General features: G+C 48.5%; 1 protein-coding gene across 1 annotated transcript; it reads left to right on the forward strand.

Annotated features, from left to right (window-relative positions):
• Positions 1-8,822: 8,822 nt before the first annotated feature.
• Positions 8,823-58,620, forward strand: LOC144161743 (endothelin-converting enzyme homolog). The gene is made up of 12 exons (XM_077692350.1): positions 8,823-9,089; positions 19,980-20,057; positions 28,329-28,508; positions 33,570-33,719; positions 36,133-36,270; positions 36,826-37,005; positions 42,053-42,221; positions 44,618-44,902; positions 49,140-49,337; positions 51,568-51,797; positions 55,320-55,460; positions 58,276-58,620. Exons 1-12 carry the CDS (start codon positions 8,823-8,825, stop codon positions 58,618-58,620), a joined length of 2,361 nt encoding a protein of 786 aa, XP_077548476.1.
• Positions 58,621-70,949: the final 12,329 nt, after the last annotated feature.

A 70,949-nucleotide genomic window follows, 5' to 3' on the forward strand; every position in this document is an offset into this window, starting at 1 on the left:
CGCCTGCGACGCAAACTTCGGCAGTAATGTTGAAAGTGACCTCGAGGCGGCCACACGTGAAGCAGGTTCAAGCGCGGGCTACACATGTCAGACAGTTGGCAGTTTTGTGCGCCTCAATTTCCACACGCGGCTGTGTTCCCGGAGTACGGGACGACAGCGCCACTACATAGGACACTACAGTAGTATTCTTTACGAGTTATGAGAAAGGTACCAAAGACATTGCTGGATTTGGACCCCGTCATTGCAGAGAGCTGAAAGTATGTGGCCCCGCGGCATTACTTCACGTGTTTTTGATAAATTGATTTCAAAAATCCTCATACATGCAGTGTTTTATTATGCCTGCTACGCTGCTTGTTCGTTGTTCCCGTTGCTAATGAAGGTGGCATCAAAGGGACCGACTAAGGGTATACTGATCTCAAATTTCCGTTATTTTGTTGGCAGTGTTGGATTCTGTCTGAAGTGTTGTCAGCTATTAAAGTTATTTTGGAAAGTGCATTTCTGAGGAATGAACACAGCAATTTATCTTTCCTTTATTTTTCTTCAGAGTTTGTAGAATGGCCTTCGTGAGCAACAAAAATGTGTTTTTTCAAATTTTGTTTCATAGTGATGGCTGAAGTTTGATGATTATATTTTGGTGCTTGTGCAGTTTAACAGCAGAGTATACATTTTTCCAAAGGAGTTTACAAAGTGTATTGGCAAACAGTCAGGTGTCCAGCGTCCTCTTGCAATGATAGGGCCGTTATGCTACCAAGTGGGACAATTGTTTCCGAGACTTCCCATAAATCTTTAGTTCGTTTAGATGCAACACCTCTTCTACACACGTGGAAGTTATTATTGGTCTAGCAACTATGACGAGTTGGAGGGGCTTCAGAGTGCTGTGTCACTGATTTTCAAGCACGCACAGTTGCATCTGATTATGCAGCTGCGGTAAGATTAGCTGTGGTAGGAATAGGGAGGTGGTGTTGAATAGGGAGGCCAAGCTAAAGTTTGCCGGGTGAGGGCAGCGCTGCACTCTCCCCTCCGCGGGAGTACGCGGGGGCTGCCGCCGCTATGGCACGTGCTTTTTTCGCTGCGCGCGTGCTGCATTTTTAGCGCTAGGAAGAGGGCTGGGTAAAATTTTCTTTTGACTTATGAAACCATACGCGTTAGCACGAGTCCAGCAAGTTAGGTTTAAACGTAGAGTAGTTACTGAGTTCATTTTTGTCGATGGTTGTCTTGTCGTCTGCTACAGACCCGCCGCTCGACCGGCAGACTGCCCCGACGATTTTAAGGGGGGAAACGCGTTGTTCGGCGGTCGCCGGCTGCTGTCCTTTTGTCTGCAAGGCGACAGCTGTTCAGCTTGTCACAGAGTACTTTTCTCTTGTTTGTTACTCCCTTCGCGTGCTCGCGCTTCGGACATCCGGATTTTCTGGACTGCAGCAACACTGAGGCTTGCAAGAAATGCTAGATAAACGTGATTGATTATGGTAATAGGTTATTTCTTGCTCTTGAAACAATCAGCTGCATCTTATAAAAACGCATTAGAAAGGCACACGCTAATATAAGGGGTGCGCTGACAGCACCGCATTTCCATTTTACTTGTCCTTGAAGGAATTTTTGTTCGCAATGTTTGTCACCCGCTTGGAGTACAAGTATGGGTTAGAGTGACAGTTCGCGGAAACAACAGAACAGCTTGTGGCGTATAACTTTTAATTACTATTAATATACAGAATTTGGTGTATACCTCTTTTAATTACCAGTATTTGTAAATGTGGGGGAAAAAACGAACAACGCAGCAATTCCGTCCAGAACACAAGTCACAATGACAAGACGGACCAGAGATACTACAGGCTGGTGAATCGCTAGAAACTATTTTTTTCACCCATGCAAAATGTCAATCAATTGTGTTATATATGGACGATATCGAACGGCACCAGCTAAACAACTCCGAATTTCATTTATTATAGCGGAAAGCAATCATTGGCAGCCTGCATTAAAAAGTGTAGAGGGGAGGACCCCCCACCCCCTATCTATTTCCAGGCAGCCCGAGCAACAGAGAACTAGTGTTCTGTTCTGCAAAATCCCTTTTTTCCCATTTAGCTTTCCCCCTCTGATTAGCACCAAAAGCAGCGGAGGCAGCCTTGGGAAGCCAAGCTGTTCTGGACGCGCCACAGCTGTTCTCCACTCGTTGGTCGATGCCGTGCACGACTGAAGGGCCACATGTTTTCGTTTATGCACGCGGAAACACTGCACAGGCGCAAATGCATCGCCCTCGTACCAGCTGCACCTTCTGCCTTTCTTTTTTGTGCAGACGGCGAGAACAACAACAAAAGGGCAAAAATCTATCTGAACCCGTCCCAGCTTATAAAGCAGTTTTGCTTGCTGCACACAAGGCAACCATGTTTTGTCGCAGCAGTGTCTACATGGCCATAAAACACGGGAACATAACAGAAAACAGGCGTGGAACGTTGGCGGAGTCCCGAGTCCTGGCAAGATGTTCTGTTGTTCCCGCCGCAGTATCACCCTCACTCCCAGCGGGTCAATCTGTGGGACGAACGTTGCGAACAAAATTCCATCAAAGATAAGCAAAATAGAAATGCGGTGTTGTCAGCGCACCCCTTTAAGAGCATGTGCCTTTTTAATGCGTCTTTCATAGGAGGCAGCTGATCATTTCAAGGATTAGAAACAATGAATTAACGGGAATTCTTGTAAGCCTCAATGTTTCTGTCGTCCATAAAATCCGAATGTTCAAAGTGGGAGCACGTGAAGAAAGTAGCAAACAAGAGAAAAATGCGCTCTGACAAGTTGCACAGCTGTCGCCTGGACGACAAAAAGACGGTAGCTGACGACCACCCAAGAGCACGCTCTATCCCGTGAAACCACCGGGGCGCTCGGCCGTTCGAGCGGCGCGTAGCAGACGACGCGTCTCTAGCAGACGACAAGACAAGCACCGGCAAAAATGGACCCAGTAGCTACTCTACGTGTAAACCGAACTTGCTGGACACGTGCTAACGTGTATGCTTTCATAAGTCGAAAGTAAATTTTACCCGGACCTCACCGTAGCGCGATAAATGCAGCACGCGCGCAGCGAAAAAAGCACGTGCCGAAGCGGCGACAGCCACCGCGTACTCCCGCGGAGACCTTAGCGGAGGGTAAGGTCCCTAAAATTAGCGGAGGGGAGAGTGCAGCGCCACCCGGCGATCGTTCCGGAGCCTATAGAAAATGATGCGGCATATCAGAATAGTTCGGGACCTTAGCGCTTCATGTCGCTGCTTTTCAAGAATATTCTGGCTGTACAGTTTCAGTAAGAATAGGAACCAGTTGCCCAGCAGGTTGCAATGGTTTGATGTCAGCAGGCCTCTCAAGCTTGGACGTTCCCTGGTTTCCCTATAGGCGGCGTAAAAATCGACGCCCCACGTGACAAACCTACAGGGCACTTTTCGACCATCAAGTCCACCAGACGGCGCAAGCGAAATGTTAATTTTGGTATAATTCCGTGACTCAAAAAGCCAACACAGTTCGCTTACAATGTGTTGTTTAAAAATATTATTAACAAGTTCCGCATCAAACATCTGTTGATCAAAAATGTACGCAACTTTTTACGAACAGCCGACTGGTGCACCACCTCGTTTCTGAATTCGCAACCACAAAGCCGCCAATTCAAATTGAAACCGCTGCTTCTATGTGCGCGGAACACTGTTTTCGTGACTGTTATGTGCTTTTGCGTCCATCAGTTGTTGAGAGGACTGGCAAAACACGGGAATTGAGTGCTTGTGGAGTGACAAATGTGGGAAATTCCGCATCGGAAGACAGCTGTCGAGGCCAGAATATTTGATTATTCTAACAGAAGGTGAGTGTTATGCACTCCGCTAGAAAGACGGTTCAAACGAAACCGTTGTCGCAGTCAATACCTCATTTGTGCCCTTCGTTCGAAATCTTAGCGCAAGTGAACGAGTTGTTATGGCAAAAAAAATGTTGTCACGAAAGCGACGTACAATTGCAGCGATCGAAATGAAATGTCCTGGCCTCTGTAAACTTGCGGATGTCAATAAACGATTTGTTCTCACTTGCTGCTCACTGTGGTCTGTGCCAGTCGAGGCCATCTGGTCACCTGGCGTAACATCACTTCACTAGCGCGGCGCAAGTAAACACGCGGCCAGCGTGCCAGCCAGGAACCAGCAGGAGCAGCCACGGCCGGACTCGACGCTCCTTTCGCGCGCAGGAAGAGGAGAGTCGAGTCCGGCCGTGGAGCAGCGAGCCGGCGGCAGCCGTGCGAGGGCAGCCATGTTATTGAGGAGCTCAAGCGGCCTGTGCAAAAAGCATCCGCCATGTCTACAAAGCCGTGTTTACAGCGCCATCAAGCAGGCATACTGGGTAGTTCACGACGCCGCCACTACGCTTTTTCTGGCACTACAGGCAAAGCTAGACCTTTGCTTCTCTAAAATCCTCCCTGTTCTGTGATGTCAGTCCTTCGAGGTGCTAATGTTGCTCCTTTGCAGAGGTGGGCTGTTGCTTCTGACGAGAAGGCTACGGCAAGAATTGCAGACTTATGTAGTACGCTGGAATGGATTCGTGTGAGGCCCTCGGGCTGTAAAGCCGCTGCTTCTCAAGCACAACCTCTTGTTTACAGCCATGAAGCCGCAGTGAGAGTTGAAGATGCTTATGTAATGTACTAAAATGTATTCATGCAAGGCCTTCAGACTGTGAAGTTGGTGCTTCTCATGTACACACCAGTGTAATTTTTGTATAGGACCCACACCTCCGCCATCATTTTTGCCAGCTCTCCCAGTATTGGCGTTTTCAATGTGCGTGCATAGCCTGGACAGCTTTCATGGTGCGGAAAACACTACTCGAACACCGTGCCATGAAACAATTTTCTTTATGTTGTGCGACGGCTTATGAAGATATGGCATCACTTTAACCTTGTTTTCATCGGGCCTCTGCACTTTGGTTTTGCCTTTTAAACTTAATATAGAGGCAGACTGCAACTGCCTTAAGCAATGGTGTCAGAAAACCCTCTGCAGTTAACCTATGAGCCTGGCGGTCAGTGTATTCCTGGATTGCGTGGACACAATTTTTCTGCAGCACAGTGCAGAAACGTAATGTGGCTATGTCTCATTAGCGACGGCTCAGAGGTACTGCACTCGCCTCACAGGGGGGAAGTCCTGGGTTCGAATTCGTGCACCGCCGGGCACCCACTGGTTTCTTTAATGGGTACAGATGTCCCTGGTCGAGTGCGGACCTTTGAAAGGATAACTCACGCCTGGAAAGCTGCATTTACCCTTGTGAGGAGTTTATGACCTTTGTCAATCTGGTGGGGCCCCGGCCTTCTACAACACTGCATTGCCGAAGGGTGGAAGAGTCTGGCGGCATGTCCTACCACAGGCGGTTACCGAGTAGAGTGTCCAGCGTAGCTGTGGAAGTCGCCATGCGCATTCGTGTGCCTTGGTGGTGCCGGGCACCTCTTGAGAAAATAGGTGGAAGCCCGGCACTCGGCCCTTGTTACCACAAGAAGATGCTCCTGGCGTGTGACTACAACGCTTGAAAAGTTGACCCAGCTTGTACAGAAAATCACCTCTATGGAATGAGGTGGCTGGAGAGCGCAATTTTTTTTTTGGTTTGTGCCCCCACACGATAGATAAAATCAATATAAGAAAACGGGATTGCAAGCACACATCCTCACTTCAAAAATTGCAATGGGACAAAAAATCTACGCAAATTGTAGCAAAACTGGAAAGCGGCAATAAAGTACACAAGTAGTTTACTGAAACACTGGCACTGTGACCAATTACTGAAATTTTAGAAATTGAAGCTGAGCTGGTGGTAGATAGCGGCATTGCAGTTGTAGAGAATAAGTGGAAAATGTTTTGTCAATGGCACCTGCATGATTTCGGTGACACAGGTTTTGGGACTTACATTCTCAGATGCAGGCTATAATTTATATTTTAAGCACCTGCAATGCAATCTACTAGGGAATGGTGCTATGAGATGCCCCATACCCTACACTGTACCAACAAAGTGACGTGACTATGGTATCTGAACCACTGTTAACTAGTACGGACAATAAACAAAACCGTTCGCAAATGACAGTCAATAGGTGCAGTTTACGTATAACGCTCTCTTTATCTACTTTTGCTGCTAACCTTCCAATTTTGACACATACGCGTTCTTGGGAAATCAAAATTTCGAGAAACGTGAGTACGGACCCTGTAAAAATGGTCCCAACATCAGATGCTCACAGTATTATTCCTGCGATTATATCACCGATTGTTAGCTGGCTGAGAAAAAAATCGTGCAATGTACTTTCCGCCCTTACATTTCAGAAATACAATACTACAATTTTTTTGGAGGCTGTATTTTTGTTCGTGAACTTGACTAAAAACTGCACGTGGATTGACTAAAAATAGTTACTACAGGTGCAGGATGCGCTCTTTATCAAGCGTAGAAAATGTGACGGGGATTTCGATAAAGCCCTTGCTTAGCGTTCCGTCCAGACGGAACGCCAAACAGCGTGCCCGGCTCACAACTCGCAGTGAGGGCAGTCTGTGGGCATTTTTACCCAACCGCTTCCGCTCACTGTTCATTAGTGAATACCATTATTAATTACATCCATAATTACAGCTTCGGCGACGGGCCTCGGGGCAAGCATCCGCACTGAAATTTTCCATGTGAAAAGCTTGGCATGCTGCTGAAAAACAATGCGATCACAACCATTGTCACTCGAGAATGTAAACACAAGCAGCGCGCCATCGCCTCCTGTATGATCTCGCCCACCCGCTGTTCATTTTTTTTATAACTGCTGCTACCACTAGAAGGCGCTCGTGGCGCATCCCACTTTCGTTAATGCGTGAAACGTTTCGATGCAAATGCTTACACGCGCAGCAATATTTTTACTTTTTATGGTCATCCTTATAACTACTTAATGCATAAACGGCTTCTGCGTATTTGTTTTTTTTTTATTTTTGTGTGACGTCACCGAAAGTTTTGCCACTACAGCGTTTTGGAGACGGAAACACGCAGCTTAAACACTGTTCAGCTCGTATCTCGTTAATTATAATCTTCGTAATCCGTTTCAAAGCGACTTTCTGAATCCGCAAAATATATTCATGATAGTGCAACCTTAGCAGCAAACCACTGAGTACATGAAACTAGCACGAGACCTTCACATTGTGTGCTTTGGAAGCATCATGGTTACGGGATGGCATAAATGTCTTACTGCTTGCTATGCGCCTTTAGCGAGAGAAAAGTGAAAGAAAAAAAAACTTCGTGGATAGTTGGCCTAGCAACTTGATCTGATAGGGCAGCCGCCACTTACGACGTTCAGGCTTAGTTCGTGATACCAAATGGAAACTTAAAAGGGCTCGCGAATCATGCGTTCTTTATATAGGCACCTCTCCGCAACATTTTTGAACCACCCGCCGTGTCTTCACTGTCTATTCGTCAGTGATGATGATAACGATGACGACGATGATGATTGGTGGTAAAGGCACGTGCGTCGTGCCAAACTCGCTCGTGCGAAGTTTCGCTGACTTCGTGTCCGTGTGGTGTTCCCCCACTTAACAGGTATCTTTACCGGGCAGATCTAGCAACCTCACCCTTGTGCCACTTCTGCCATGAAATTGAATCGGATGAGCATTTCTTCCTTTTTTGCCGCCGATTCTCGCATCACCGGAGAAGACTGCTGGAGGCTCCCCTGCGGCGTCTTGGAATGCCACTAACTTTGCCAGTGCTTTTGTCGTTTGGAGGCACACAGCTAGGTCACTGCCATGGGGATGTCTGTCAAGCCATTCATTCCTTCATTTCAGAGACAGCTCGTCTGCCTTGTTAAAATGATTCTGATCAGGCTCTCTCACTCCTCTTTCTTCTTCTATTTCTGTCTTCAACCTATAGTCTAAATTCTTTCTTCGACTGCACCTTTTTGCCTATCTGGTTTTTTAGTTAAAAAATACACTCTTCTTGGCCAATCCCCCTGAGTGGGTATGCGCCACTTTATGGGCCACCACCACCACCACCCGCTGCGACAGCTATGTCTTCATTAGCATTTTTTTCTTCCTGGCAGTCCTGTTCTATCCAAATATTTCTTTTTCTTCTCTCAGTATTTTTCTCGTACTTCACTTTTTTTTTCTTTCTCTAAAATAAACCGGGTCACAGCCTAATCATTACAGGCAACTTCTTGGCCAATCCCCCGCGTGGGTACGCGTCATGACTTCAGTATCCAACCAACCAACCAACCAACCAACCAACCAACCAACCAACCAACCAACCAACCAAGCCCGCCAGTAGGAACGCGTTCGTCGGAGTGGCCGGTCACGCTCGAGCTGCCTCCTGCTCTATTGCTTGGGCAAACCAGTCTTCAGTGATCACTTGCGGACTTCCCAGGCTCCCACCTTCTTCCATCCAGGTAGGCCTGCCTACCGCACCCACTCCCTGGGCGCCGCGATGTGCTTTCCGCCTCGCCTTCGGGCTGGCCACCTTCCCGTTTCTCGGCGTTTGAGCCCGGCGCTGCGCGTTCGAACGTTCGGCTGGGCTGACGTGGCATACCGGGCCCCGCGCCCGGTCCTGCATGGGCGATCGGGTTATTTCGTCCACCAGCACGCCTGCTCAGCGGCTCCCGTGCTGCGCTCAAATAAATGTGTTTTTTTTTATTTTTGTTTTTTTAAATGTTTCTGGTTCTCACGCGCGATTCTTTGATTCTCGTCGGTGTTTCGCGCTCGGGCCAACGGTTATCGCCCTGGTTACTGATCAAGCGCTGTTTTCTTTGCGCCGCTTTTGTCGCAGCCTCTCCGCTGAGGCGGCCGTGCTTGTCGCCGACAGCTCGCCGACCGCCACGATGCCCGTGGAGGATGACGGCGGCGCCTGGACAGGCGGCGGGGCGCCGGGGCCTCAAGGCCCCCCTGGGCCTGAAGGGCCCGCTGGACCACCCGGGCCTCAAGGCCCCCCTGGGCCTCAGGGGCCCCCTGGGCCTCAAGGCCCACCGGGACCACCCGGGCCTCAAGGCCCCCCTGGGCCTCAAGGCCACCCTGGGCCTCAGGGGCCCCCCTGGGCCTCAAGACCCACCTGGAGCACCCGGGCCCCAAGGTCCACCTGGGCCTCCCGGCCACCCTGGCCCGGCATCCTGATATGCGTGCCGCTGACCACGGCGACGTGTTTTAAATAAACCAGGCAAACAGCATCCGCTCTCGTTTCTTGCCGTGTGTCGTGCGTTCGTCCGCACAGCAGCTGCTAACGTTCTCCTTCAGAGCCAGTTCTCACAACTTAATAGCATTCGATTACTATGACCCGATTACTATGGCCGGGCTAGGTGCATAAAACATCAATTGTTTGCGAACTAGTGCACCAAATAAAAGCCTAAAGCGCCGTATTCCGTCGACAATTCTACCATGCTTACTGCTGCTAAACCTTTTCCAATCCAATCCAATCACGGTGGTTATGGCGGCTCCGGCGCGCCAGCTGTGCGCCGTGAGACGTCACTGCTCCTCGCGCATGCGCAGCACGGCTCTCGAAGAGCCACGCGAATCTGCTCAACCTCGGCCAGTGTAGCTCACGCTACAAAAGCTGAGCGTCCTAACGCGCTTCATCTCCTTCTGAAGTGGGCAAACATGGGGCAATCCCGCCTGTATTCGCGGGTTCTTTTATTTTGCTCATTCAGGTGACCAATCCCCTCATGTTAGCATGCTCATTGGCAAGGGCGAAACGACTAGACTTATTTGCCAATCATCATCATCATCACCTTCTTCTTCTTCTTCTTCTTCTTCTTCTTCTTCTTCTTCTTCTTCTTCTTCTTCTTCTTCTTCTTCTTCTTCTTCTTCAGCCTAGTCAGGTCCACTGCAGGACGAATGCCTCTCCCACTGACCTCCAACTGCCCCTGTCCTGCCCTGTCATGGAGGTCGTGTCAGGTCCCGCGCCAACTTCGGGACCGACACGCCCGACAGGCGCCATCGTATGAAGAGTAAACGACGCCACGGATGCCAAGACGACGTTACTTTCCCTGTCTGAGTTTGCAAGAGAATCAGGCTTAGCCAGAAGGGTTTAAAGCCTGGAGGAGCCCTGCACCCCCTCCCAAACAACACGCTCCTTTCTTGGGCCACTGACTACCCCTTTGCGCAATAAATATTCATACACACATTTTTTATTTCCTTGCACTGTTTCCCTGGTTGAGCGCCCTCTTCCTGGTCAATCTCCCTTAGTTGGTATGAGCCTCATCAGAACAGATTTCAGAACCTCATCAAAACAGATTTCACACTTCTGACGCTCGCTTAATTTTGTCACTGAGACACGCAACGAAACGGCAAGCTAACGCTGCACCATGTATTCGTAACGGCGACGCAAACGAGCACGGTTTAATGAAAGTGCACGCATAGTGCGCAGGTACGCAAAAGAGCGGCGCACCGCAGCAGGCGAGCCAGCGGTCCGCCGGACTCGCTGGCTTTTTAAAGCGCGATCATCGCCGATTGCGTCCCTCTTATTTTGTGATCGACTGTTTTTGAAAAGTCCTTGTAACCTAGAGTATTAATTTAAACTGGAAGTTTCACTTCAAATGGTCAGTGAACCTGCGAGTGGGAGAGCGCCGTCACCGTCCCGGCACTTTTTCCCCTAATGCCAAGTTTATCGCCGGAAGAGACCGGACTCGTCGGGGATGGGCTGGTGACCATGTCGCAAAACAATCGGGAACATCGAGCTCATTTTGCTTCTGTCGACACAGGATCCTATGGCCCCCGCGCAGCTTTGTACTACCCGGAAGTACTGCCCGGAAGCCGCTTGCGCAGCGCCCCCTGGGCAGCGCAGCAGGCCTATATACGTCTACAGTTCAAGGAAGGGAGAGGAGGAACCATGGGTGTGTAAGAATAACCTAGGTATTTTTTTTGTTTAAGGTGCTTCGCAATGAGTTTCCGTGTTTCTCTTTTTTGGCCGCTAGTCTTGTTAATACTAACACCACTAGGTTTGCTTTTAAGCACAATTTCATTTTACCGAGAGTAAAAACTAACTACGGCAAACAGACAGCGCACTTCTCGGCTATTTGTCTATGGAATTCTATGCCACCCGCCATTAGGTCTTCTAACACATTCCACAAATTCAAAAAAGAATTAAAGTGCTACCTGATGTCCCTGCCTCAGACGTAACCAAGATTGTTCCTGATGCTTTGTTTTTCAGTGTTTTTCTTTTCTAAATTGATTGTGTATAGTTATTGCTACCATGTAATTTACTTATTGACTCTGCCTTACATCATTCTTGTACACATCCCTCTTTTCATTTGCTGCTATTATTCAGTGTATTTTAAGTTATTCTTGGCAGGAGGTCCCACTACAGTCTTTGACCTTGGGACCTCCTTCTGTATATAACCCCCATGTATCATTTGGAGATATTAATAAATTGATTGATTGATTGATTGATTGATTGATTGATTGATTGATTGATTGATTGATTGATTGATTGATTGATTGATTGATTGAATGTTTTTGCTACGTTGCTCTTTATTCTTATCCTTGCCACTGTGCGTGCATTTTTCATACTGTCGCATTTGTGCCATTTTTGCACGCCTCTAGTTCTCCCGACGAAATCCCTCAGCAATGCTTTGGGTGTTGAGAGTACAAGTAAGAAAAAAAAGTCAGCAACCGCTATCGCATCGCTGTATTTGTTTGAAAAAGAACCAACGACGAAAGGTAGACGACATAGAGGGCCTTCAACACAGTCCTGTCATCATCATCATAATCATCATCATCATCATCATCATCGCCTGGATGTGCGCCCACCCATGGAAGGCAAGGAAGATTACTGTTAGTGCCCATCGCAATCAGTCGGCGTAAATGATGTACGGTATAAACCCCCTTTATAAAGAAATTTCTTATTCGGTCTCTCTATTCCCTCGAAGCATATTTCGCTCCCCGCTTAGGTGCACGAAGAGAAAATCATCACCGCTTTTAAGAAAGTCCCGCCTAGAACAAAGTTTCTGCCCTTAAGACTGCAGTATATAACGGGGTTCACTCTACGCACAGCAGCTCTTCAACTCCTCCGGTGCGGTATTTGAGACAGTATCTGTCACGAAATCGAGGTTCAAACACTGCGAAAAAATTGTTACCGCCGCTTGCTTAATACGTTCCGAGCAAGCGGTATTTCAGGACGTGGCGAATCGAACATAAAAGCCCTAAAATTAGCCAGTAAAGCAGCAACTCTTACGCAATTATTCATTAAAAATGGATCTCACCTTGATAACTCCGGCTGGCCAAAGAGCTTACCAGACTGCATAAAAAGCACTTGAACCTTCGCGCATTTCATCATTCCGGCTGTTTCTTCTGGATGCCTAACTTTGAATTGCGCCAGCGGCTCCCGTTTCAAAGTTGCACTGTACTCACCTTTGACGCATGAGCTGTTGTTGTAAGCGGTGTGTTCGAGAAAGCATAAATTTAACGTCAACCTTCTGGAACGCTCCAACGGCTTGAAATGTACGGGGGCTCTACTGTAGCGAAAAAAATAATAAATTAGTGGTCTGTCAATTTATTTCAAGCACACCAACAGTTACTGAGGTAATTTAATTTGTGGAGCAGTTTTAAACGCTCCCCTTGCTTTGTTTAGGTCTCTGTATTTTTCCCTGATATGATAAAATACTGCTACAAATACCAGGTAGTAACAAAATGCGAAACTAATTTTTTCATGCTTCTCCGGCAGATTGCTTGGGCACAAAAAATACATAAACATTGCAGTTATTTTCTATGAAGCAACATCGTTGCTAGTTACACTACTATCGAGAAGCAATGTCATAGATTGGAAAAATATCGCGAATGGTATCGGACGTGTGAATTTATCAACGCACTGTTACCGAAGCTAGTTATAAGTGACTATAGTCAGTCAGGCCATTTAAAATATCTGAATTATGGATGTTCTTGAACAAGCAGAGATAGGGCCATCTTAAATTACATAACCAAGATATTGATGTCAATTATTCAAAATTTCAAATGATGTAGCATATCTTCAAAAACTGTTTTTCTTTAAAATACTGCGGTTATTGTTGTTGTTTAAGCGTTACCTCGTACGCAATCAGCATCTGCTGCTCATTAACTTGCGAAAGGGAATAAAGTTGCATCATACATGATGGGTGACGCCTTTCTTACCGTAAGTTGCTGAATAATGTGTCCATCAAGAATACTGGAACGTGCAAGACAAAGCATTTCACAGCTCAATAACGCGGGGACGATCTCACCCTCCACCAACAGCCCCCTCCTCCATTTCAGCCACAGGGCACGGGAGAACAGAGCGCCGATATCGAAAATCACGTTTGCGTGTTTGAGCGAGTGCAAGCAAGAACACGTACTTTGTTGCATTATGCCCTGCTCTCGTTGGCGCTGCATGAGCGACCGATGTTAGTTTCTGTAAACACATCTTGGGGTCCAAATGGAGGGAACTATTCCATGCGAATGACAAAACCATTGTTTCGTCTAAATAGGGAAAAGGGGGAGTGGAGTCGTTGTTGCTGTCTGGTTGGAAGCATTTGAGTCTCAAGGGAGGAGGGTAAGGTGCGGAGTAAACATTACTCTGCGGCATGGCAAGACAATCAAGCGGAGGGACCATATCAATGTTCCGAATGTGCATGGGGCAAAACAAAATGCATCAATCATTTTTGTTTTAGTCCTTGCAACTGCATCTTACCGGAGGCTAGAGGCCTCAACTTCGCGGGTGCATACGAGCCACCGTGTTTAGAAGACGACAACGCGGTAATAAAGCGCGAATAGCACCACGATAGCACGAACGACGCAGCAGGAACTGAGCCCTGTAACCTCGGCGTCTTGCATCGAGATCGGACGACAGGAACAAGAACTGCGATGTTGCATTCGTTGCGCTAATACGGCTGACCACTAACGAGACGAGGCTTACGAGGCCAACGAAGCTAGAAAAAACATGGAGGAAGCATAAAAAACAAAAACGAAACAGCCGGAACCGTAAAAAAAACTGATTATTATGCCAATGGGTTTCACAAGAAGTTCCATTTCTGGTTCCGTTTACACGGTGACGCGGAAATTTTAGTTCCGATTACCGAGAGTTTTTTTTACGTTATCTGAATACAAAACCAAAACTTACAGGCTACTGTTCCGTTTAAGCGGCAATTCCGTTAAAGCGATTTCCGTTTATGGGGATTTACTGCACTTATCTGTTAATAAATATACATAATAATAAATACAGTCGAACACGGATATATCGAACACGGGTATATCGAATTATTGTCTATATCGAACTCATAAATTATCCCCTTGAAAATTCTGTGTAAAAGTATAGGAATTCGTACTTTTATATCGAACCGTATTTTTCCCGAGATTGGGTATATCGAACGCCGCGCGAGCTGGAAGGTGCTCTTCGGCGGTCGCTGCACCCCCGATTGAGGTTGAGGAGGATGTGGAGGAATGCGCGGGCATGGCGAAGACTGGTTCGCGGAACTAATCCCCCCTACCGGAACGAATTTGCGCTTGCCCAGTCGGGCCCCGCTACCGGCCGCCGTAGCGTTAGCGGACGGAGCCCGATATGCTAAATCTCTCTAGGCACACAAGCCCGAACGCTCAGAAAATGTGACAGTGCGAGGTAGGGATGCCCCGACTGCGCACGTCCTTTTTTTTTCGGCTGCGTACGTTCCCGGCTTGCCGAAAAAGAGTTTTTTTTTTTTCTCTCTCTCTGGGTCTGTCTTCCGCCGATGTCGTCTCGGGAAAGGGAAGAGGGAACGAAGGCGCTGACGGCATCCTCCTTCTTTTGCATTTTGCTGCTGTTGCTGCTGTTTGGCGAGTTGTCCCGCACCTTTCGGAGATCACTGTTTCTCTCGGAGATGACCATCGCGAGCGCTTTGTTGGAGTCCGTTCAGAGAGCCTTGGAATTGTTACCTTCGAAGTTCTTGTGGTACGTGCGCGCTGTTCTTTTGCTTGCGTGTTGTGCATGGCGTGCGAAGGCGCAGCGTACTGCTGGAATTTTCTAGTTGTGCAGCCTCGAGACGATCGAGACCAGCGTCTTTAATTTCATTTCCAAGACGAAGAAGCAGGCCAAGATCAGCGATTTTTTTTTTTTCACAGAAATAAAGCGTCCTGTTGCGTCGTGAGTGCGGAATTAGTTGGCATTCTTGAATGCGACAATCGGTAAGTGATCGTCCGCCATAGGTGAGGTCTCAGAGCCCATATTTTTATATCGAATTTTTCATATATCGAACTATTTCGCGATCCCCTCGGAGTTCGATATATCCGTGTTCGACTGTATCTCAATAATAATAATATTTGATTGATTGTTTGATTGGCTGATGGATTGGTTGATTCCTTATCGAAACAAGCAAAATGCCATTGTAACGGCCCCTCCGCGTGGAAGGCTGCAGCCTTATTCTTGGATACCTTGGCATTTGCTGGATGTCATCAGCCTCGACACCAGGGTGAACCCGTCCGCTGCTCGATATAAGTGTTGGGGAGGAGAGTATGGGCTGGTGCGGAGTTTTCGTAGTTTTGTACATTTCTTCTCCCGTGAGTCGCCAGTGTGGGTGTGGCAACTTGCAACATTCATGCCTGTATTGTGCCAGGGTGTCTTGATCCTTCGTTTACTCCAAATAATGTTCTTGCTTTTGAAAAAAAAAAGAAACATTTTCATACACTTTTAGCACGAAAATATGACGGCAGCCACTTTTTGGGTCGCTACGTGTATTGGCAAGCTGAATATTGTTTTATAAGGCTCTTTGTTTACGAGCGCAGAGTACAGCGACGGAAGTGTTGAGACGCTTCGCACTTACCAAGCACACTCACTCTCCCCCGTAGTTACGCGGATACTTTTAAAACCCATTAACAGTAGCAACAGCAGCCATCCACGCGCTCAAAACCAAATCGAATTCTTCTTGACCAATCCCTCTTGTCCGGTATGCGCCATTCTCGCGGGTGTTATAATCATCATCATAGTCATCATTGCAGAAGGAGAACTCTCTTCAGCTGTGTCACTGTCTGCCCTTTAGAAAATGTCCATGTCCAGAGCAAAACAGGAAACAAAGGAAACAAATGCGTCAACTAACAGCAGCAAATCCACGACCACCAAAGACCTGACGGAGTCCACCCCTGTCCCCAGTTCATCGCCATGCCCCACTGATACCGCGGTAAGGATCGGTCCTTGTATGTTAATCTACCACTCCCCGTTCGCGACCGCTTGGCAACTCGGGGTGATCAGCCGGATGTTTTAGCGCGCAGCACTTTGGAGCCCGGTTCAGGTATAAGGGTTTGGCGGCGGCGGTGGCGGAAAAGGCAAAGGCGGTGTCCGCGCAACCGAGCGAGCGAACGAGACACCTCAGGGAGAAAGAAAACGGAGCAGCAGCCGCTGGCGATAGTGTGAGGGGGAGGGCGGCATGCGCTGCATGGCGTCATCTCCCAGCGTGTCGCCACGGTCCAGTATGTCTCACTGCCTCCTCCTTACACTTTTTGCCATGCTTCACGGTCAAAAGTCATTGGAGCCGGAACACAAAAGCAAGAAGCATGGGGAACTGGCTGGCAGTTCTTCAATCAAGAAGCAACTGGGCTTCACTGCAAATTTTGCAGTGCGCAGCCAGAAGTGGCGAAGACCGGAGATGCCGAGCGGAACCCCGCTAGCAGGCGACGCTCGCTTTCCTAGCGCAACTCGCAACCGCAGCGCCGCGGTGGCGAGAGTCGCGGCCGGCCGCCTTCTCTCCACGGCCGCGGCGGGGAGATACGGAACTGAAACTAAAGCGTGGCAAACTGTTCGCATGGCGACGCAGTGAAACATCCCCCTCGCGAGGGGCACGATCAGATGCAGAGCATTTCCGGGGGCGCACGACGTTAAGTAGTTTGCGTTACGTTAATGTTGTTGCACTTGTGGCAACTGCTGACGAGAGAGCGCTCGTCAGCAGTAAAATTGGCAGCCTCGGCGCACGTTGAGTCCGAGAGAGGGGAGAGAGTGTCCTTGAAACGTGCCTGGGCGCGTTATCGAATGTTGATCGCGCCGATAGCGAAACGTCTGAGCCGGGCATGTCGAGGCGGGCGATGCGGACAACTACGGACGCCAAGAACGGGTGACATCGTGAGTTAAAGAAATGCTCCGCATTTAAAAGCGCCCTCCACCTCACACTTTCACCAAGCGCTGCTCCTCATTTTGTGACTCATCCGAACCACGTGACATTTGCGCGGGAGTTTCAAACACGGTTCGCCACAACGTGCTTGGCGGCGGCGACGCGCTACAAGATAACGGCAGAGCGGCCCACGCGGCCGTGCGTGCGCGGATCTCGACGATCACTTCCTGAGGCGTAGCAGATATGTGCGATGACTGAGAAGGCTAGAGTTCGCGCTGCGCACAAATCTCGCATTAGGGAGTATAAAAATCGTCAGTGTTTTGTTTCTAATTTCGCCCTTGTTCTTTAAACAAGCCTGGTATGCTGGGCGGGTATAACAGAGGTGACATTTTTTGCTTCCCTGCTAGCGGCCAGAAATACGTTGCTGGGGCGCACGCACATATGGGTACGATATGATACCACACTGCACTCCCTAGCCAACGTCTGCTTTTGTAAGCTTCGGTATTACCAGGCAGGACGTTTCTTTCACTGCTTGGGCATTGTGTGACGGCAGGGCAGCAGCTTCAAAACTTTCCGCAACAAGAAAGCTGATGATGACTGTAGGGTTTAGCGCGCCGACGCAACGCAGGCGATGAGGCAATGAGGGCGCTTTTCACTAACGGAGCACAGTGTTAATAGAGAGTTTTAGTATAGCGGAAATGACCACTTTAGCGCGCCCATAGCGTTAGCGGGCACGCTAACCGTAGCATAACGAGGCGCTATCCGTTCGCGATTGCGGCCCGCAAAACGTTAACGCTACAGCTAAAACGCTATACTAAAACTCCCTAATGGCGCGACGATAGGGCGCTATTACCCAGCGTTCCCCGTGCTCACCCCGGCGGGCGCGTCGGCGGGACCCTTCCGTCGGCTTTGTCGTCTGCTTTAGCGACGGTGTTGGGCCTGTTTTGGCGCAGCTTCGCGTCCATAGCGCGCTTACTTCGCGCGGCTTGATTAACTTGTTCGACAGCACGTCCTGGGTAACCGTGACTCGACGGAATTAAGCGGTCGTACGGCAAAGATACGTTAAAGGCTAGTTTTTACGGCGGGAAAACAAAATGTAGAGACCACTTACAGACATCTGGCCGCTAGAGAAACGCCACGTATACTGCGCACTGTTTGTCACAAATGGGACCGAGCTTTCTAAATTGCTGAATACCAAGTCGGCTGTGTTTTAACAGGTATAGCAAACGACGAATGGAGCAACTGGTTCTGATAAATAGCGATTATAAAAGTTCCGTAAGCTTTCTCAGAATTCTCAAAATTACGAAACTATTTAGGTTAAATTTGTATAAATAGGAATCACTACGCTCACATGCCGGATTGTTTCGGTGTATGCGTTTGTGTCGCGCGGTGGTGTAGCCCCGAGCTAGCACATCAGGATGGCTAGGTTCCGCTGTCTCACCCTTCGAAAGACGCTCCTCTCCGTTTTCTTTCTCCCGACTCACGGCAGGGCTACATTGGCGGCGTCCGCCGCTGTAGCCCGGCCGTGACCCACGCTGACGCAGAGTTCGGGACGGCTCCCCCGCGAGTCCCAGGTAACGGCTGGCAGAATCGCTGGTTTCACTCTTTCTAGAGTCACGTGTGTGAATTCAAGTGACGTCGCATGTGGAATGGTTGTGGGAGTCGTTCACAGCTTTGCTTTCCAACCACCTTCACAGCGTGGATTTGAGCCATTTTTTTTTCTTTTACCCTCCATCAGAAAAGCGGCCGCCGGGGCCGGTAATCAAAAACCCGCGTCCTTGTGCTCAGAAGTACAACGCCACTGATCAACCGCGGCGGGCGGTGACACGAAAGCGAGCATTTGAAGCAGGCTTGTAGAAAAAAATAAGAAAAAAAATCATCGTCTATGATATTATTATGCGCGGAAGTGCCATTAGCATTGTATGCTGGCTGCGGGTATGTAACGGGGCCCTACTTTACCACTGCAGGTAATAAACCCTAGGTCCCTTAGTCAAGCGGTCGTAGCAAAGAACTGGTACCACACGAGAGCTACTGCGTCGGTACGAGCAGTACATGCATGGTGGCATTTCGATGCACGATGACGCTGGGTGCGCGGATCGTTTCATCGAGAACTCCTGTACACCATACCCGAAACTAACCTGTCCGTGTTTCTGTGAATGCATTAATCTAATAGGCCACAGGGCGAACTTTCGAAATTGAAATGAAAACATAGGGTGATCAGTGGGAACTGTGCGAGAAAGTCAGCGCCAGCAGAGATTTCCTGGTTATGATAGGCTTGTGCTGGGCTGCATTTCCTTACCCACACCACCACGTCCCTTAGCTCTCCTCTCTCACTTTCTCAAACTTCTCGCCCCCCACGCAATCCATCCAGATGAACTGAATCTTGTGGTTCTTACTCACCGCGCGCAGGGCCACAACCCCGAAAGCGGCCTCAAAAATCAATCAATCAATCAATCAATCAATCAATCAATCAATCAATCAATCAATCAATCAATCAATCAATCAATCAATCAATCAATCAATCAATCAATCAATCAATCAATCATTCAATCAATCAATCAAACTAGCTGCGCACATGGCTTGGCGCAAAGTGACAGACAGGTACAGATGCGGCAAGGTGAGTGAAGTTTCAAATAGTCCAATCGCATTGAACCACATTTCAATGCGAGCGAGTGATTGATTACTCGTTCTCAATCTGTCGTTGTACACATAGAAGAACAAGAGAAAGAGCAAAGCATCACGCGCTGAACACGTGACCGGCATACATGCGTGGTTGCGTTATGAACAATTTTGAATATAATTAGGCTCACTACGTCTATCCCGGTTGCCACCAGTGAATGCGTCTGTCTGACCACAGCAGCTGTTACGACAAAGCCTTCTTCACACATTTTGGCTTACGTGCAATGAGGAGTTACTGAAAATCACGGATAAATAATATTCTGCTCCGCTGATGCCATACTGCCGCGTTGTTCTGTTGCAGAAACGAGTGGCCGAAGAAGAGAAGCAGGAAAATGGCAATCTGGCCTCACGGGCAGATCCGGAACCGTTGGCGCCCGCGGTAAGCATACACGCTGGCATGGTCGACATATAGCGCAGGCGGAGTTGCTGCACAGGAACGATTTAGAAACAGTGTCACTAAGGCTCGCTGATGTTTAGAGTCACATCCCTAAAAGCGATTCCTCGTTTACAGATGTATTATCAAACCTGCCCAGGTTTTCAAGCGAAGCTTGTACTGGCGACTCGGGTCGCCGTTGGTAATGCTGTTAGCGTCGTTCGCCAAAACTCCCCCACCTCCACCCTCCCCCCTAACTTGCTTTTCACCCGCCGATGACGGCCAAATCACGCCATACTCCCGGCCAATCACAGGCGCTCCCTCCCTCAGGAGAAAAAAAAAGGGTGGTTAGCTCGCTCGGCGCGCAACATTTATTCCCAGTTCAAGGCCAACTGCGGAATGGGTAAACCGCGCTTGGTTTTCTGCGCCGAAGAGCAGGCAGCCCTCAAAGAACAAAAACGGGAGAGGACCCGTGAACATGGGCGTGCTGAGCGAGCTACAACGACGGGCCGCTGAAGGGATTCGGCAAGCAGGTTTCCGGCATTTAATGTGACAAGGATTTCAAGAGGGATTGGTTTGCGGTTTCGCAGTGTAGGCCAAGCTTCGCGTGCAACCCTTTTTCCCGTAGGGGAGTGGTTGGATTTTTTTTCAATACCTCCACAGCAAGTGCCTTTTCGGGCACGGTACGAGCCCCAAACATATACTTGGTTATGTTAACAGTGCAAGCGAAGCTTTGTTAAACCGTTTGACTGCAAACGTGAAATAAGTCTTTGAATACGTAGCCCAGTCACGAGGAAATGTTTAGGGACAACGACGTTGACATTTCGAGAACATTTATCGCCGCATGACACCGTATACTCGGTTACAACTCAAGAACGGCATCACCTCATGTAGTGTATCACTCCGCCAAAGCGCCTGACCCGTGACGTCGGTGCGCGCGCGTTTTGAAAGGGGTTTGCTATGAATGCGTGATATTGCCGCGAACCATACATTGGGTTTGTTTATTTGTGTTTTGCTTTTACCGCCCGGCTGCGCCGGTCTGTGTTATCTCTGCGCCAAGGGAAGCGCGTGCTTTATTCTTTCTTTCCGTGCCGCATGTGTTATCTGTCGTGATAGGGAGAGCATTCCGATCTAACGTGAACAGCCCAGAATAATCTTCTTGGATCTACTATGTTCTCGATGTGAATCGACGTTTCGAGAACCACGCGCGCCGAAAGATAAAAAGCCTGCAGTGCGGACGCCGGAGCATTCGATTCGACGACACTCGCCTGTGCAAGTCACTTTGTTGACCGCTGCTTCACGCCTCTGTATTCTTTTCAGTTGTTAGGGGAGCACAAGTTCGCTCCAATAAACGTGTTTCTCATTCAAGACAACTGCATCGTTCTTGTCTTCGCGACATCTGGTGGAGGTGCTGGGTACTTAGTCTTTATGCCCTCTACGACATCTCGAAGCCGCCAAGCCAGTCCAACCAGAGAAAGCCCCCGACTGCAAGGATTGCTACCCGAGTTCGGTCTTCTGCCAGAAGGGCCCAAGAGAAGGAACGCTGCAACCAACACCATGGTGCAAGAAACAACGTCGCCAATCATCCTGCAGCAGCCCCGAGAACCGCCATCGTTCCGGGGAGCCCCCGCTGAAGACCCCGAAGAATGGTTGGAGAAGCTGGAGCGCGTCCGCATCTTCAACAGGTGGGACGACCAAGAAACTTTCCGGCATGTCTTCTTTTACTTAGAAGATGCTGCTCGAACTTGGTTCGAGAACCATGAGAGCTCTTTGACCGACTGGACTCAATTCAAAAGGGAGTTCCTTAAGACTTTCACTACCGTGGTGAGAAAAGAGCGAGCTGCGCTTTTGCTTGAAGCTCGAACGCAGCACCCCAACGAAGGAGTCGTGATTTTCGTTGAGGACATGAAGCGACTTTTTCGTCGTGCGGACCCTGAAATGACCGAGGAAAAGAAGTTCAGGTTTCTAATGCGAGGAGTGAAGCAAGAGCTTTTTGCTTGTCTAGTCCGTAACCCTCCGAAGACAGTGGCGGAATTCGCGTATGAGGCGGCCGCGATGGAGAAGACGCTAGAAATACGAACGAGGCAGTACGACCGCCCTGTCAACGCGCTGTTCTCGGAGACCATCGGTGCCGCAAATGGAAGCTCCGATACATTGCGAGAGACCATCCGAGCAGTGGTCAGGGAGGAGCTTCGGAAGCTTTTTCCAACGACGCCGCAACCTCAAGTGGCTTCCCTGACCGACGTAATCCGAGAAGAAGTCCAAAACGCACTGGGAACTTCTACGCCATCGGAAGCACCCCGCGAACCACAAGCCATGACCTACTCCTCGGCTGTTCGTCAACCCCGCCCTGCTCCAACCCGTCGTCAAGAGGCCGAGCCATACCGCCGTCCAATGCCGCCCGCCCGACGCCTTGTAGACCAATACCAGACGCCAAGGAAGACCGACGTGTGGCGAACGCCCGATAATCGCCCGCTGTGCTACCACTGCGGAGAGGCCGACCACATCTACCGTCGCTGTCCCTACAAGAGGCTCGGTTTGCGAGGGTTCTCGGTCGACGCCCCACGCCCCCGATACGGCCAGCGCCCTGCTGAGATCGAAGAATAACTCTCCAACACCAATCCCACATTTTGGTTACGAATTTCACCGAGGAGTACCAGCATTTAAACAAGGGCGCGGCAATTGCATTCCTCGAAGAAGCGCAAGAAGCAAGTGACGTGATCGCGGTTGCCGACTTTGAACGCACACCCGTAGAAACCTTCAAGCTCCCGCAGCCTTTCGACGTGAATCCGGCGCTACCGCAAGAACAACGGAACAAGTTATTGGCTTTGCTGCGTCGCTATAGCGAATGTTTTTCGTCGAGCGCAAAACTACGTCAGACCCCTCTAGCGAAGCACCGAATAATAACCGAAGATGGAGCCCGACCCACCCGACAGTCACCGTACCGCGTCTCTTCACACGAACGGGAAGCCATCCGGACTCAAGTCGACGACATGCTCAACGACGACATTATACAGCCATCGAAAAGTCCGTGGGCTGCGCCGGTCGTACTCGTGAAGAAAAAGGACGGCACTTTAAGGTTCTGCGTTGACTACCGGCGACTGAACAAAATCACGAAAAAGGACGTGTACCCCCTCCCCCGAATCGACGACGCCCTCGACCACCTCTGCCACGCGAAGTACTTCTCATCGATGGACCTGAAGACCGGCTACTGGCAAATTGAAGTGGACGAGAGAGACCGAGAGAAGACTGCATTTATAACCCCAGACAGCCTATACGAGTTCAAGGTGATGCCGTTTGGGCTGTGCACAGCACCAGCGACGTTTCAAAGAGTCATGGACACTGTGCTAGCTGGCCTTAAGTGGCACACCTGCCTCGTATACCTCGACGACGTAGTGGTATTCGCCCGGACTTTCGACGAACACCTTGCAAGGTTGGAGTCTGTACTCGAGGCCATTCGTACGTCGGGGTTGACGCTGAAGCCTGAAAAGTGCCGTTTCGCATACGCGGAACTCAAGTTCTTGGGCCACGTCGTCAACGCCGCGGGAGTCCTACCTGACCCGGCAAAAACTTCAGCCATTGCGAACTTCCCAAGGCCGAAAGACAAGAAGGGCGTGCGAAGATTTCTCGGGCTGTGCGCATACTACCGGCGCTTCGTCGCAAACTTCGCACGCATTGCAGAGCCACTCACGCGCGTGACGAAAGATAGCACCCCTTTCAGCTGGGAGAACGACCAAGAAAAAGCATTCTGCGAGCTGCAAAAACGCCTGCAAAGACCGCCCGTGCTCGCTCATTTCGACGAAAATGCCGAAACGGAAATGCACACGGACGCCAGTGATATAGGCTTGGGTGCCGTCCTTGTCCAAAAGCAAAGCGGCTGCGAAAGGGTAATCGCCTATGCCAGCCGTGGTCTGTCGAAGGAGGAGAAAAACTATTCTGCCTCTGAGAAAGAGTGCCTGGCTATTATATGGGCGATTTCAAAATTTCGCCCATACGTGTATGGAAGGCCATTCAAGGTTGTAACAGACCACCATGCGCTGTGTTGGCTCGCCAATTTGAAGGACCCCTCTGGCCGTCTTGGGCGGTGGAGCTTGCGTCTGCAGGAGTTCGACGTTAGAGTCGTTTATAAATCCGGCAGGAAACACTCCGACGCCGACTGCCTGTCCCGCGCCCCCGTCGACCCACCACCACAAGACGCTGACGAAGACAGCGCGTTCTTCGGGATCGTGACGGAGAGCAACCTAGCCGCCCAGCAGCGTGCCGACCCCGACTTACGCGTCATAATCGAGTACCTCGAGGGATGCAACGTTGCCGTTCCTAGGACCTTCAAACGCAGCTTAGCAGCATTCAGCCTGAGAAACTCCGTCCTCGTGAAGAAGAATTTCAGCCCCGGAACAAGAGCGAATTACCTTCTCGTCATCCCCGCGAACCTTCGTGACGAAATTTTGGAAGCGTGCCACGACGACCCGTCTTCCGGACATCTCGGCACAGCGCGCACTATTGGAAAAATCAAGGCGAGGTACTACTGGCCCGGCCTTACCTCTGACGTCACCCACTACGTCCGGAGCTGCCGTGACTGCCAGCGACGAAAAAAGCCGCCGACAAGACCCGCCGGACTTCTGCAACCGATCGCCGTCCCATCGAGACCATTTCAACAGATTGGAATGGACCTTTTAGGCCCGTTCCCTACGTCACGATCACAGAACAAGTGGATTGTCGTAGCGACAGACTACATGACGCGCTACGCAGAGACCGCCGCTCTTCCGAGGGGGACTGCACAAGAAGTGGCAAAGTTCTTTATAAGCCAAGTTGTGCTGCGACATGGAGCCCCGGAAGTCCTAATCACCGACCGCGGAACGGCATTTACTGCGGAGCTGATGCAAGGAGTATTACGCTACAGCAACACGGATCACCGAAGAACGACGGCGTGCCACCCTCAAACGAACGGACTTACAGAACGTCTGAACAAGACAATCGCACATATGCTTTCAATGTACGTTGACGTTGAACATAAGACTTGGGACGAAGTGCTCCCGTATGTCACGTTTGCGTACAACACGGCTATCCAGGAGACGACGCAGCTGACGCCGTTCGAGCTTGTCTACGGTAGAAGGCCAACTACGATGCTCGACGCCATGCTTCCGCACGTAGAAGACGACGACCTCAACGCCGACGTCCACGGATATCTTCAACGTGCGGAGGAGGCCCGCCAGCTCGCTCGAGTTCGTATAACGGACCAGCAGCTGGTGGATGCGGGCCGCTACAACCTCCGACGCCGAGACGCCGAGTACCAACCAGGGGATCGTGTGTGGGTTTGGACTCCCATCCGACGACGCGGACTCAGTGAGAAGCTCCTGCGACGGTATTTCGGACCCTACCAGATTCTACGACGTGTCGGCCAACTTACCTACGAGGTGATCCCCGATGGTGATTCCGGAACATCACGACGACGCACGCGGCCCGAAGTCGTTCACGTGGTTCGCTTAAAACCTTTCTACGGACGATAACAAATTTTATTTTTATTTTCGGACTGTCGCTTATGTTAGCATCGGGTCGATGAACTCTTAGAGGGGGGGTAATGCCGCGAACCATACATTGGGTTTGTTTATTTGTGCTTTGCTTTTACCGCCCGGCTGCGCCGGTCTGTGTTATCTCTGCGCCAAGGGAAGCGCGTGTTTTATTCTTTCTTTCCGTGCCGCATGCGTTATCTGTCGTGATAGGGAGAGCATTCCGATCTAACGTGAACAGCCCAGAATAATCTTCTTGGATCTACTATGTTCTCGATGTGAATCGACGTTTCGAGAACCACGCGCGCCGAAAGATAAAAAGCCTGCAGTGCGGACGCCGGAGCATTCGATTCGATGACACTCGCCTGTGCAATTCACTTTGTTGACCGCTGCTTCACGCCTCTGTATTCTTTTCAGTTGTTAGGGGAGCACAAGTTCGCTCCAATAAACGTGTTTCTCATTCAAGACAACTGCATCGTTCTTGTCTTCGCGACAATATCGTCTGCCTTGTCTCACGCAGTTTGTTTGTCGTCACTGGAGTCGTTTATAAGTAAATTAAGTCCAAAAAATCACGGGAACGGCTCACGCCATGTTCAAAATATTCCCAGTAACGCCCTACTTGCGCCGCGCGGAGAAACATCCGGCTACGGTGATAAGGCACAGCGGCAACTTCCGGTGCCGTTCTTAAGTTGTTACCGAGTATAGCAGCCAATGAGTTTCTGTTTCGGGTTATTTGGGACATAATCACTACCGCAGAAAAAAAGTTGGCGGACTCGCACAAAGACATTTGCGGAATCAGGTCTCCTCGTCGTCGGTGAATGTCTGCTGATGGGCGTACATACCGAGCTAAGTTTAAAGGGACCCTGCAACACAGCCGATAAATGCGTTCTGTCTCTGTTTTGCCCCTGGAAGCACTCCGAAAGCTGCATCGACTGCACAGGGCATCACTGCGTTATCGTCTGGTCTTACAAGATACGTCTTCCAGTGTATTATTTGCTGTGCGTTTTTTTTTTTCAGTGCTATCAAATGCGATTATTGCTGCAACTTAAAGCAAGCCTCAGACGACGAATAGCTTGAACGGCGTGGTTCGACCATGCAAACAAATCCACGACAGTGGGAGAGAAAAAAATTGTTTGATACAGTTTCTAAATTAAGTTTGGAGTGTAGCAGTAATTTTTGCCAGTGGTATTTCGAGAGCCCCCATGCTAATACTAGATGTGCTTGTTGAATGCGTTCCGAAAGAATTTAAGATTTAGAAAGAAAGTTGGAAAAAATGTTGCAGGGTCCCTTAAGACGGCAAGTGACCATTGTGGACAAGCCACGGAAGTACGGGATTTTGTCTGAGCTTTTGGGCAGCACACGCTGTTTGAAGCTCTCCATTATAGATTGAGAGAGAGAGAGAGAGAGAGAGAGAGAGAGAGAGAGAGAGAGAGAGAGAGAGAGAGAGAGAGAGAGAGAGAGAGAGAGAGAGAGAGAGAGAGAGAGAGAGAGACTTTTTTTATAGTGGTTCACCGAGGCACACTGAATAAAAGCGTCTTTCCTCGCACTTGCATGTCACGTCATTTCATCTAGGAGGAACCGCCGAAGGATAACAAAACGGGAGGTGTGGGGTCTCCGTCGAAAACAGCGTGTGAACCGCTGAAAGAGGTGGTAAGCGCTCACGCTTGTACCCTTGGTCTCAGCAGTACGCAGGCAAGCCGCTCAGAGGAGCAATACGGAAATGCGATCCGTGCGGGACATGGGTCTTGGGCGCGTTTCTTATAAGCTCTCATCTGGAGCGCAAACCATACTATCGTCGGTACTTCGGGCGATCAAATGTCTGCCCCTGGAAAGCGAGTTATGTCAAGTTCCGCAAAGCTCACACCCCGCACACACGAAATGCCGGGTAATGGGAACATCTGGAAATTTGTTCCTCTGCAGCGAATATGTGCACTCTAAGTAAGAAGGTATTACGTGGCATTGCTCAGAGAGGTGTTGTTAGAAAGGTGTTCGTGAAGGAAATTTTCATTCCATTCATGGGATGGGATGGGTAGGTGTTGTGACGAATTAGGGGTATACCGACTGGTATTCCGTTCGTGCGAAAAGCCTAACATTTATTGCGTGACCCATCGCTAGTCACTGCAGTGCATGGCAGCTCGGTAACGCAAATTTCTTTCGGGGCGGCCATACGGCGTCAGCCGCTTTCAAGCGCACCACAACATTGTCTCTTTACCCGTCAACACCCCTATGGAAGGTTGGAGGTCATAAATAATTTACAGTGTGGACGAGTGTGAACACTCCAGGCGCAAGAGTAAAAAAACAGCGAGAGAGACGGAACAAGAAGAGACATCACACAGAGCTGTTTGAATGCTCGTAGTTGTAAACCAAGTAGTCGAAATCACCATTTTAATAGTCAGGTGATGAAGGGTGGGAATAGGCAAAAGCGTATGCTGCAGCTCTCTGAGACAGCAATGAGGAGGCGACCGCGCCCTCCAACCTTCCATAGGGGTATTGACGCGGTCAATAACCCTGTGGATCGCAGTTTAAAAAGCAGTTTAAAAGGGTATACTCTTGGGCTTTGCTGGCGTGTAAGGGTTTTACAAACGACAAAACATTTAAAAGGTACTGTCCTTCGTTTTTTTTTTTTTGTTAAGGTGTAAGGGAGCCACTTATAGGCAGCAAAAAAACCCATTAAAGGTGTAGATAATTTTGCAGTGCAGGGGTGGCGGACATGGAGAAGTACTGCTCTTTACCTCCCTGCCTTTATTCACCCTTCCCTCCATCCTTGCAGGCAAGTGGCGTGGACACCCTGTCGCCAAGCCCCCACACCATGGATGACAGGCAGAAGCAGCAGTACTACCAATCAGTGCTCGTCCTTACAATGGTGGGCGTCCTGGCGGGGCTGCTGCTGAGCACGGTTCTTGCGCTGGCCTTCATGTCGCGACTGCAGGAACCGCTCAAGAAGGACACGGTGGGAACGCGCAGCTTGCGCCCTCTTCATCCTAAAGAGGCCGTGCAGACAAAATACGTTTATTTCATTCGAAAGATTTCGTGTTTCATAGTGCCCCCAGCGCTTGTCCGGAAGCAAACGATGCTTTATTCCCTGAGAGATTAATCAATTTAAGTTAAAATTTCGATTCTCCCGCCAAATCGTGTGTTTTCGTGACGTCTGCAATGACATCGCAAGAACCGCTCTGCAGCCGATTGCAGAGCCTCGTTTACCGTTAGTCAACCTAGATGGCGCCACCATGCCGCGAAGGGCCGTTTTCTGCCTACGCTTTGTTTTTGTTTTTTGTTCAGGGAGAAAATAATCGTTTCGTGAAGCATGGTGTTTGCTAGGCAGGTATGGTCACGTAAGACACCGTGGCTTACGCCAATCGGCCAGTGTCGTCTGAGACAATCCCAAATCGTCGCAGTGCTGTGCAGCTAAAACAAGCATGAGGCACGCAGTACCAACCGCAGTACTCGTCAGTACGTCTATCTTTACTTGCACTTCCGTAACTTCCACTGTTTACCCCACCATTCTTACTGCTTTAAAAAGAATGTGCCCTTAGTTTAAGCGCAAATAGCTCGTTTGGCAACCGTGTAAGCCCTGTCTAGTTCGCGTTTGCTCCTGTTGGCCTCAGTTAATCGGAGAGCTGTCGCATATGACATCATAGGCTCTGTTGCGGGAAATGAGCTAGTGGGTCGCAGGGCCATTTCCTTTTTTCCTAATTATATAGCTTATTTGAGCGAAGTTTATGTTAAAAGTGGTGTCAGTATGATTCTAACGAGGAAATCTTTCGAATGAATTAAACTTGTGTTTTGTCTGCAAGGCCCCTTTAAAAACAGCAGCGCACAAACAAGACAGAGGACGGGAACACAACACGCAACAAGCGCTCCGGAGTGTATCAGCTACACTGAAAGCTATTTACACCCGTAAGGGTGTAAATAGCTGTCTATAACTGGTACCATTACACCCTAGCAGAAAAAACAAAGGAGAACACACATTGGGGTTTTTTTGCCGTTGATAAGCACCCTTACACTCTATCAAACACACAAGAATACACCCTTCTAAAGGGTTTTTCATCGATAACTACACTGTTTCAAGGGCTGTTTTTTGTTCTTTGATAAAGAGTAAGGGTGTTAGTTGCAGATAAAAAAAAGGTGTAAGCCAATTTAAAGTGCCGCCGCCTATTGCCTTGCTTAGCCGAGAAGTTGCAAATGCTTAGATGCGCCGTAAGCGTGATATCGGTGCCTGTTCAAGGAATGTGTTTTAAAGGCTTGCCCCGAGGTGCTGTCAGTGATGGGGTCATCTTATGCTTTCTGCTTTTCGCGTTTGAAAGATTGTTACATTCGTTTCCTGTATGTGCGGTCGAGTGTGACGAAAATTGGGACGCACATAGGGCGTGTACATTGAACCGCTCATCTATTTATACTGTGGATATGTTTAAAAAAAAACCAGTTTCGAGACAGCGCTTGTTGTGTCTTCTTTTGTTCCCATTCTCTCTCTGTATTGTGCGCTGTTGTTCTTATGACGGATAGTATACAACTAGCCCAACTTCCAACCCTTGTGTGTCCTTTGAAATATTGGGGGCCATGCTGAGCGAGTCTGTGCAGATCTATGGCAAAACAACTTTGGGACGGCGAAACACGTTACGCCACCTTCTGCCGTATACGTCTGTACGAAAAAAATGCTACCTCTAAAGTGGAATGCGTCAGAAAATGAGAGTAGCTTGCCTCTTTTACACTGTGCCTTTAATATGAATAGGAAAAAAAGCAAGATCGCTTCCAGTTGGCATTGCCCCCATCATCACACTTAGCCACATAACGTCTTCACTTCTAACTAACCTTTCAGTTGGGTTAGTTGGTTCATCATAAAACAGTGAAACAGCGCGTAAACGAAGACAGCAAGAGAAGACATAGGCAGAAGCGCTGCTAACAAAGACAGCGTTCCTGTCTTTGTCTAATTCGTTTAAGCGCTGTTTCACTGTCTTCCCTTCCTTTCTTAGCACCGGTACAAAAAAGCCCCCCTGCCTCCCTTCGCAACGATTTGCTATCTGGCTCTTGCCGTGTCGGCTTCACGCAACTCGGACCTGCACCTCGAAATGTTTCTGACTCCTGATGTAAATGAAACAGCATTGAGCAGCTGGTTGGCCCACATTTATCTCATGCTGGAGCGTGTAAGGATCAAGTCCGGCTTGTACGGATTCGTTGGCGCACAAATTATTAACGGAGTTCTAAATAACGTCGAAGTTGCAGCCTCCGGCGCAAGGCAACTGCCACTATGGCTTCCACAGCCACTATGGCTATGGAAGCCATGTTTCTGCGTCCGTCACGAGAAGGAAGGATGGGTTAGCGGCACCGCCGAACTACGGCACTATGGAGACGCCGGCGGTGCGATAATGGGCTTTTAGTGCACTTTAAGTAACGCAAGGTTAGATGTTCTTCTCCGTGGCAAAGCTGATGTGTTCAAGCGAAAACTAGAAAAGAATCTGGGAGTCACCGCTCCGATCGGCTTAAACAGCCAGGCTGCCTCGTTTCGTCAGCCTGGCGGACGAAACGACACGAACGCCACGAGTAAACACAACAGCAGGCCTACCGAGGCATATTTATGTATACTACAATATGCTTGCCGGAAAAAGTCACCCTTGCCGTTGTTCTTGGTCAAAAATTCTTCTTCTGGAGAATGGCGATCCAACCCAGCCTGGCCTCTGTGTCGCGCTCACTGTGCGGAAAGCGGTGCATTGCGATAGGCCGCCCATACGGACAGTGTTTGTGAAGTTGCGGCCAGTGAAACTCGCATGGCGATTCGTTCTACTCCTTGAGGTCCGGATCGCAGCTGGTACACCCGACTACGGCGCAAGTTTCCACCATGGCCTCCAAATTTTCTGACTGCCCACTTCGCTGAGCCCACTCGCAGCCCACGGCGAAAACATAAACCGGCCCGTGGTAAAGGCCAGTCATGGCGTGTGCGGCGCTATATATGTATACGTTTACTTTCGGGGAGGGATTCGCTTTTTCCGCGCTTCATGCATCATTGTACCCATCCTGGCCCTCTATACTTCTCCCCTAATTCTCTATTTTATAGACGTCTCGTCTCTGCAGTTGTTTCTATTACACTTTTATGCACCTTGACATTGTGAAAGTTTTACATCAGTGCGCTTATAAGCTACGATGTTCATCTATTGACCTTTGATATTTCCCAAAATACCGCGTTTCTGGCGCAAAATCCCTCACATTTTTTGTTATTACGAACGTGTCACCTTCACGTCGCCTTATACAACCATCGTTACCATTTCTGTAGATAAGGAATTCCGAGGTCCCGTACATAGTGCCGCAGGAGGCGCACGCGATAGCTCATGATAGTATACTATCATGAGCTATGGTGCCTCTCCTACGAAATGCTATAGCATTTCGTAGGAGAGGCACCATTCCTTTCGCGTTCGCTCTGGGCACCCGTCATCAAGCCACGATTCTCCTGGGTACCCTCAGACCGAACAAGGCTCGCGGCTCCGTGGAATCGAAGCGCAATACAGTTGATGAGCGTCGAGTACTCAGACTGCGAACGCACACGGCACGGAAGCCATCCGTCGCTGCGTTGGCCGGGATACAAGCAACCGAGAGTTCGGCGCCGCAGAAGCACGCGCTACAATAACCTTTCCCCTTCCGCCAGTGGCGTAGCCAGAAATATTTTCCTGGGGGCGTTATACCATGACAATGAAGGAAATTTTTGAAAGATTGACTGCGCCCAAACAATATCTTATTTTCGTTTTCTGATCTTATTCTCGTTTTTACATTCAAATATATAGATGAAGTGTGTAAAAAGCATGAGAGGAAAAAGGCTGAAATAAGGGTGGTGAGATGCGCCACATAAAATTTCGGGGGAGGGGGGGGGGGGGGTGTTGTGACACCGAAACACCACCCCTCCCCTCCTGGCAACGCCCGAGCCTGCTGCCTCCTCCTTAGCTTTTCGCAACCTGCGAGAGTATAGGCGAGTCAGTATTGACAGTTCGTGGATCCCTCGATTGGGGATTGGGCCACTTGTTTGTTCAACTGTCCTTGCCATGCGTCCAAGTATGCAGCGCACGCTAAATTCGAACACAATACTGAACCAACTAGCCCCTCCACAAGCCTCTGTGAGTCTACAGCTGAGGGATTTATACGCCTCCGGAGTTTTGATTCGGGAACTACGTCACCACCGGGAACTGATACCCGTGCCACACGCACATGAAAAAATGACATTAAGTGCTTAATGCCTTAAGCTGCACGAAAAAATCGAATGCCATTTGCTTTAATGTCATTTTTGGTGTAAAGAGTTCAGCACAACTCATTCGCCTTCGCGAACGCCTTAAATATGGCTACTCTCGAACGTGATGGGCACGGAATGGAACGAAGAAAACTCTCAGCACCAGAGTATTGACACGGAAACGTAGCTGAACATTGAAATAAGACGATTTTTTGTGTCCTCTTGGTGGTGATTTTCTGTGGAAGAAGTTCACTAAAACAGCGGCAAAAGGCAGGACGTCCTGCTGCCTGTTGTATTGAATATTTTGGATTCTCCTACTGCTGGCAGGCGACGGCCGCTGCTGAAGCCAGTTTTAGAAACAGCTCGCACCATTTGTTTACAAAACGCTTGTTTTCTTTCATAATATCAGTTTTAACACTTCTCAAAAGTTTGTATGCGCTTTAAAGACTTCTAAAATGTGAGTGCATTTCTCGTTTTGGTCATTATCAGCATCATGCCTAACACATTTAATGCCTTGGCGTTTTGGCGTGTAGCACGAATAATGTCATTCAGTTTCTTAAGGCCTTTAAGCACTTAATGTCATTTTTCGTGCACGTGTGGCATGGGTATAAGTAACCGTAGCCTAAAGGAGTTTCGCCAGTGGCGCGCAATTACAATATACTATATGAAGAGTCGCCAAACCTTCCCTGTACATATCCTTGTGCTATTACGCTCGTTGTCGCTGTACTTCGACAACCGGGCAGCTTTTGCAAGAATATTAAAGCAAGGAATGTTGCCGTGATCAAATCTCGTATTGCAATGCAGGATTCGCTCGGCACATGTGAGTCAAGCGAGTGCCTTGGCATGTCGAACTTGTTGCGCGAGATTCTCGATGAGAGCCGCTCACCGTGCATGGACTTCTACGCACACGTCTGCTCCAGGTACCAGGGAACCCACAAGAACGTCTTCGCGGCGGTGAGCGCAATTTTATTAAGGACTTCCTTTCCAGCACCAAAACAGGTTGCCACCGCGTATGTCACCCAAACGTTTTGTAGACTAATGTGTTGGCTACAGGCCTAAACATATTGTTTTTGTATCTGAAATATCTGTTCTGCAATTTTTCTTAAGTACTGGTGCAGTGTGTCGTGAATATTGGCACAAACCATGCCTTCACTTCTGTTCTGTTTTGTTATGTTTTGTTGCCAGCGTCTGGCAGCACCCGGCTGCCTTACGTGTTTGTCGCGCAGACTACCTGATTTGATGAGGAGAGCATTCCGCCCTGTCGTCACCAGACTATAACACGACAGTTCCCTGGGGAACGCCCGCACAATATCTAATTGTTTTTGTCCGGATGAGACAAGTAATCTTTTTTTTCTTGGGGTGGGGGGGGGGTGATTACCTTGGATCAATTGTGGCATTTATTGCAAGTGGCGCACAGCACAGAGTGAAGAACGCGTTCAATCCGCACGTGCTCAGGTTACAAAAAAAGATTCAAGATGCTTCGCTCACCTGCCTACCTAGCAGTAGTATTCACCGTCGCCACATTCACTGTGGTTTGAAAACATTCACAAAAATTTACACCATCTTCCCGCGAGGGGAACCATGGGGTAGATGCGACGCATCGGGGGTTTCCGTTGCGTCGCATCTACCCCATTCACTGTGGTTTGAAAACATTTACAAAAAAAGTCAAGCATTTCCCAAGTAAGAGGGAAGATGGCAAAGTACGAATGCCCGAGTTTGCCCGAAGTTACCCGAAGTTACCCGATTTGATCCGGAGGGGCGCTATGTTAAAGTCTTTGGCATTCGCACGTTACGTACCTCTCACTTGGGAAATGCTTGGGAAAGCGCCCTCGAGCGTCGGAATGCGGAGCCGACGAGCGAGCGCCCTCACGCGGACGGAACGCGAAGCGAACCGGCACAGCGGCGCGCCGCCCGCAGCTAAGCCGAGCAGGAGACCGTTGCTACGCCGAGACCGTTGCTACGCACGCTCTCTCTCCTCCTCCGCGCCGTTGCTAGGGGAGAGGGGGAGCGCGGACGGCGGGAGAGACGCGCGCGAAGGCGCAGTACCGGCGAGGGGGAGATGTCACGCGAGGGGGAGAGGCACGCGCCGAGGATGAGTGCAAACCTAGCGGGGGTAGAGGCGCGCCAGCTGCAGAGCACGTGATGTCACGGCGCGAGGGGGAGGGGGGAGCAGACGGCAAAGGCGCCAGCGCGCGGTCACGTGGAGTGTGACGTCACGGCGCGAGGAGCGGTGCGGAGCCGGTGCGGGGCGCGCGCAGCCACGGCGCGGGAGGGCGGAGCGCGCGCAGTCACGTGGGGTGTGACGTCGCTGCGCCGTTGCTACAGACGCTCCCCTCCGCTCCTCGCGCCGTTGCTAGGGGAGAGGAGGAGGCGCACTGCGGACGGCGGAAGGTTCGGGGTCGCTTATAAAGTACATTCGTACTTAAAATTTACACCATCTTCTCGCGAGGGGAACCATGGGGTAGATGCGACGCATCGGGGGTTTCCGTTGCGTTTCCCTTATGTTAGCGTGTCCATTGTTGTTGTGTGTCCATATTTTACGCAGCATGTTCACCCCCGATGCGTCGCATCTACCCCATGGTTCCCCTCGCGGGAAGATGGTGTAAATTTTTGACGGTTGTGCCGACCATCGCGATAGCAGGCCTGTTAGTCTCCATTCAAATCATCGGTGGTCATCGGAGGATGTCATCGGCGGAGCGGCGGCGGAACGACTGAGCGGAGCGGCGCAGTTACCGCGTTTATATGCAGCGGAATGAGAGAGAGCAGCGCATAGCAGCGCATGCGCAAGTGTTAACCGCGCGCAAGCTGCGCGCTAACCCGCACCCACGCACAGCTGGCACGGCGATGGAGCGAGCGCCGGCGAGCCCTAACACGCAGATGGCGCTGCGGTGAGAGCGGCGCTAGCGCGCGGCTGGTGCGGCGAGGAGAATGAGGGAGGGATGTGGACTACACCGGACGACGCCGGAGGGACAAGGCGAGTGAAAGAGATGCGTCGCATTAAAAAAAGGATTCATCGCACCGCAGAGCCGCTGACGACATTTCGTGGTCAATCCATAGTGCAGCTGCTCAGAAAAACTGAAAACTGATTTTGTTTGTTGCCATTTTTTATACATACAGCCCAAATACAGAAGTGGCATAGTAATAACAGCATGCACGTTATAGCCTCGCAGACCTACTAGGAAGTGGACTGTGCTTGTGTGCTGTGCCTTCACTTACCAATCGATGTTGGTGATGTGGTGACAAACGTCGTCGTCATGAAAGCAGGTCTGCCCGTCCTAGCTGCGGTGTACGCTATGCCAGTGAGACGTTGTGCCCCCGGTAGCAGATGTCAATTAGATGGCAGTGAATGGAGCCTTCTATTGTGCAGGCTGAGGCTAAGACACACGACACCATCAAGTCCCTGCTGAGATCCCCGGTAGTGCCAGACTTTGGTCAGAGGTCGTTCCAGAAAGCGGCCCGCATGTTCCAGGCATGCCTTAACATCGACAGCACGAGTGAATATCAGGTTTGTGGGGGGATCGAGTCATTGGTTCAGCCGGGTGCTCTGTATTACCTGCGAGGTACATTTTCCCGATACTTTAGGCGAAATGCTTGCCTGCGTGCTAATTCAGTAATCAATCCTGGTACAACACGTTTATGTACAGAAGCCATTTAGTCGTACACTATACTGTAGTCAAGGAGATTCTGTGGTGAAGCTTCATGGCAACGTCGCATGCAGAGCTGCGGCAGCAAATGGCATCAATCAGAGATAGAGAAAAAATTTAGTAGTGATGGTGATGTTAGCCGCCGTATGAGAACTTTCATTAGGGTTTCAAAACTTCGGCAGGCATCCTTACAAAGTGAAATCACTGCTCCATGATGGAGCACTTGTCCTGTCCTCAAATGCTCTGGGGACAAGCGATAACTACCTCAACTTATGGCTTTTTACGCTTTATATCTATGAAAAGAATGACAACCCCGTGAGGTGGAACACAAAATTTCACGTGACATTTAACTACCTTCATAGTAAAAAAGCGAGGGATCGAACCAGCGGACTTTGCTGATGAGCCTGTCTTCGCAGATGGCGGATCTTCGTGCCTGGCTGGCCTCCGAGAGGCTGGACTTCTTCGACCTGAAGGAGGACTCCTCGTACGACCCTGTGGAGGCGCTCGTGCAGTTCTCCGTCGTGTACGGACTGCCCGCCCTACTCACCTTTGACGTCGACAGAACCGGCTTTGTCAACAAGACGCGAATAATCAAGGTAACACGAGGTAGCATATTCGTTTGACACAAAAGTCGCGCTTACATTAACGGTGGGTAGTTGACATGCAGTGATGCTATCTGCAATGTCATCCGCCTATCATGTCACATCAGTCAAGATCAAGTCATCCGTTTTTTACGTTTGTGACAGTCCCAAATGAAGTAAAGAAAAGTGGGCATCCCTTGATATGTGCACAGATAAACCCGTAAGCTTCCATCATACTTCATAATCTTACGCTTTGCTTAGGGAGGGGAATTGAGCCGGATTTTTTTTTCGGAGAATATTTACTGCGGCTTCAGATTTGCCCCGGTAAAGAGAAATAAACCTTGCGTTCGCCGAAATGCTTGCAGAATTTCGGGAACAAGTTAAATAACAGACAGCGGAAACTGTTCATCCGCCCCTGCTAACCTACCCAAAACCCTTCTCAGCACGTCCAAGGGGCCCGTTGCGTTGCCTTCGGGATGCTTGTGGCGAAGCTTATGGCGATGCGTTTCGAGTCAACATTCCAATGGCTTGTACACTGATTCGCCGCTCTTATCTGCCAGGAGTCCGCTGCCAATTTTTTTCGTGGTCACGCCACGTTGTGACGTGTTAACCTTATTGAAAATTCATCACGCAGTGTAAAGGTAGATCCCGCGAGCCTAATTTGGCATCGGGGGGCGAGTAGACTGCCAATATCTTCGACAAGTGCAGGGGCAGCGCTCAATGAAAGACTAGCCCAGCGCAAAACGTCTAAGGGGAAACAAAGTCTTGACACGTACGTGTAAAGGCAGCAACTCCGGAATCATGGATAACTGCGGGAGGCACCAGAAGGATTTGCGAAGGCCAGTTGTCGCTTTCTATAGGCATGCGCGATAACTTTTAAAGCCAACACACGCTTCCTCGGCCACTTCAAAACAACAAGAAAAAAACTACCAACTAGAGATCCTAGACAGGTGTCACTGCAAAAATCGTGGGGCGAAATTCCGCTGAAAAGCAACCGCGAAGTTCAAAGTTGAAATTGGGGCTTTACACACCGAAGCTACAACTGAGCAACTATAGGCGCGCCAAAATATTGTCACACGGTCGTTTTCTGTTGTACCAGGAAAACATCCACTGCATCTGAGGGTCGAACACGGGACCTCCTACCCAGTATCGCATCGCTTTATTCACTAAGCAAGCATGGAGGGTCCCGCAACAAGCCACACTATATAGGCGCGAATTGCTGAAATGGCCTGTGGCCGCGCTTTGTCGATTTTAAAGCCACAAAAAACCACACGCATGTGAGATATTTTCGTGCACGTTAAGGAACACCAGGCTACCCAAAACATTCCACCAAGGGGCGTCAAATGTGCATCCTGAGCGGAATTGGCTTTCTACCTCAGCTTGTTTTTCCCTGGTGAGAAAAGCTACGAATTCTGAACGAACCACAACCAATTATCAACAAGTGCGTGCGAATATCTATACCCTCTACTGGACTTCATTGTTTTGAAAAACTCCGATTTCTTTCTTAAAACAGCAAAGAAAGGGCTGCAATGGGAACTAAACAATGATTCTATTTTAATTTTACTTTCAATTTCGCTAACCATTGGTTCTGTTGTCTGAAGCTTCCCGTGCACACAATGCTTGCCGTGCACACAATGCTTGCCGTGCACACAATGCCGTGCACACAATGCACAATGCACACAATGCTTGCCTTGCACACAAAGCTTGCCGTGCACACAATTCTGCGAGAAACCTTGCTGCGGCGAGTAGGAATTAAGAGTGGGCACATTACACTGCGGTATTAGTTGCGCAATAGTAATTTCACTTTTTTATAGAGAAGCTGTTTTGCGTTTGGTTCTGGCCAAAATTTCGTGCGTCTGTGTGGTGCGCCGACAAATATTCCGCGCTAGCTCAGCTAGTGCAAAATGCTCTGTAGCTCCCAATCTAATATAGGTATTTAGGGAAAAAAATATACTTAAATCAGCCGCTAAGACGGCTCTACCGTTTCACTTTTCTAGTACGAATTAGGCGACAGTAAAGTTGTAAACGTTACAGAATTCCCGTCTGCAGTCAATACATGGCAGTGTATACAGGCTGTCCCAGCTATCATGCACCAAGATTTAAAAAAAAAGAGTAATGGCTTACTCGAAGAAACCCTAGTGCATAATGTTTGCAGTACTGTGGAGAAGCGGACCGTAATTTTTTTGTTAATGATAATTAATGAATTGCAATTATCTAACTCCGGAAGTACTATCCTAACAACTAAAGTGTCAATGAGGCACTTGTAGGTACCCACGAGGGCCATCTAACTGCGGTATTTTCAGCAACGAACTAATTGCGTACTCATTTATTCTGACTTATAAAGAAAACCCACGAAATACGAAAACAACGACGTGACGGTGCTCCTGCGCGCATCGTAAAGTAATGCCCTCAAACAGGCTGTTTGTGTTAGCCAGAATGAAATAAACAAAGGAAGAAAGAAGAAATGCGACCGAGTTTGTGCTTTGTCTGCCACACACTACCCGCCAAACATGCTGCTGTTGCTGCTCCTTCAATGCATGCCATTATCAAGGTGATGCGCTGTCTCTTCGGGCGGGTCACAGGCGAAGCAGTTGCTTTCAATCAACGTATTTGGGGGCGCTGCTTTACTATGCGCGCGGGAGCCCTGTCACGTGGTATTTTTCATATTTCGCGGGTTTTCTTTATCAGTCAGAGTGAATGAGTACGCAATTAGTTCGTCGCTGAAAATAGCGCAGTTAGAGGCCCCTCGTGGGTACCTACAAGTGCATCATTGAGACTTCATTGACTAGGACAGTCATTCTCTAATTATAAAATTATTTACAATTAATTAGTTAAGTCTCATTAACGAAAAAAATTACTCTCCGCTTCTGCACAGTACTGCAAATATTATGCATTAGGTTTTCTTCGAGTAACGCCGTTGCTCTTTTCTTTAAATCTCGGTGCATGATAGCTGGGAGACCGTGTATATATTGCTGCGAACCATGCATTGGATTTGTTTATGTTTTTGCTTTTACCGCCCCGCTGCGCCGGGCTGTGTTAGATATCTGTGTCCCGAGTGAAGCGCATGTTCATTTCTTTCTTTCTTTCTTTCTTTCTTTCTTTCTTTCTTTCTTTCTTTCTTTCTTTCTTTCTTTCTTTTTTTCTTATCTCGCACGGAATATCTCATTTGATAGGGAGAATGTTTTGTCCTAACACCGCTAGCCTAGAATAGTCTTCCTTTATCTTCAGTGCTCTCGATGTAATTCGACGGTTCGAGAAACACCCGCGCTCAAAGAGAAATACTCGCAGAACAGACGCCATGGTTTTCAATGACGCTACCACTGATGTAGTGTCTATCCAGCAAGGCGAATTACCTAGAGTGAAGGAATATAAATATTTGGGAGTGTGGATAAACGAAGGGGATAACTACTTAAGAACTCACGAGGAGCAACTTAAGGTTAAGGGAAAGCGAAACGCAGCTATAATGAAGTATAGAGCTCTGTGGGGGTATAACAGATATGAAGTAGTAAGAGGAATGTGGAAAGGAGTAATGGTTCCGGGTCTCACGTTTGCGAATGGTGTACTCTGCTTAAAATCAGACGTTCTATCAGGCCTGGAAGTAAACCAGAGAACGGTAGGACGTTTGGCCTTAGGCGCGCATGGAAAAACAAGTAACGAAGCAGTTCAGGGAGATATGGGCTGGGCGTCGTTTGAAGTTAGAGAAGCACAGAGTAAACTATGCTTTGAGATCCGGTTGAGGGCAATTGATCAACGAAGGTGGGTAGCTAAGGTATTTAGGTACCTATACTTGAAAAGCGTGGACACGCAGTGGTTAAGAAAGACCAGAAGGCTAACGATGAAATACTGAAAGAACAGTGGAGAATCCAAAACAGCCAAGGTAACCAAAAAAGAGGTAAGGCAGATTGAAACGAATAAATGGAGGGGAAAAAATGGAAGCTAAAACGTCGTTAGAGGTGTACAGGGCTGAGGAATTTACATCAGAAAGTAAAATTTCTACCATAATTCCCAGGGCAGTGCTTTGCTTTTCGGGCTAGAACAGGTTGCCTGCGAACTAAGAGTTTTGTGGGGAAGTCCCAAAATGACCGAGTATGCGTGGTCTGCGGAAAAGAAACAGAAACTATGCGGCACATAGTGTTAGAATGTGAGGGTATTCATCCAAATCTACTTGAAGGGAATATTGGGCTTCCAGAAGCCCTAGGATTTAAGGGTATCACAGAGGAAGTTAACTTCAAGGCTGTCGAGGGGACGAAAAGAAGATTAGAATGCTGGTGGACGAAAAGCAGAGAGGGGAATATTGAATAGGACAGTTACCACCTGTAACAGGAAAAAAAAAGTATTTCGGGCCTAATAAGCTTTAGTGCCTGCCCTAAGCAGCGCTAGTAATGAACCAAGAGTGTAAAACATGCTTGTATTAGTCCTTTTTGGTAAGATGACATGTCATCACCCCGCTTCAAAGGGGAAACCAATAGAAATCATCAGCATCATCATCATGGCATGCAAATCACCGACACTCGCCTGCGCACGTCACTTTGTTGACTGCTGCTTCCCCGCCTGTGTATTCTTTGAATTGTTAGGGGAGCACAAGTTCGCTCCAATAAACTTGTTTTTTCTTCAAGACAACTGCATCGTCTTTGGCTACGTGACAATATATATACGGAGGGATTATGGCTACAGAAAACGGGTGTAACTCTCGCTTTATCGGAACTATATCCCGAAACAAACTACATGAGAAGTAATTTAAAATTAATTCTAAGAAGGTTATGTGTATGTGTCTTTTTTTTATCAATAAACAAGTCTCCATACGTAACTGAATATGGTTATGTAGCTTCGGTAGTGTTCAATTTGCACAGTAGTGGAAGGGCTCTAAATATCATTGCTTGTTGGTTTTATTTTACAGCTGTGTTATAAAAGACAATTCCTAATTTTTTACACATCCGGAGACGGTTTTGCATCCGCAAAAAGCACAATAACCACTAACATTGCTTGCACCCCAGAGACATATGACGGTGCCCAGCTCCTGCAAGTTTGCACTGAACTGACGTCATTCGTTGCACGTGCGCAGTTCACGCTGTACGAGAAAGATATGACATGGTACGTCGGACGCCACCTGTCAAAGTCCGAGTGGACATCCAGTCAGCCGAACCCCTACCTGGCTTACTTGAGCGCTTATGGTCTCACCGGGGAAAAACTCCAAAACATGACCGCCAACCTCGAGAGCTACGCGGACCAAGGTGCTTAGATATCTCACCATACCCTTTACTTCATATACACTAATAAACCACACAATGGTAAAAAATTATCTTTAAGAGATTATCTTACTGATCGTCTTGCATGCGGTCATGTCGACGTGAAGTGCTAAAGACATGGGTAGTTTGCTAGGAACTCCCGCGAAGCTTTGTGTATGATATTCTGACCCTTTTGAGGCTTCCCATTGGACTCAGAATATTACTGTTGAGTTGGAAACGTATGTCAAATTTACCTTGTATCTAGATGGTTTGCTTCTTCAAAACTGGCTTGTTACGCCGTTACATGAGCTTCAGCACGACGCTCTAACATCATGATGGTACGCCAATGCCTCACGACGACGATGAATGTTAACTTTTGGATGATTTATATCTATGCGAGCTTCAACCCGCATTGGGATAAGGGGTGCATTTTTTTGCTAGCCCATAATTATATTCCAACTAGGCCCTATGCTATAAGGGAGCTTTGTGCGTTGTTAAATGAGCTATTTAACCCGAACTTCTGTTCTGCCTCAATTCCTTGATTTCCAAAGGGGCATTTCGTGAGCTGTACGTGACTTGTAGATAGCTGTCAGCTGCTATTTTCTGTCCCTATATCGCCGTTTATGCTAATGGCATTGTCTATGCTAATGGTTTATGCTGATGGTACGACAGGGCAATAAATGCTAAGCTTATGCGTTCTTACTCGACCTGTGAATATCTGCACTGATGGCGCAACGGCTCAGAGCACTGAACGACCTTAAAATAAAAAGACAGTTTTTCAATTCCTTTTCTCAACTTCAGCTTCCCGCAAAGATTTGTCCGAAGTGTTATTAGGATGTTAATAAAAATCTGTTACAAAAAAGAGGCATTATTTTTACCCGACCGAAACTCCTAACGCATGCTTTTTTTTTTCTGTCTACGTTCAAACCACGTGCAAAGTCACCGTCATCGCGTATGGCGTCCTGCAGCAAAAGTTCGAATTCAGCACTGTCCTGATTGGAGATCTTGGAAAGCTGACGGAGGGTCGCATTAAATCTGGTAAGGCCCTCAATGAACCTTATACCAATAACACGCAGAACCTCGAAATATAGTCACTCCATCAAGTACCACTGCAGCATGGCTGCAGGTCATTGATTTTGTGACGCATCAAAAATTAAGGTATGCACAGAGGCAACAAAATCAGGTGGAATAGCTCCTTTTCTTTTCTGGAGGAGGAGGAGGAGGAAGTGATTGTCGGGGGGGTGGGGGGGGGGAGGGGGAAAGAGGCCGGTAACTGTCTGGCGTTTCGCCGACACCTCAACCGGCCGAGCGGAAGCGAGGAGGGTGGGAGAGTCGAAAGAGTAGGTATAGGGGTAGAAAAGAAGTAGGAAGATGGTGAGTGGGCGAATGCCGAGAATTAAATACATGTAAATATCGCGGCGCAGCAAGGCAGGCGGGATTACACAGTTGAGTGGGCCAACCCCGCTCATCAGTTATCTCTACATTTATCCGCCCCCACTCATATCCAACTGCCCCCATATCATGTAACCACTGTACCTTGCTATGTTTTTTTTTCTCTTTATGTTGTTTGCTGTTACATGTGCTGTCTGTTGCCTTCTACTCCCGTACGTCTCGCCGCAGTTACTACTGCCCTACCCGCAGTGTTAGTCGTTCTTAGCACTATTGCCGTCGCGTCTCTCGCACTTGTTGTTGTTGTTGTTTGTTATATTTGTTGCTGTTTAGCGTTAGTCGTTCTTAGCACTGTCGCCGTTGCGTCTCTCGCATTTGTTGTTGTTGTTGTTTGTTATCTTCGTTGTTGTTTTCTTTGATGGGTTTTTTTTCTTTCTTTTTTTTCCAAGGGTGATTAACCCCTCTTCTCCTTTTCATTTCTGTTTTCGTAATTTTGGAGATTCTATTCTCTGCCCTAACTCGTAGCACTAGTGCTGCCTAGTTGATGTTGTTTGGATGATGTACCATTTTACGTGCATCTTTGAAGAGCTGTTGGCCTTGGCCAGTGCTTTTGGTCGGCCGTGGACAATGCCCAGTTGGCCCGGGAGTTAACGACGTGTAGAAAAATGAACAAATTTACAAACTTAGCAGTTATAATGTCTGCGTTATCAGCAAGTTAAGCGCTTGCCTTTTGGGTCAAATATCGGGTGGCCTACTTCCCAGCCTCGCCTCCGCACCTATAGTACACGCTACGGTGCTTGACGACAAGAAACAGTGACTACGGGAGTGGGTGGACTACAACAATATAGATACGTTGTCCATGTACAAGGGAACAATGGGTTGAATATTCCATTATCACCACGGATTTTAAGAAGCTCTTGATATCTGCCCCTCTTTCAATGTCTACGACTGTGGTGCATCATATCGGTCCTGTCTGAAGTAAGGCGCCACCCTGCCTGGACGTCTTCGTGCAGAGCAATGGACATCCATCTTCGTGAAGCACACGGAAGGCTACTACACCGCCAAAGAACCAATCACGGTGCTGAACGTGGCACCTGCGTTCCTCGTCGAGCTTCTCGACGCGGCAGGCGTGGGAAGGCGTGGTCTCCGGTGTCTCATCGCCTGGAGTGTCCTGCGACGGCTGGGAGATCTCCTAGAGGGCGCCATGAAGTCGGGAGCCGCCAAGCACGAGGACGTATGCTTCGAGCACGTGCGACTCGCAATGGAGCCAGCGCTTTTGAAGATGTACATGAACTGGAGTGAGTAGCCGCGTTTAAATAAATACAAGTGGCGGATCGCAAAGCACCGCGCAAACTTTTTGAACTCTTCCCCTCAGGGGAGTAATGGACTGCACAAAATACTCTGCTAAATACCCCAAAAAACTCTTCTCCGCAGCGGAGTAATTAAGAGCAAGGAATATTCCACTGAATGCCTAAAAAATCTCTCCATTAGGGGAGTAAATAGAACTCTGTTTTTGGGCTGCGCTAGGGGACAAGCCATTTACTCCCTATCCGGGGTATTCCCGTTTAGCGTGTAGCGTATCGCATCCATGTAAACGGGGCGAATGCGCTAGGAGAGCGCGTGACATTAATGCGCCAGACAGTGGTGAATTTAGACGCGTAAGTAGACCCTCGAAGGGCATGTAAACACGAGCGCATGGCATCAGGAAGTATGCCGACAACAGTAAGGCATGCCAATGCCGCTTTGCATTTAGGCACTTCTTAATCAGGTGTGAGACCCCAGACAATGCGAGTCGAGAAAAAAACGCCAACCAGCCGAGCCGGAAGCACCGCTAGCGCCAGAACCGCATTTGCGACACCGTATGGCGCCACCACCACTTCAGTGTAATTCGCTACATGTAAACGCTGGCGCATCGCAATACAAGATGCACTAGAAAATGCGACACACTACTGTCACCTTCTGTCGCGTTCATGTAAACGCGGCTAGTGTGATGATGACGTGATCTTGTAACGTTCCCTCCCAGCGTAGGCGCCGCAACTCCTATTTGACGGAGTGTCCTTCTCTCACCGGCCCATATCGAGCACTCGGTGTGGAGTGCCAGGGGTACCCTCCTTTTTAATCGTTCTACCGACACCCCGGACGCCATTTTATGGGCTGCCAGTTTTTTCGAAGAAGAAGCACCCACAGTTTGGCTAGTTGGTGCATCTTGGAAATTAAATGGCGCACAAGGAACGAGGGACGGACAGAATAGGGAGACCAGACGTCCCGTTTTAGCCGGTACAGTCCCGTTTCTGAGGTCCGCTACAGCTGTCCCGTCTTTTTGACACGCTGAACTATCATGTCCTGTTTTCGCAGGAGTGCACAGTTTCAAAATTGGCGCTAGGCGAGTTGGAGAAAACCAAAACTGTCCCGACTCGCCAAAGTATATCTTACAAATATGGCCTTAAGTAGTTTAAAGCATTTCAAAGAGAGTCAAAATTAGATCTGTTCTTGCCCACGAACGTTTTTTTTTTTTTTTTTGCAAACACGGGTGTAGAAATATTTTTTAGTCGCTAGATATAGCACACATGTTGACTTGCGGTTGGCAACACTGCACCTTCTATTTTTCAGAGTGGCGAAAAAACGTGCTTGCGTGTTCAACGTAGATCTTCGCACAAGTGCGGAGAACTTCACGACCGAGACTTGCGGGATAAATTCCTGCTTGAAAAAATTCAATCGTGTGCGAAATACGACAGTGAAGAACCCAAATCAGGACCTTCGAAATGAATGAACATAATGGAACTTCGAGTGGTATAGTTGCCTCGGCCTGAGTAAAGCCGTTGTGCAAATTGTGACGTTTTAAATAAGAGCATTTACGCGTTAATTTTTTTTCTCTTAATTCCCCCTCCCCCATTTCTGCTGGTGGGTTCTGTTTTCTACCTCCAGGAATATGGGCACACCGGGACAGAACGAATATAAACAAGTGCTTAAGACCACGGTTTCATTGCTGCATGGCATTGAGCACTTACCACATCATTACCACAACGACTTAACAAAAATATAAGTAGATGGAGCTCATGATGGCTTATACAGATTGACACAACTGAATGTATTTTCATGCATATATTGCGCATGTACTCTCACGGCCACTTTCCGTAATTTAATATGTACAATTTATTAACTCTCGGAATCATTTCGTTACATAGGCGTCATTACTGCCCGCAAATTGACGCGGTCCGATGACTTACGAATAACAGCCATATCTGCTAGAAGATTTGGTTTTTCAAATTACCTTTCCTTGTTGTTCTTTGGTAATCCGAAAGATAGCTTACGAAACATTCATCCGTATCAAACTGAACAACGCATCAGCAATGCAGTGTCCTCGTAAAAATTTCTTAAATAACGATGTATAGGAGATTCAGAACCATGCCATGCAAGATTTATTTCTAAAATAGGACCTGCATTTATGTATCGAAACCACTAAGAATGTATTGCGCTCTTAACCTCCCCAATATTGCACATCGTCGTAACACACTAGCATCGTTCATACCCTCATATTGTTCGCATAAAAAAGGGGTATTATTGATACGATTATATTTGGGAATATGCCCATCATGGACTACGGCGATTTGCTGTGAATACAAGATTCAAGGTGGCTTTCGAAATTTTTCTCCAAACTATGTGTTATTTCGAACCTGGCGCTTTGTGAATTCCCCGACTCCATAAGCTGAAAGAAAGAAACTGATAACAGTTTTATGGGCGCCGTTACCATAAGTTCGGCTCTAGCTTATGAAAAATGCATTAGAAATTCGGATCGATATGTCAAAAGGTTATTTATATAGTTGTTGCTAAGCATAACCAGTGCTACTTATAAATCTCTATCTGTTCCCGCAGATACAAACGGGAACTATTAAAAGCATGACTAAACGTCATGAGCGATCTTGGATGCCATTCGGGTAGCGTCAGTGGCAAGGGTTACGCTACCGAAAGTCTCTGACCCTGTTTCGATGTATGCGATGCCATCAAACACAGCGAGCTGGCTTGTACTTACATCTGGTGCCGCGCGTCTCTTGGTATTCTTATTCTTTTTGTCTTATTTTGTACCTATACATTGCAGCCTTTCACCAGAAATGTTACCCAAAAATTTTAGGATTTTTAGTCACGTGGGCTGAGCGTTATACCAACCCCGCATGTCTCGCATCGTATCCGGCGTTGCGTTGCGGCCTCGCACAACTATACTCGCCGCTCAACTTTTAATACGCGCTTGAAGCAAATAACCACCCGCAACAGTAAATTGTCAATGGCCTCATAATTTAAAGTTGCGTCGCCTCCAATGCGGTACTTTCCCAGGAGAAATACTCCCAGAAAAAATCAAGGTCCTTTTCCTAAGAAAAAGATGGTTGAAACACGATGCTGTCCCCCATGCAACCTGAGCCAAAACCAAATTCCACAATCCGCTCTCCCAAGGTCCAAAATCCAAACTTCCAAAGCCCAAAGCACATGTCCAATCCTGCTTAGAAAACGTATTTCACCATCATCATCATCGCTTTCCGTCAGTGTGTTTAAAGGGGCCATGCAGACAAACTACAAGTTTGTTTTATTCGAAAGATTTTGTGTTTTATAATGCCCTAGCGCGTGTCCGGCAGCAAATGATGCAATATTAACTGAGAAATTAATCAATTTGGGTTACAATTTTGATTCTCCCGCCAAATGGTGTGTTTTCGGGACGTCAGCAATGAAGTCATAAGTGCGCTTATTCAAACGAACAAACGAACTTCCACTGCGTCATTCGGCTCTGCAGCCTTGCTTGCCGTCAATTCTCCCAGGTGGCGCTACCACACTCATCCACGGACCATTGTCCGCCGTCGGTTTGTTTTTGACCGTATTTGCACCTGGCTTGTTCTTGTTATTGTAGAACGTAATCATTTCATGAAACATGGGGTATCCTCGACAAACAGGGTCACATAAGAAAACGTCGCTTACGCCAATCGGCCAGTGTCGTGTAAGACAACTACAAAGCGGCGGACTGCTGTGAAGCTAAAACAAGCCTAGTGCGCTCAGTACCAACAGCAGTGCGCATCGGTACTTTTATGCTTACGTGTGTTTTCGTAACTGTCATTGTTGTTACTGCTGTAAAATGATATGCATTACATTTAAGCGCAAATAGCTCTCTCGGCAAGCTTATAAGCCATGCCTAATTTGTGTTTGCTTTTGCCGGCCTCAGGCAATCGCACAGGGGGGCGCATATGACATCATAGGTTCTGTTGCGGGAAATGAGCGAGTGGGTCGCATGGCGGCCATTCCCTTTTTCGGTAATTAGGTAGCTTATTTGAACGAAGTGTGAGTTAACAGCAGCGTCACTATGATTCTAACGAGGCAATCTTATGAATGAACCAAACTTGTGTTTTGTCTGCAATGGCCCATTTAAAGTTTGCTTTCCTGCAGTGTGTTTTACAGGACGTCGACGCCATCAACGAGGCACATATAGCTTCGCTTTAAAAATATTTGCTGCGGAGGTTCGTTAAACCGGTTCACTATTCATAACGTCTCCCGCAGCTGGCCACGAGGCATCCTTGCCGAAGGCCAGGAACATGACCCTGAATGTCAAGGCGGCCTTCAAGCACCTCATTCAGCACTCGTCGTGGATGCAGGGCGATACCCAGACAGCGGCCCTGCGGAAGCTCACCAAGATGTCCGTCTTTGTTGGGTTCCCTGGCAACATTCCCGATGACGAGAGGTTGGAAGGTCTCTACGGTTAGTTTATGTAATCTCGTATATTTCCTTAACGAGTAACTGACTGAAAAAAAATTGCTTCAATACACGCTGTGAAGGCGTTGGACTGCGAAGCTGTAAACGACACCCACAACGATTACCCATGTGACGTCATTGAATTCACACACGTGGCTTCATAAATAGTGAAACCGGAGACTATGGCAGCCGTGTCGTGGCTTTCGCGGGGGCGGGGTCCCGAACGCAGCAGTCACGGAAGAAAGAAAACGGAGAGGAGCGTCTGGCGAAGGGTGAGGACGAGGGCGGCATGCGCGGCTATGACGTAATCTCTTTCTCACTGCTTCACCCTCACTCTTGTTTCATGTGTCGCCGCCAGAGAGCGCCCTCCCCGCACACCCTCTCCCCAGACGGTGTTCCCTTCGCCGCTAATCCTAACCCCTTGAACGCCGTTATCATGCGTTATGCGGTTTGCACTTCCAACGAGGGTTTTGAATGAGCGCAGGTGGTGAACCCGCCGCTGTTCTCGTTGAGTACACAGTCTGTCGCCCCGTCTCTTCGTGTTGGTGCAGCTTAGTCGGTTAGACTACGGGCTGTCGGTCCGTTACTCCGTTCGTGTCCAAGTTCGATTCCTAACGGTGCCGGTAAGTTCTTTTATTTAGCCTGGGTCTTTTCTGCTGACGCGGACACGAAAATTTCCTTGGCTGGTAGAAGTATACTGCTTCGCAGAAATAAAGAGTAGGGGCAGACCTGCTCGGATGGGTGTATTGAGGAAAATTTTCACTAGCATGTATTCGCTTATACATCATTATCAAAAAGATTTGGCTCCAATCCATGCCGTGAAGGTGGTTGGACTGCGAAGATGTAAACGACACCCACAACGAATACCCATGCGGTGTCACTTTAATTCCCTCACGTGGCTCTGCAAAGAGGCAAACCAGAGACTCTGGCAGCCGTTACCTGGCCTTCGCGTGGGCGTTGTCGCGAACGCAGCAGCGACGGCAGAAAGAAAACGGAGAGGCGCGTCCGGCGAAGGGTGAAGAGGAGGGCGGCACGCGCGGCTATGGGCGACTATGGCGTTATCTCTCTCACTGCCTACCCATCACTCTTATTTCATGCGTCGCCGTCAAAGAGCGCCCTCCTCCTCCCCAGACGCTGTTCAGTTCGCCGCTAATACAAACCACGTGAACGCCGTTATCATGCATAATGCGGTTTGCACTTCACATGAGGCCTTTGAATGAGCGCAGGTGGTATACGCCCGCCGCTGCGCTCGTTGAGGACACCGGCTGCCTCTCCGTCTCGTCGTGTGTCCGCAGCTTTGTGAGCAAGACGACAGGCTCCCAGTTCCTCTCTTCGGATCCAGATTCCATTCCTGGCGGTGCCAGCAAGTTCTTTTATTTAAAATCAATTTTTTTGCTGATGGAGACACGAAACTTTTCTTGGCTGGTAGAGGTATACTCCTTCGCATTGAAAGGGCTACGGCTGGTGTGCGATTGTGTGTCCAAGGCAGCTGATTGTGCGACATCCTAAGAGCAATACAACCGACAAAGACGGATGCTATAGCAGAAAGCCACTAATGCGCTTCCCAAGGAACCGCTTGTTACTTTTTGTGTTCCATAGCGCTGCGTTTATATCGCCATGGATTCAGTTTCCCTTTCTCTCCCCTGGTGGCAACTTTCTGCAGATACATTGCCAAGCACACTTCACTGCCTTTATTAGATGCGACGCTGAGAGGAGCATCTCTTGCCGGCGGCCCTGTCCTGCGTCTGTCGTCGTCGGCGTCCGCGTCCGCGTCCGCACAGCTGCGTCTCTTCTCCGTTCATCCCCTCTCCTCTCGCCGTGATAGCGCGCCCTCTCCCCCAACATTTGTGGCGCGCGCAGTGCGGCGCGCTCTCACTCCGCCGGTGGGCGGCGCTGCGCGCGGCGCAAGCGCCCTGTGCGCATGTGCAGCGCCCTCTCTCTCCGCGGTCTCCTCTCCTTCGGGCGCGCTGCGCATTAAGCGGAGTGCCGCGCTCCGGCCGGTCTCTCAGTCGACGGTCGTCCGCGCTATGCTTGCTCTCTCTCTCTCTCTCTCTCTCTCTCTCTCTCTCTCTCTCTCTCTCTCTCTCTCTCTCTCGCATCACCCGACGATTGCTCACGCAATTCGAGTAATCGACCCAACGGAAACGCACAATGGAACCCCCTTCAGCGTCGCATCACACCAGGGTTCCCGCGAGGGGAGGTGGGCGTAATTTTTTACTTTCCCCCTGTGGTGCAGACAAACTTGGCGACTCGAACGCGTCTCGCTTCTTCCACGACTGGCGGCTGGCCATGGAGCAGTTTTCGAAGCAACTGTTCCGCGACCAGGGGCACGCCCTCTTTCCGCTGACCGAAGCCGGCGTTTTCTACTTGACCACCAATGGCATAGGGGTGGCCGCCTCTGCAGTCCAACCACCCTTCTTCTACGGGACAGGACCGGCTTCGTTCAACTTTGGTGCCCTGGGCACGGTGAGTTGATGATGACCATGCTAATGCTTTGCCTCTTCCCTTTTTTGTGGACTTTACGCGTACGGCGAGGTAAAGTGACTCGTTGACTGAGTCTGCTGAAAATCTTAAAACTGCTATTGTCCGCTAGGACCAAAATTTCCCTACTTTATTCATCTATGGAGCCGTCCTACCTGGTTATCTGTGATTTTATTTACGAGCATAGTTATCTCTCGTTATAAAGAAATCACTTTATTTGAAATCTCACTTTATTTGAAGTGTTTCATGGTCCAGACCACATGCAGTGTATAGAGAGCACGTCTTACCGCTTTTAACGAAGTACCCCTTACAACGAAGCCAGGGTTTTCTGTATTTTAATCTCCCTAGCCCCCTTAATCGACCACACTGCTTCTGGCTGATTATCCTATCTGAGTTTGGATTTGAGGAAGGCTGATTCGACTGCGTGACACTGTGAGCTATCCCCAAATTCTGTCAACTACTACTGTTCAATTTCTGCGGGCTTTATACATTCCGTCTTCATAGTGTGTGCATCCCTAAACACCCCATGCATATTCTCAAGGAATATTTTCGGAATTCGGGACCGCGAGGTTGAGCTGCTGAAGGTGTAGAATTGTAGTGCCTAGAATATACTAGAGTAGAACGATTCCTTTCTCCTTAGCACTTTTTTAGAGCCGTGGTTTCGCGTCGTCCGTCACTGTCGGCCTAGTTGTAACCGGGAAAACGATGAGGCACAGAATATAGAGCGGGCAGGAAAGCGAGAAGGGAAATATGGCGGAAGTGTGTGAGGAGGAGGACGGTACGTGGAGGCCGCCAGACATGCTCGGCGGCGGCGACGCGATGAGAGATAACGCCAGTGTAGATGTGTGCCCTCACTTGCGGAAATAAGCGCGCGCGATTGCGCCGCCTAAAAACACGTGCAGAGTTTCAAAGGCCACACCAGTGTGTGTTTGCTGTCGCGGAGAACATCTACCAACTGAGAGTTCTCGCCCCCTCTCGATACGCCTGAAGAGCACGCGAGAATTATACCGCGTTTCTGTTGCTCCTCCACCCCATCTGCTAGGAATACGGTTGCCTCGTACTCAACGAAACGCCACGTGCTTGGTCCGTTCGCACATACTGACAGGTGATGATTTGCTTACTACACCAAGCACGACAGTGCTCGTTCTCGCTGCCGTTGCGACGTTGCCGCGCGCAAAAAAAAAACAAAAAAAAACAAGGAAACAGCGTGCGTGGGCCCACCCGTGTTGGTGCTACCAACACTTCTATAGCCAGGCGTGCGCTTTGCTGCCTCAGCGGCGGGATATCTCTGTAGTTCACTTTGGTATGACATATATCTAAATTCAGAGTAGGACCTACCATAAAATGAAGAAAAAACTCGTACAGATATGCCGACGAAGGGCTTCATTATATCTTCAAAGCTCACGTTGGCAGTGCGCGAACGATGGCCGCACTTGGCAGTTCGGGCGGAGAACACGAGAGGGCACTGACTTCGGCGCGCATGTCCCCTTCGGCGGGTGACTCTGGTTGGCTAGCGGAAAGCGGTGCCAGCGGCGCGCCGCAAAAAGTGGGTTGGGCAGTCGGGACCTCTATGCTTAAGAGTACCGCCACTTGTGCTCCCAGAAGCGTCTGGAAGCCATTTTGTTTCTGGTTTCCAGTGTTGCCATCCAACGCAACGGAACCACCGCCGTTTGTGACCGGAAGAGTGTGACCGACCGCTCTAGCGTCCACGCATGCAGCAGGAGAAAGAGAGGAGAGGCGCCCAGAAACAAAATGGCTGGACCCATATATAAACAAATATCACGTGGTGCCGACCGACCAATGAAGATTCCGGCGGCACATAACAATGACAGAAAAGAGTGCCGACACTCTAAAAACCTTTATTTAGTGAAGTTATAGGCACCCATTCGTGGGCGGCAGAGACGTGTTGCCGCGAAAGCGCATTCTGCGGGACGCGCTTCTAAGCGCGCGGCGTGCGTTCGCTAACAAAGAGTTTTAGAACTCCGTATGTTCCGTGTTGTACGGGCGTTCCGTGTTACCGGGACCCGACTGTGCACTTGCGCATTAGTTGCGGCAGGGTGGGGTGCGCCTCCTCGCCCTTCCCGCGTGCGCAGCCGCACTCGGGTCCCGGTCAACACGGTACCGACGGAACAGACGGACTGCTAAAACTCTCTAATGACGCGATCACTTCATGATCTGAAGGAAATGCTGCCCGAACAGAGGCTCAGCGCCGCCGACGCCAGAATCCATAGGTGCGCGCCGCCCCTTGCGCCATCACCGCCAATTTCGAGCAGTAACTAGTTACTAGCAATGCGTTACCGGTAACTAGTTACTTTTTAGTAACCTGTAACTGTAACTGGCTACTTTTAAGTTAGAGGAACATGTAACTAACACTTACTTTTTACACAGTAGCTGCAACAGGAAATACCGTTACAGTCACTCCCTTTTATGTGAAAATTATACAGCAGCGCTTGTAAAGGCCGACGTACAGCTCGCGCTTTCTAATTTTTCGGACTTCCTTCTTTCTCACGTCCTCTCCACCTTTCACCCTTGATTGGATCCCCTTGCTTTAGGAACGGTGGTCGCTAAGAGAATCATCTTCCCTGCAGAAGACTAAAAAATTTTCTTCTCCGTGATTTGATTGGAAACAATAAAAAAGTCATGAACAAACTGGCATTTAGACCTCCGAAAAAAGGGAATTTTTTGAATGCCCGCTTTGAGGAATAACTCATTCTAAGTTACAATGTGTAGTACAAATAAATTTCCCGCAACCAAGGGAGCATGAACAAAAAGTTGACGCAACAAAGTGAGGCGTACACCAAGATTGTTGCTTGAGCGTTTCTCTTTTGAAGTTACCTTCGGGCTTCGTCTAGGGTTTTACCACGTGCCATTTGGACTACCCGCATGCCTTCGCACATTTCCAATAAATCACCTCTGTCATTTGGTTTTGGGATGTATCACTTACTTTTATTGAGTAACGGAAAAGTAACGACGTTACATTTTCAGAGTAAACGTAACTGTACGGCGTTTGTTTGAGTCTCTCCCTTTTCGCCCAGTTTTCGCGCTGTTACCCGGCATCTAACAGGTTACTTTTGGAAACTCTAACTGTAACTGTAGCTGAGTTAGTTTTTTGGCTTTAGCAAATTGTAAGGGTAACAGTGTTACCTTTTACTGGTAACTTGTCCATGACTGGTCGCCGAGAAGACTTCGCAGTTCGCGCTGGGCTCAAATTTCGCATTAGGAAGTATCGTATTCGTCAGCCAGATTTTTTTGTGTGTAGTTCTTTCTACTAACACTGTTGAAAAGGAAGGGCTCATTTACGTCGTCCTCGTGTTTACGTTTTCTTAAGTATTTTAACCCCAGGGATGTACACGGCAATCCCGAACCTTCCCGGTGTATTAGAACACCCCGTGTAAGGGTCTTGCAGACGCCTTACGCACTTTGCCACGTGAAGTTTACCAAATGATAACGACTATTTACGTTGTAAAAACTAGTTCTTCGTATGCTGCCCCTTTCGCCCTCGCACAGACCGTGGCCCACGAAATGATGCACGCTTTCGATGCTGACGGCTCCACCATCGATGGCGACGGCAACCCTCGCCGATGGATCACTAAGGACATCGCAGAGCAATACGTCAACAAATCGATGTGCCTGCGGAAGTCCCAAGATGTGAGTGCTGTTTTTTACGTTGTTGTTTTAAAGACGATAGTCTTTCCTGGGCTACTTGGACGCGGAAATTGTGGTCTGTCTGTGTGTCGTCCCTCGATTGATTCAGCCGCCCTGCCAAAGTTAACGCAGATGACATTTGCCAAGTAAACGCCTCCCTTCGCTTTCCCGCTCACCTCTCATGTTGTCCCTCTTGAGGCGCGCTCCTCCCAAGGTAAAACGCTAAAGGTAGGCTCAAGTCAATTTAAATTTCCCGCGTTCCACTGCTCCAAGCCGGGTGCCTGGAGGCAGCGCTGTAGTACGGCGGTCGCGCGTAAATACAGGCGCCCTACTTCAACGTCTATATAACCGCGTTGCCCTAGTCCATGTGCGCTCCAAGCAGAACTTGGAACCTATCCAGTGGAACATTTCGTAATCGTTGCCGCTGGATTTCTTAAAACGCCGCCAGAAGCTATAGAGGCGCGGGCCACAGCAGGCGACATTGTGATGTTTTTTTTTTTCTGCAGTGGATGTAGTATTTAATTTCGCAAAAACCAAGCATCTGCGAATTTTTTTATAAAGGGACACTGTAAATCTCCCTTGTGTATTAATTTTCTCTCTTATATTTGCGTAGTGTCTTGTTCTTGCTGAACAAAGTATGATCTTGTTGAAGAAAGTATGATCTTTGTTGTTGTTGAACAAAGTATGAACATATGAACCGGGCTCAGACGCTTAGATTTGGCTGTGAGTATATCAGACTACTGCGCAGACTTCGTTTCACCTTGGCCGGGTGGCTGAATCGAGTCACAGACAGACACAGACAGACAGACAAACGAAATTTCTGGGTTTAAGTAGCCCAAGAAACACCGTCGTCTTTAAAACGTATTGACAGTATTTACATGACGGGATTGAGAGCCCGCGCAGGCATCGAGGACACGTCAGTACTGGTATAAAATATTCATTTCTCTCCCTCGTACTGCGCCCTGCGCGTACATGGGGAGTTCACAACTAAAGCACGTAGTTTTAAGTGCGAATGCACTTCTTAAGCGAGCCTGAAGCGTCCGCCGCCGTCCGCATAGCAACAGCTGCGGGTGCGCGCGCTCCTCGTCTTCCTTGGCAACGGGGGGAGATGGGCGCGCGCTGCCTGGCCGCTGACATGGCACATACCCACGTGGGGGATTGGCCAGGAATCGGGCGTGAGAAGGGCTAGAGTACTGACACGAAATTTCAAAGCTGAGATCCGCTCTAGCAATCAAGTACAACGACAACACAAATAGGTGTCTGTGCATGGCACATACCCACGTGGGGGATTGGCCAGGAATCGGGCGTGAGAAGGGCTAATGCACCCGCTTAAAGGAGTACTGACACGAAATTTCAAGCTGAGATCCGCTCTAGCAATCAAGTACAACGACAACACAAATAGGTGTCTGTGAATAAATGCATCTTTCTTTCTTTGTAGTTGTGTGTGTGTGTGTGATCTCTCTTTCGCGAACATTACCGAACCGCGCAAATTCAACTCGTGCATTCGCACTTTCACATTCTTCCCCTCGGGGAAATGCGGGGAATTTTTTACGTTGGGGAGCGCGAAAGTAACCACTCGAAAGAGTGACATCACGGAAAGCCATAGAATGGCGTTTATACTGGTGTGGGGCAAGCCTGCAATGCGTTACTTCCACGTGCTAAACTGCAGGCTTGAAAATTATATTTCGAAAACTGGGGTTTAGCATGTTTGTAATACAGTCTTCCTAATTTTGTCGTGAAGACAAATTACAACCTTTTTTGTAATTCGAAAGAACTAGCCTTTGGCAACTCAATCAGCTTAATTCCAGTCACAGAAGCTGTCTTTTTCACGGGAAAGGAAATGATTAAATACCTAAATTTCGCGCTAGATGACGTATGTACCTTAAAGGGAACAATAAAAGAGTAAAGTTATTAATGTGTAACTGCACATTAGCATTGGACTGGTAATACAAAACCGAACTACAAGCAACATTATAATCACAGTCCCAGTTTTTTATTGGAAGCAATGGTCGGCGACCCCCAACTGGACAAGCCTGTCCCTGTGACGTCATAACGACCCGCAGATCAAGTGGCTGGTCTGCATTCATTGCTCCATCTATCTTGATGAATGTTTACCTTGGTTGTTGGAAATGTGCGTTAAAACTGGCATCATTGTTATTGGGTCAACGCAATCTTGTGAATGAAATGTATTTGTATTTTGTGTACATAGCCCCTTTAATCTATAGGTTGTATTCACTGGCGAGGTACACATGCAGGCAACCACGGGAGTGCACCGTCACTGGTTACGTGGGGCTCCGCGGGATGGCGGTACTTGTACGTGCTAAGCACGTGATATGTGTTGAACCTTCCAAACTCTACCACACCGAACACAAAGTAATGCCTCGACTCCAATGTGAGTGCGATTAAAAACATCTCTGTTGACCCCACCGTTTAGGATTGGATTGACACGGGCCAGACGACGCACGCCGGTGTTTTTTTTTTTTTTTTTCTGCGGCGTGTGGGCGCAGTGACACGAGTCGCGCCATGTCCGTGGCGCTTGCGGCTATGTCCGTGGCCGTTTCTAGGGTTGCCAAGCGAAAAAATGACAGCTAAACTTTTCAGTGAATACGACCTATAGCTTAAAAGAGCGTGCTCACGCCATCTTGGGAAGCATGACCGTGGCCGTTTCTAGCGTTGCCAAGCGAAAAAATGACAGCTAAACTTTTCAGTGAATACAACCTATAGCTTAAGAAAACTGCACCACGAACATGCTTCCGCCATCTTGGGGAGGATTTTACTCTAATCAGCGCTTTGGCTCCATCGGCACACGCGTTCCCAGGTCGGCCACAGCGCCTACTTCGATCTGCTGACGGCCGAGGCCGACTCGGAGAACCTTGCCGACTTCGCCGGCCTGCTGTTAGCGTACGAAGCCTTCGAGGCGCTTCCGGAGCCGGAGCGGGCCCCGAAGCTGCCCGAGCTCCCGCTGAGCCCCGAGCAGCTCTTCTTCGTCGCCCACTGTCTCCGGTGGTGCGAGCCGAACGGCACCCAGTACGACGCTGGTCGCCGTGCGCCGGCACGATTTCGGTGCAATGTCCCCGTCATGAACTTCGAGACGTTCGCTCGCGCCTTCCAGTGCCCTGCGGGGTCTCCTATGAACCCGGAGAATAAGTGCACCTTCTGGTGATGGCGCGCCGGTCCGCCGCTTAATTGATTCTCGCTGTTGCAATGTGCCCCTATCGAACCGCCACGAGTTATTTTCTTCGTGGTTTTTAATTACCTTGCTTATTTTGATACACTTATGATTATAAATATTTGGCTGTTGCATTTCCGCCCTTACATTATGTACAGCATCTGAACTTTGGCCCGTTTTTTCTTCGTTGCGCGCTTATGAGCTTCGCACAAGATTTTTATTTCGTTTTATTGTGCCTGAAGATCCAAATTTCATTTTACCGCTAGCTGCGGCCAGAACGAGAACGCCCGTATTATCGTTTGATATTTGACAAGCTATAAATCTTGCCCCCTAAAGCAAACCTCTATTATTTTCTGTGCCGTTCTATGAGTTTAAGCAAGTGGCGATTGAAGGAACATAAAAATTGACCTTAATGACACAGGAGGAGTGTACAGACGATGGGATATGTGCACAATACGGGAACTCTTGCAGTAAAAATAAATGTTACATTTCATGGTTTGGTTGTTTAGAGGTTGCAAGTCTGTTCTATGCCCACTGCCTCTTTGCAAACGGGATTTTTTTGCCCTCATGTGTATCTCACTAATTAAAACTCGCTGGTAATCACAACTCAGTACAGATACTATAAATGTTATACATATGACCCCCATATGACCCCATTAATCGCCTGCGTAGCGTCGGCCCGTCAAACGTTACAATTCATCAATTCACTACTGCTAACAGGTGTATGTTACCAACAGGATGGTTTCGTGGGGCAGTTGCCTAAGATTGGCTACACATTGAAATTTCACCTAATAACAAGCATTGATTACGGAACGGCATCGACCACAAGAATAACTTGGGGAAGTTTATGCATTTTATTGATTATTGGTGACCCCAAATATTTCAACAAAATAAGCTTCTGCGTTTTTACAGCCCCTTCTTTCCATAGGGGTGATTTCCCGTGCAAGCCGGGTGAACTTCCCAAGCGTTGTAGTCCCACACAAGGGCCGAGCGCCAGACAGGGGAGTCGCTTGTACCTATTTTACCGGTAGGTGCCCGGCGCCACCAAGGCACACGAATGCACACGGTGCCTTCCACAGCCACGGTGGACGCTCAACCCGCAACCGCCTGTGGCAGGACATACCGTCTGTCTCTCTCACCCCCGGCAATGGCGCGACGCAGCATGATGGTTGATGGCCCCGCCAGGTGGACAAGGTCAGGGGCCCCTCGCAAGGGTAAAGGCAGCTTTCCAGACGTGAAATCCTCTTTCAACGGTCCGCACTCGACCAGGGATGCCTGTACCCATTAAAGAAACTGGTGGGTGCCCGGCGGTACCAGGATTCGAACCCACTACCTCCCGCATACGAGGCTAGTGCTGTACTTCTGAGCCCTCGCTGCGGTGGACGTTACGACCCCTTCCACTGGGGCATTTCCCGACGAAGTCGGGTAACTTCCCAAGCACCGGATCTCCTGTTCAGGGTGTGCTTGTACCAGTTTTTTATACTGGTTGGTGCCCAGTGGTACCGAAGTACCTACGACTTTCTTGTAACCAGTGATACGGCCCGGCGTGGTATTATGGTTTCCAGGAACCATTATGGGTGGAGACCAAGGTGGAGGACATTCTAGCTCAAATTAAGCGGAGGAAATGGGGATGATGATGATGATGATGGTTGGTGTTGAATGGCGCAAGGCCGACGAGGGCAAAGAGCGCCAGAGAAGTTATTTAATGAAAACAAGTGATTACCACAAAAGGTAGGTATAAAATGCGTAAACTGGACATAGTAAGATCAATAAAGATAATGGTGATGGCTGGTGTATAGGGCCAGATGTGATTACGCATGATAGGAAATGAGGTTTAAAAACTTAACATCTGACAAATATTTAAAAACGCGTTTCACAGAAACCATGGCATCGTCACCTAGAAACAGAGATGGGTGTAGGGGAATATGTTGCCTGTAGAGTTCTCTGAAGTGTTTGTGTCGTGTTGTGTCAAGTGCCTTGCATTGTATGAGTATGTGGACTACGGATAGGCCCTCCCCACACCTGCTACACAGGGGTCGTGGAGATCCCGTGAGCAGGTGGGAGTGCGTTACATGCGTATGGCCTATCCGTAACCTAGCTAAGGTAACTTCAATGTGCCTGTTGTGTGATGAGCTGGTCATGTAATGAGAATGACGGACAGTAGGCGCACCATCCGTTTGACAGACAGGCTGCCAATAAACCGCAAACGCACTAAGGGTCGGCCGAGAACTCGTTGACGAGATGAGGTACGAAAATTTTTGGGGAAAACATGGACTCGGCTGGCTTTCAACAGGCGTGGCTGGAAATCTTTGGGAGATGCTTTCGTCCTGCAGTCGACACTAACAAGCTCATGATGATGATGATGATTATGATGAGGGACCCCAAAATGATGTGCGCATTTGTTACCCCGGTGTGGGTGTTAAATAAACATGAATGGCCGAACGGGAACGTGAATGAATATCCTTTTTTTTTTTGGACAGAACTATTACCGCAAGGTCGTGCGGGCAAGCGTATAGATGGCGTGCATAAGGTAAGGGCTGTTGACAAGTAAAGATGCGCAGGCAGGGGGCGACAGTAGAAGGAGAGGAAGAGGAGGATCGGAGGCACTGTTGCTGTTGTTAACCCTTTCAGACGCTATGTACACAACTGTGTACATTCCGATTCTGTGTTTTTTTTTTTTTTTTTTGCAGGAAGAAATACCAAAACAGAACGTTTTTACTAGTTTAGCATAATTGTGTATCCTTTTTCTAATAATCAATGTTTTAGGGCCATCTGGCGGCTAGTAAAATTACTACGGCCATAAACAAACAGAATAACAAACAGAATGGCGACGCATGCGACGGCTTAAGTGGTTGAGCTTTTTCAACTCTTTCTCCTCGTTTCCTCAAGACTTCCGGCCCTAAAAATTATTGAAACAATGCATATCACACAAACACATTTGTAGGTGGAAATTTTAGGCGCTACTTGAGGCTCCTGACTTCTGTGACGCTATGCACACAATTCTGTACATGACTGTAAAAAACACTAAGATTGTGTTGGGGTCCCTAACCTGCCAATTCATCCTATTTGGTGAGATACGCAACATAGAAACAACAAAAAAATTGGTAGGGGGAAATAGCGAGCGGCATCTGAAAGGGTTAAATCTTTTATTCAAAAAGGGAAGGCCGGAGGCCTTGAGGGGGAGTTGGGCGGGGAGGAAATATTGGTTGAAGGGGGCTCATATGAGTTCGTGGTCTTCGGGAGGCGGCATCAGTTTTTCACAGGACAATTGTAACCATTGAATGGTCCATTCACTGGTGTAGGCCATCGCTATATAACTCGCGCTAGAGCACTCTTAGTGGCGAGCCGTATGATAAGGTTAATGTGAGGGGATCGATATGGGTTGAGGGGTCTGGGTTTGGGGAAGTGAAATTTCGGTATCGAAAGAATTTGGGGCATATCCAGACCAGGTGGTGCAAATAAGACTTGACGGCTTGCTGACAGTATGGACATTTCGGGTTGATGTGGGGGTAGTACCATTTGCGAATTGTTTCCGGTGAAAATGCATCTATACAGAATTTGTTAATAAGTATTTCTTGGGTTCTTGTAAGGGAAGGTCTGTTGGAAACTTGATCTCTCGGCGAAAGTTGCTTGAGTCGGAGTTTCTTTTCGTGTTTGTACCGGTGTATGCGGATGGCGGGAGGTACGCTGGTACGTGTCCAAGCATTTAGGAAGGTCTGAAGGCTGGGCGACGGCGCAGTCAGCGGAGGAGATAAAAGAGCAACCCTCCTCCGCAGCTTCGTGGGCTCGCTGATTCCTTGGTGGCGCCAAATCATGGCCAGGAGTCCAGTCTATGCGGACTTGAATGCCATGCAGTTTTAGGGCCATGGTTTGCCTGATAATTTGGTTTACGGAAGGGTGCGTTGAAAACGGTCGTCGAAGTTCCTGGAATGCTTCGTAGCAATCTGTTAATATTCTGATTTTTTAGGTATGGGTTGACGGTAGTCGTACATTAAGCAGTCAAGAGCATGGGTAATAGCGAGTAGTTCCGCTTCCGTGGGCTGACAGTAATTTTGGAGTGTCGGGTTCCTATAATGGTTCGGTCATGTGTGTGCGCGAGTGCCCGCGGACCTGGCCCACATCATGTGGGGCTGCGACGAACAGTGCGCGCGCGACGGAGGCGACCGCCTCCCGCCGGACATTCGCGAGTTGATCGGCTCCCCGGAGCACGGCAACCAGCTCAGGGCCGTCCAGCGGCTCGAGGCAGCTCTGGCGCTGCAACGGCGAAAGGAAAGCCAGCGCCCCTCGCCTACCGGCCCCCGCGGGGGTCGAGCGGACGGCGACGGCGCGGGAGATCCGAGTAAGCCCGTTTTCTTTTGAGTCCGACAGAGCACAACATGGTCCGGCTGGGCCTGTCGTGCTCTGTCGGGGGGGCCCTGTCGGGCCAAGTTGGACGCCGAGGTCGAATTCGCTCGGCGAGCGAATTGTCCGGCTGGAGCCGTCCGGCTGGGCCGTCCGGCTGGAGTTGGCTCCGCCCATCGGCCTTCGGCAACATGGCGGCGGCGAGCTGCGGGGACGGTGTACGTCGCACAACTTGATTGTGATATCAAAAACGACAACGACTTGCAGAAGTCACGACAGACCACCCCGGTCCTGAGTCGGTACTGCGATACGCGTTTATCGTTCGTCTTTTCAAATGTTCGTGCTTTGTGTGGAGCCGAGGCAGGAAATGCCCCAGTACCAGCGTCTGCAGAGTGGTTCGCCGTGTTTTCGTTCTTTATCAACTGTGTAGAGATACGCTCGTCGTGCTCATCGCTAGCGCGAGACGATTGATAAGTCCAAATTCATCGTGGCCCCGCTCTCGCGCGCTCCGAGCTGTCAAGGTCTGTCTCCGCGCTTGGATCATCGATAACGTTCAAAATATGGTCACTGTGAGTGAAAGCAACGCGCAGTGGCGGTCAGCGCTTGTGTACAGTGCAAGTTTTTCATATCAAGTGTGTACGCCGTGCTGTTATCTGTTTGATGTGTCGAAGTTCGGCTCTCGCGATCAGCCGTGTGTGGTGCGTCGCAGTTCTCCCGGAGTTGAATGTGTGTCTGTGAAGCTGCGGCGCCGCTAGCTCCGATACTGCAAGAAACACATCGCATCCGAGGGGTGCACCTTTTACATAACTTTCCCGTTGTATATCTGCGCAGTTGGTAGCGATGTGTGGCGGTGTTTGTGCGTTTTGAAATGTGAGGGTGTTCCCAGTGCTTTAGTGCCGCTGGTGGACTGCGGCGTTCCCAAACCAGCGTCGTGAGTGCTCCGCTAGTTCGCCTATTCTAGTGGCCGCGTGATGTGGTGGCAAGTGTGCTTGGTGCAGCAACTGCAGTGTGTGTCCAGGCTGTGCTTTTTTTTTCGCGTTCAGCACTGCCTGGTTACGTGATGTGTGCTTCATGCGAGATGCTGTTTCCGTTTGGGACTAGTTTTCGTGGTCATTTCACTTGCAGCTGTTGCTTGTTTACATATGCCGCATATATGCGCTAGGTAAAGCTTCCATGCACCACTATCCGAAAAAGTACCTTTACTAATGAAGCACATGGTTATTGTAATGTAATCATGCAGTCATGACATATTCCTGTGAGTAGTGTTTACACACCGGGTTCACAAAATGGTTTCTATCATAAACCTTTTCAAATGCCCATTTACGCTTTTGTTATAGTTGTTTGCTTTAAGCCACACCAAAGTTGGCTATGTTGTGGTCTTCCCTGAACTCTTAAAATGCCAGCACTGTCAATCATCAGTGAACATTCTTAAAGTGGAGTTGGGGGTAATTCGTGTTCCTTGGGCGGCACACGTGACTTCTTTTGAGAATCCCTTTTTGCTCCCAACATATCCAGTATCGTTCAGCTTGATTAAGCTCGTCGGATATGAGGGGTCCCAATTTGCTGCTTTGTTGTTTGGTTCTAGTGATGAACTGAAAAACCCGAGCTGTGACTCTGATTAGCTTTAAGATTTTGCCGTAGTGTTCCAGATCGATCACGCCCGACTCAGTAGGTGGCGATGCTGCCGCTGGCAAATGATCTTGTTTTGTTCCTTTCCCCTAGTTCGATTTCATCGTATATCGCTTTCGGAACCACTCATTCCCAATATGCATGCGGGACAAATCCACAGTGCTTTGCTCCGCTACAGGGCGTTTTTGGCCAGCTGCATGGCTGGGATGTCGCGAGCTAGATTTTCTCTTCCCGGATAATGTCTACATACGCACTTGTTCGCGAGGCGTTGAATTTTAGTGACTCAGTTGCGTGTGAACTGCTCTCAGCGGCCAACATCTTCATGAATCCAATAGAGTGCTGTTGTTGAATCTGTCCGCAGGTAGATGTTTGATGGCTGTTGCTTGAGGGCTTTCAAAATATAGCCGCACAATCGACCAGCGAGCAGGCATGCCATCAGTTCCAGTCTCGCCAGTGTAATTTCCTTGCCTGGTGCAACCCTTTGTTTGCTTACCAGAGTTGTCGATCTTGTACCGTTTTCACCCTCCAGGGTGAGGTAGGCAACTGCCTCATATGGCATTGGACGGGTATCAGGAGAAATGTGAAAGCAGTCCGTCCTCCCTCCATTTGTTTGCGACCTGTAGTACCGGGGTACTTGAACCTCAGGGAGATAGGGAGTCCGTCTAGCTACCTTCCAGGCCGCCGTGCTGTTGGTAGGTAGCGTGTTGAAGTCGATGTTTTTACGCCACACTTCGTGGAACAGGACCTTGGCATGGACAATAAAAAAAGAAAGCCCCCCCCTCCCCCTCCCTTCCCAGTGGTTCATGTTGAACTTCAGCGCAAATGACAAGACGCAGTACGATAGCAACAGGACACACGAAGCGCTGCTTTGTCATGTCGTTTACGCTAGGGTTCAACATGCTTACCAACACTTCCAAGTTTTCACGTTGCGCCCTAGTGGGTCACATATCCACGCCGTTGTTTGTAGCATGGGCCAATTTGTGAATGGTTCTATGCCATGAATACAATCCATACATAGAGAGAATGTTAAGTGGTCGGCACACGGGTCCCACGTACGTCGCAAAACCTTCAGCACACCCGACAAATAACCGAGATGCATGGTATCCCGGGAGTCACGTTGAAATCACTGGAATAGCATTTTACTGCTTCAAACATTTCAGTGGCATTTTTGTACAGCTTCACGGCAGCTTTCTCGCTTCCAGCTCCTGTGAGCACGTCATCCGTGTATGTCTCACAGTTTGAGGGTACTGCTCTTTGTTTAAGTGGTGTTGAAGCATTTCGGGAAGTAGAAATGGGTTAGCCATCACTCTAAAAGGGATGCGGGTCATACAGCAAGTCAAAACTGGTGAAAGTGGTACACCCGGTTTTGGTATTGCTTGAAACCACAGGAAACGCAATGCATCTTTGTCCACCGGTTTTATGCCAACCTTTAAAAATGTTTGTTTGATATCCGACCTTTGCGCCACTTGGTGTCTTCGGGAGTTCAGCAATAGGGTGTATGCACTGGGCTTTGGGCCGTGCAGCAATGCTACCTACACGACGGCCCCGACACCATATCCACAGTTGCATTCTGCCGTGCAGGCAGCATGTTTCCCGATGCAAAACGTGGTTTGCGGCGTGGTGTTGGTAAGAACGTTCGCGTGGGCAGTGTTTTTTTCTGCGTGATTCGTGGGTTTGCGAATGCCTTGTCACAAGGAGTAGTCAGCATGGTTTTTTTTTCGAAATTTCGGACTGTGCTGTGCACACTTCTGCAACCGCAGATCCGAAAGCAGGCCGCACAACAAAAGCAAGCGTTTCGCTTTTTTTTTCTGTTTTGAAGCGGTAGCTAGAGCAGTACTTGAAGATGATCTGACTTCAGGCAACGAATTCGCAAAGAAGCTATCGATGATGGGTTTAATCAGTACCGAATCAGGCGTGCCCATTTTATTTCAGGTGGAGACGACGGCCGTCAAAGCTTTCACCTCATACCTTGCACATGCTTGTAACACGATGTGTTAAGGTAGCCGGCATACTTTATCAATGAGGCTAACCCGACTGTGCATCCAGCCGCAGCCTTGTCTACTTCCAGTGTTTTTAGGTGAATACGTGTACATGAAATGCAACCTTTTTTCAGGTAATTGTGGGCATCCAACTCTTTTGTCGTCTTCGAGTGCTCTTTAATGACCAAGCACGTTCTGTGCTTATGCACTAAAGCTTGACGTTGGCTATACAATTTGACTACTTCAAGAACAGCGCAGAGATGACGACTTATGGATTGGCAAACTAGAGCAATATGGTTTATCGCTTGTCTCTGCGCTGTTTTTGCAGTATTCAAAGCGTGTTCCATAATCTTGTTTTGCTTATAATTTCCACCTCGTCTACATAAAAAAAAAAGCACTTGAAAACTATCGGTCGAATCTTTGTCGACGTGGCTGCACCTAATTTTATATACATATGTCACGATTGCTTCCACCCAGAACCTCTGCGTAATTGCTCACCATCATTGGGAGCTTAGGTAGACGTCAGTCATACGTTCAACACACCATAACACTGTTGCCAGAGCACCTCACCGTCTCTCGCACTCCCCAAGAAGCGCGCAGCATGCCTGGGTGGCTCAGTAAAGCCAGTGCCTCGTTGCAGCTTTGGGTGGAAAAATTTTCGTAACTCGAGACACGGTCCTTTGAAGCAACCCAAAAATAAGAAAATCAATGCATGGGGATCACACGGAGATAGTGCAAAGCGGACTACGTTATCAGCGCCTGTCCAACGGTTAGACAGGTGCGGACAGCGGTGCAGAGAGCACTGCACAATGTTTCAAGCATGTGACAAAGTGTGAGGTGAAAGCTTCAAGACCCGTCGTTTCCACTTGGAACGAAACAGGTGCAACAGATTCAGTACTGATTAGTCCCATTATCGATAACTTCATTGTAAATTCGTCGCATGAAGGCGGACTGTCATCGAGCGTTGCTCTATCCTTGGCTCCGAAGCAGCAAAAAAAAAAAAAGTGACACGCTTGCTTTTGCCATGCGACCTGCTTCGGATCTTCGGTTGTAGCAAGCGTGCACAGCACAGTCTGGAATTTCGATGCAAAAACAATGCTGACTACTACTTGTAACAAGGCATTCGCAAATCCACAAATCGCTCGAAAAAAAAAAAACGCTGTCCACATGAACGTTCTTGCCAACACAACACTGCGAACCACATTTCACATCAGGAACGCCGCGGCCCATGCGGCAAAATGCAACCGTGCAGATGGCATCGGTGCAGCTAAGCAAATAGCACCACCACGCATTCGAAAGCCCATTGCATACACCGATAGACTGACTAAATCGGAGGTCAGGTTCAGTCCACTTTCAAAGTTGTTGAAATATTTCGGTGAGTTACTGTGCGATGAAACGTCAAAAACCACCTGAAGCTTGGGAGAGTAACGTGCAACAGCCTAGTGCAGCATGTAGTAAACGGCATCAGCTTCACTCGTACTGTCCGTAAGTTTTGCTATCCCTAGCTGGTTGTAGTTTTTGATCACAGCGTCGGTAGTCCTGACACAATTCTGGGGAGTTTAGAAAGTGCCTTATCAAGTGGTATAGTGACATTGGCTTCCAAGGAAGCGCCTTCTTCTAATGTCCATCCATTTATTTGATGGTCCCGCCAAACACAGAAAAATACAATAGAGGCGTGGAAATTTCTGAAATTTCAAACACTTTGCGAATGCTGTTTGCTATTTGATTTGCAGTGCACTTTTATCATTCAAAGTGCTGAATGTTTTCGAGTATTGAAAATTTGGGAATAATTGAGCAGTAAAAGTTGGCTTTGCCGCATGACATTCAAATTTTCTAGCTTCACTGCATGGCATGCCCTCTTTCGTTGACTTTTTGCATGACGCTGAAGTTGTGCAAAAAAGCTTAACATGTGGTCATACTATCACACTTAAAAATAAATGAACAACTGTATACCAACTGGTAGAGGTTTGCTCACTTCTCATTTTTCTTCCACTCAGTTTTTATGTGTACCAACTTTCAGCCTTTTGTCCACCTGCTTGAGGGTCTAGCTTCATTCAACAGCAGAAGATAAAAAAATAACCTAAAAAAATCACTCCACAAAGTGAACACCCTCTTCCAAAACGCTTATTCAGAGGCTGGACGGGCTGCAGAATGCAGAACGCCCTTACTCTATGAAAGAGAACGTGTCATTTCTTGTGCTACTGCACGCAGCATGCAACCCAACACGAGACAGCGAAAAGAACTCTTGTGCGATTGCTACGAAAAAACTTTTCAGAACTGAATCACTTTTGTGAACTGTAGCAGTCATGCTGACACTGCGCTACGGACAAAGGCTCTAGATTGGTCGACGTTCTATAACTTTGAGATCCTGAGATCTGTTATCCTACTACTGCCATTTTTTCAAATGTTCCTGATTTATTTCATTCTCCCTCTTATTCATTGTTTCTACGTACTCTTTCCAGATTTTTTTTTTTTTTCATTTACTGTGTTCACCCTATCTGACGCAGCAAGCAACGCCATTTGTGGAGCTAATGTCTTCAGTATTCATTTCCCAAATCATTTATCTAACATCACTATCATCATCTGGAAGGCTCCCGCGCAATTACAGCTTTCAGCCCCATTTCATGCAGCAATGGCCTCGGTCTGCCTTACGTGGTTCTTCCACTACACCATCCCTGTTGCACTAAGCTCATGTGCTTGCGCTTTGTGCATAAAGTAACCGACAGGTGTCCTGAGCTCGAGAATGCCTAGATTGGGCTGTGTGTCGACCTGCCATTCCAGGTGCAGAGGCACAAATGAACGGGTGTAGCACTTTTGTCTTCTGTCTGGCGCCAAGCGTAGGGAGAAGTGGAAAAGGGCACTAGAATGGTCGGAAGCTGAGTTTTAGCTGTGATTGTAAGAGCGTTTGATTTTATGAGGAGTACTTTGATGGTATTGGCATTATAGTAACTTGCAGCTTTATTGGCAGCAGGCATGTGTTTTTGCAAAAAGATAAAGCAAGGCGCTTCAAATGAACTGTGTTTTCTACCTCTCAACTGGTTACATTGATTTGATTGATTATGGGGTTTAATACACCAAAGCTACACTTGGACTATGAGGCGCGCCGTATTAAAGTACTCTGGATTTATTTTGACCTCCTAAATATCTTTAAAATATGCCAAAATCTCGACATGAGCATTTTTGCTTTTTGCCTTTATGGTCGAGTCCCAGTCATGCTGCACGTGCAATCAAAGCTCCTTTGGAGTTTCTTCGGAGCACAGAACTGGACAAAGTTTTGTCATTGAAAATTTTGGCCGCATCAAAAGACATCTTTTCGTCTTCACGTTTTATTTTGTTTGTTTGTTTGTTTTTCTTCTCTCATTTAGCGTAGCAAGCCAGCCCGACGGCTCGGCTAACATCGCTGGTCTCCATTAAAGTTATTCTCTCTCTCTCTCTCTAAGCCATTGTATTGGTGTTGAGTGCATAGAATTTTTACTGATTGCAAGAACATAGTGTATGTGATGATGCCCAAGTATCAATTTATATTTAAGGAACCCAGGAGAAGAAAAATATGAATGGTGCAAAATGAAAAGGTTCAACATGCATGGGACTACTTGATCATTACGAGTTGTGTGTCTATCGATGAAATGTCAATAAACCGTGCTGCAGTTTAGCGTCATATAGTGCTGATTTTTTTTTTTGTCTGCATAAACTTAACATATTGTTGTATGTAGTGTTGTTCACTTAACCTTGTGTGTTTTAATTCTGTAATACTTAGTACATTTGGTAGCATTAAACAAAGGAACTCATTTTGTTGTCCCTTTACTTGCCTAACTTTGGCCGAAAGAGGCTTCATTTCAAAACAGAAGACCGCGTTATAAGTGGAAATTACGGAAATGAACTAGATCTTGGTAACTCATTGAGGCATCACTGCTCTTAACAAAACGTAGCCAGTTTTGTTTATAACTAAGGCTTATTAATTCATGTATCTATAAATATCTGGGGCCTATCTGTTTTTGTACATAGCTGTCTTGTTTTGAAATAAAATTATATCGGCGAGTTTTATTTTGTGTGGGGTATACACGTCGTGTTCTGCCGTGAGTCTTCTGCAATTAGTGTGAGGCCAATTTTTCTTCAGCACCTCCAGCTGCCCTTGTCACTAATTTTTTAAATTTTTATTGAAGTGTGTACTGCGAACCAGAGGCCCAAGAAGGAAGGGCATAAAGGTGTGAACAAGATCATAGATACCAGCAGTTCAGCATACAACATGTGGCAGCAATGAGAAAGAACAAAAGGTTAAAATAAACTAAACATTTGCTTCTATGTATTCAAATTAATTAAGACATATGTTCAGGCGTATTTTTCCAGTCGATAATACATGTGGGAAAAAAAAAT

The sequence above is a fragment of the Haemaphysalis longicornis genome, unplaced genomic scaffold (assembly GCF_048455015.1).
Source record: "Haemaphysalis longicornis isolate Haplotype H1 unplaced genomic scaffold, Haemaphysalis longicornis Haplotype H1 scaffold_12, whole genome shotgun sequence".
Taxonomy (NCBI): domain Eukaryota; kingdom Metazoa; phylum Arthropoda; class Arachnida; order Ixodida; family Ixodidae; genus Haemaphysalis; species Haemaphysalis longicornis.

Excerpts from the sequence above, each read along its gene's own strand:
- LOC144161743 (XM_077692350.1), top strand. The coding sequence starts at position 8,823 with ATGACGGCGGCGCCTGGACAGGCGGCGGGGCGCCGGGGCCTCAAGGCC. Across the intron at positions 44,903-49,139 it reads GAAGATGTACATGAACTGGA|CTGGCCACGAGGCATCCTTG; the intron begins GTGAGTAGCCGC and ends CGTCTCCCGCAG. Across the intron at positions 55,461-58,275 it reads GCCTGCGGAAGTCCCAAGAT|GTCGGCCACAGCGCCTACTT; the intron begins GTGAGTGCTGTT and ends ACGCGTTCCCAG.